We start from the raw sequence: 60,993 nt of genomic DNA on the forward strand, positions 1-60,993 counted from the left end.
AAAATTTATTGTACTCCTGCTAAGTCTGCAGAGTGATATACCAAACGTTGTTTTTTGTCTCTGTTATAGCATAGATTATAAAAAAAATCTCAAAGAAAAAAAGAATATCCAGTGAGAAAGAATTACATACCAGGGAAAAAGTATTAAGTATTAACCTTTATTAAATTCTCAATATGTGTTTGTGCCCCCGCTTCACATGGGATTTATGTAGATTTTTTAAAGGAATGAACAAAAATGGTAGTGGTTTCTGTTTGACAAGTTTTAAAAAAAATCAGTGAAGCAAAAAATGAAAGGATATATATTTGCTGGGCCACAGACTTGAGAATTGCTGATAGATAATGTTTTTTAACACTCCTACGAAAAGTGGGGCCTAATAGGCCCCAGAGCAACTTGGAAGGTTATTAATATTAGGATAATAATTTTGTATTTAAATGAAATTGCCATTTCATTTATTCATTCATTTCATTGCCAATGAAATTAAATCAAATGAAATGGCAATTTCATTTAAATACAAATTTATTAGCCTAATATTAATAACCTTTCAAGTTGCTCTGGAGCCTATTAGGCCCCACTTTTCGTAGGAGTGTTAAACAGTACGCAGTAAGAAAGAATTAACTGCCTGGAAGTCATTCAAACTGGTTGCAAGAAATTTCTCAGAAAACTTTGCTGTGACGTTTGATAATATGCTCGAGAACTACAGGAAAATGGGGCCTAGGATGTCATGAAGGATATACTAATTTCCAAATGATTTAGGGGAGTGAGAGATGAGTATGACAAACACTTAAATAAAGATATTTATAGAATGAAAGAGTGATACCAAGGATGGTAGGAGATTACTCTTGGTTTTTACAGCGTGAAACTGAGAACATACAAAAAAGTGCTAAAAGTCAACCACATATTTTATAACAAAAGACAAAAAATAATTCGATGATGATTTTCAATGTAACTAAAATGTATTTTCAGTATATGATCTTGTACTTGTTTAAACTGGTATTGCAATTACGTATTACCTTTCATATTCTTAGAAAAGTTATTTTTACGATATTTGGAAATATATTGAATAAATCTTTCATAACTTAAAAACTAGAGGCGATCAGTAATTTTCAACATGAATATTAGAATCAGCATTGTCAAGGTATTCAGAAACAGCTGCATTTTTTTGTAGAGGCAGAGGAAGTTTTTGATGTGGTTGTTTCGTGGTGTAATGGTCTTTCAGAAAGGAAAGACGATTCAGTTAACCGAAACGTGTTTATGGTTATGGCCAGAACTATTTATGTTTGTGTTTTTAAAGGTAAATTATTTGTAAGTGTCTTTACAACATTGCCTACAAACGCATATTGAGCATGAGATTCACTACTTGGCTTGGTTTCACGTTCATACACGTTATAAACAAAATTATTTTTGTCAAATTAGAAGTTTTTTATAATGCACTGTGGTTGCTTGACTGGCTTGATCCAAGCAAATTCAGCATCACTTTGATTCAGGAAAGGTATAATTTGCTCCAATGAATAATAACATATATTCTAAGGGAGTATGCCCCCACAACTCTACAAAGGAACAGGTTTCGGTGCATGTAGCTCTTTATGGCACCCTAAAATTTTACTTCTTCCAAAGCCTCACTCGTAGAGTTTCTTAAAAGTTGGTAGCACTTACTTAGATATTCCCAAAAGACCACTTTGTTGTTTAAATGGTGTGCTACATTGTTACATAATTTAAAGACATATTACATAAAACAGCAACTAGCAAGGTTTCTAGTACGCACAGTTTACTATAAACGACATGCATTTATTTTTTGAGATAGTTTACGATTTTATATGAACAGAAATCAAGTATTTCAATATATAAATCACGTGGTGATGACAAGCATGAGACAACTGCTTTTAGGGAATCAAGCACGTGGATGTTTCAGGAGCGTCTTTGTTACACAGATGGCCAGTAAAATTAAAACACTTGAAATTTTCACTTCTTAAATATAGGAGAGAATAAAATTATCGTGGATGTGAAATAATTGTTTTGAATACAACAATATTTTAGTATGAAGTGAGCCATCAATTTATTATTTTGTGAGTCAACTGCACAAAATTCTAATTAATATACTTATTACATCTTTATTTGTCATTACACCCGAGGCCCAAAATCAATTTATTGTGACATTGCTAGGAACAACTTTGGTGGGTTTATAAGATTATTTTTTTTATTTAAGAATATCACACCTTTGTACCATTACAGAAACGGAGAAACTTTTTCGTGTATTCTGTCAAACCAAGTACTAAGTTACTTTCAGATTTTGTGTACGTTATTTTAACAATCGTATTTTTTTTTTTTTTTTTTCTTTGTTATAACTTATTCCGCTTAGAATTTGTCTAAATTTGACAAAATGTACATAGCTGTGATATTTCAAGCTACGTTCCAAAATTAAGCGTTGTCGAATTTGTCTTGGAAAAAGCGTTTACAAAAGTTCTTTGTAATCAATACTTGCAGCTTTAGGAACATTGATTTATAGCCAGTCAAACAGTCGTAACGTTGGGTAGAGCTATGTCGAGTTAACTGTGTGAAAAGGTGGATTGGGAGCCTATAAAAACGGCACGAGCAAATACTCAAAACTCAAGATTATTGTCTTTAATCAGAATGGAAGGTCATGATCGATACTATACAGAACATTCCAGAGCTCCGATTCTTTTCAGTACACAGGGATTCCTTTAAAACAGAAATAGTATTTAATATATTTCAATGCAAGTTTATTTCGGTGTGGTGTTTTTGCGTAATATTAATTAAAATTATGTTTTCTGAATAGTTTCATTACGAAAAATTTGTTCAGGTGAATAATGATTGAAGTGTCATTGATGGATAAACATCCAACTGGGCGGTGTCAGCAACTTTTCTCTGTGAAGGGATAAGGTTGGCTAGATCAAAAATTGAAACTACAACACCCTTCATCTTGTAAGCACATACTATTAGCAGTGATGTTGAACCTATGCCACGCGTGCCTAAGGTGGCACGCTAAACAAATTTTGCTGGGAGACGGCATGCAGTGCCGCCTCTTGATTCTTTTAACCCCACCGCTAATCCATAATAAATAAATATATATATAATGATTATCGTTGTTGACAAATGCAGTAGTGAATGATTTTCTCCAACCCGGGAGCAGTAACAAATATTCACAGATATCTTACGCCCTCTTGGCGCCAGCTTTGCAGATGCGGGAATATGTGACATTGAATAACACGTTTAGAATTCCTGGCAGACCCGATGTACATATCAGTATTTGAGGAAAAATAAAAGTAACTTCTAGGTATCGGCTTTGCTCTGCTTATATTTTTCTTCTGTCATTTGCGAGTGAATACTGGATATTTAGTTGTAATAACGGTAAATATGCATTTATTTTTTTTGCAGAAAATATACAAATTATATTGTCAAAATTGTCCTATTTCAATTTAAATAGCCATATACGCTAGGCATGCGTATATTTTTGATTAGTGAGTTTAATATTTATTTTTATATCAATGACATAAATTTCACCTGCCGTAATGTTACGGTACGTTAAATTATCGTATTTAAGTTGATTGGTGAGATATTTTTAAATTGTATTTTCCCTTCTCAGCTTGTCAGAATATCATCTCAACCAGCAAAGAAACAAAAACGTTCCAACAGAAGGAGCAGCAGCAGAGATTTTTCAATAATCGTGAACTAAAAGATTTGACATGATCTAAAAGAGTGATAAAGCATTATGCATCTTATGTTCTGAAACAGTGTTGTTCAGGACTTTCTCTGTAAAGCAGCATTATTAAACTGTTCATAAATGGATTTGTGATAAGAGTGAGGAAGAATAAAAAAGAATAAATTTCTCGAGAAGTCAACAACAACAACATGCAGTCAAATAGTTGTTTTAGGTAGTTACAATTTAATTGCTACTAGTTTTGAGATTTCAAAGATTATTGTAAAACCATTTAGTGTTGGGAAGTATATTAAAGATCATGACTAGAATGCGCTCCTTTCCTTCTTGTCGGTTTTCCAGAAAAAGACAAAATTGTTCTGTGCATTAAAGAATTGCCAGTGAATAGAAACACAGTAAATGATAGAATATCAAAGATGGAAACAAACATAGCAAAACAGCTTACAAAATATATTGGTTCATGCAAATTATTTTCCATTTGTCTTAATGAGAGGACTGATGGTACATCATCAGCTAGGCTCGCCATTATTGTTCGATTTTGTAGGAGTGATGAAATCTGCGAAGAATTGGTTAACCTGTTAACCTTACCTAAACATACCACAGGGGCTGAAAAGTGTAAGGTAGTAGTAAAAGAATTATCCAATCGACAGGTTGACCTTTCAAAAATAGTTTCCATGATAACTGATGGTGCATCCAGCATGATTGGTAAAGAAGCAGGTTTTGTAAATATGTTTGCAAAATATGCTGAACATCCACTGGTAGGTTTTCATTGTATTATACACGAGAAAGCTTTGTGTGCAAAAGCTGGCCTTAAGGTGCTTGAAAAAGTGATGAAAACTGTAATCAAGGTAGTTAATTTTATTGCTACACATGCTTTGAAAAAAATACAATTTCTAAATTTACTGAGAGAGGTGAATTCGGTGTACACAGAACTACTTATTTATGACAATGTTCACTGTTTAAGTAGAGACTGTCCTTAAATGAATTGTAGAGTGTTTGTATGAAATTCATCTTTTTTCACAAATGAAAAGGTTTCTTGTCAAAAATTATCTGATGTTATGTGGGTTTATAGATTGATGTTTTTCACAGATTTCTCCTACATTTAAATTACTTGAACACCAAACTGCAGGGATCTGGTAAAACACTTGATATTATGCTTGATTACATAAAAGCTTTTATAATCAAACTGAACATTTTTAAACATGATGTTTATAATAGCGCTTTTAAATATTTTCCAAACCTAAAATCTAATGACAGATCATGAAATTCATGAGAAAATATACATTCGGAGCTTGAAAGTGCAATTTTCAAACATCATTAATTGTTGAACTTATAAACAATTTTCTTTAAGATTAAATAAGTTCAAGTTATTTGAAAAGACTGCAAAATTCATAAAGTATGCAGACAGCGTAATGTTAGACAAACTGAATTTGGAAATGTTCCAGTGAATTGACTTCAATAATTTTGAGGTGCAACTGTTGATTTATAAAGCAGCTCAATTTGGAAGCAAACATTTGTCGATTTAAGAGCTGAACTAGATGATATTGAAAGAAATTAGTTAGTAACTGGAATAATGCAGAAAATGAGGTTCTGAAACTCTGGAATTCTGTTTACGTGTAAAATACACTTTACGTGTTTTATTTTATTCACCGTAACATTATACAGACTTGGTCGATTTGATCAACCTTGTAACCACTACAAACAATAAGACCAAATTACCTTTTTTTTTTTTTCCTATAATGGCTGCATATTCTAACAGAGAATTATAATTACTTATCATAACAACCTTAATGCTTGTAACAGCCTACATCATCTTTTATTCAATTGTATGTTTTATTTATTTGTGAGTCATATCTAATTAATAACCCTACTATAAATGCTGTTAAGTCACAGGGTGAACGTAGTTCAAATCACAGTATTATTCGAACCAATGAAACAGTCGACATTATAATGCACTTTTGAAGGTTTGGGTCACGGTTTGTTTGTTTGTTTGTTTTGGAATTTCGCACAAAGCTACTCGAGGGCTATCTGTGCTAGCCATCCCTAATTTAGCAGTGTAAGACTAGAGAGAAGGCAGCTAGCTAGTCATCACCACCCACCGCCAACTCTTGGGCTACTCTTTTACCAACGAATAGTGGGATTGACCGTAACATCATAACGCCCCCACGGCTGGGAGGGCGAGCATGTTTAACGCGACGCGGGCACGAACCCGCGACCCTCGGATTACGAGTCGCACGCCTTACGCGCTCGGCCATGCCAGGCCCTTTGGGTCACGGATTAATCATTTCTTGAATGGTTAAGATATAAAGCTTTGAAATAAATATGGAGAATCATTGATACTGTTTATTCTTGAAAATAAATACTGACCAAACTGTGATATGGATAAAATCAATCTTGATTTTCCCATTTCAAAAGAAATAATATATATTATTCTAGACTGGTAAACAATCTACTGCATGCTTAATTCTTATTTTACTTTCAATAAATAAAAATGTACATTATTCATTAAAAACTTTCTTTCTTTTTAATATTTATTCCGGCCCAATTTCTACCATCAAATAAAACGTGAGCCCGTGTATTTTCCACCAGGAAAATAAAATCATGAGAATCCATTGTACAACACTGATTAGTTTCAGAAAACAAACGCGTGAGCAGCTCACTCATTGAACTAACTGAAACTCCCATTTCTCTCTTTGTCTTTTTTTTTTAACTCATGTTGTAGCTCTTAAACTCCGTTGTCACAACTTTAATATCTTAATTACAATTGTAAAAACACTAAGCTACTTGAAAACTAATAATGGTTACCCCAGTGAACTGTAGCATCTTTTCAAAACATCAAAATTAGCGTGTGTGTGTGTTTTTCTTATAGCAAAGCCACATCGGGCTATCTGCTGAGTCCACCGAGGGGAATCGAACCCCTGATTTTAGCGTTGTAAATCCGTGGACACACCGCTGTACTAGCGGGGGGCATATCAAAATTAGAACCAAGAACTGGAATTGATTCAGGACTATGATTTTTACTAAATTATTCTACGGTTACTCTGAACTACTCATCATTGTGCCTGTGAGCGCTCTTTATTTAGCAGTTAGTTACTTGAGTCACTTAGTTGTCCTTTAATTTCACTCTAACATCCTCTTCTCCTCCACAGAACCGTTTCTTGGATATTAATTACTAATAGCATGAGAAAATTAGAAAAGCATGGGCAAAAACAGAGATACAAACCAGCTATTACTTCCGCAATAACTAAATCATGTCCAATAGCAACAACATTTTTTTGCTGTACGAGGTTAGTCATACTTATACTCGGAATAGATGAAACACATAGTTATTAGATTACCACAATAAGACAAGCTTTGTTGACCTAGTATGAAGAAGAATAACTGTATTGGTTTATATAGAGAAGATCTTATGCAACAACAAGCAGTGATGAATACTTTATTAACAGGAATTACACTAAAAATAATGTCTGGCCTTAATGGGGTATGAATTTCAAGCTCAAGTAGAAGAAGTTGAAGTTGAAATCCGACAAATCAGAACTAAATCACAAAATATTAACAGTATTCCTACTAGCTGTAGTGATTGCGAAATAACTACACAATCATGGCGAAATAAATGTAATACAACAACTTCACAAACTCGTGATATAGAATAACATATAGGATTAAATTATTATATAATATCAAGTACTGAACTGTAGACAACAGTTTAAAAATTTATTACTACCTTCAAGATTTGTGCTATAATTGTTTGCTTGTGTTTAAGGACAAAGTTTCACGAAGAGCTATTTTCACTCTTCCTACTGCAAATCTCATAATTGTCACTTAAAAAAATGTCACATAGTTTTAATTAAACAGCCTAAGAAGGTCGAAATTTTATTCTGTAATTTATTTTAATTAAAGTTTTTAATACTCATACCAGCAGTCTTTAGATACAGTGAAACAGCCATCAAGAAGATTTTCTTGAATACCAATGATATTTCAGCACAGATAGGATATGCTGAACTGAGCAATACAATATTCAGGCAGTAGCTATTCTTTTCCAGTAGTAATTGTTTGAAAACTATAGAACTTGCTATAGGTTCTGGAAAAAAAATCAAATGAATAAACACAATTATTTTCCCATGTTTCAAATGAATGTCTGGATCCACTTGAAAATGTTTATTGAATTAAAACATTGTATCTGGCTAGTTGAGAAAGGTAGACCTGAACTTACTTTCAGCACTGATAAATACTTGTATGAGTTTTATGTGATGTCATTTTGCTTCTGTAATACACGTACTACTTTTTAGAACCATTTGGAACCAAAGTAGAATTGATGTAGCTGCTTGTTAAGTCTTGGTGACTATATGTGCCTCGGAAGATGTCTGAAATCAAGGTCTGCAGCTACCTCTGTAAACTTCTTTTGTTCTGAGAGTATTTTTAGTACATTCACTTTAAACTATATAACTACAGAAACTATGTCTGCAGCTATTGACAACAGGCTATCAGTAAACTTGATGAGTATTTGATTATGGTTACCGAAAGACATTCTCATAAACAAGCCCGCAGTCAGGTCTGAAAGTGGAAGGTTCTTTTTGGTCCAAAGTGGAACTCGTTTCCTGTGTGTGACTTTAGTGCCAAGCGACGAAAAATAAATTCTGAAATATGTAACAGTTCCTTTATTATGACGGCAAGTAAACAGCTTTGGTAAATTTCCTCTCATATGTATGAAAATACTATTTCTCCATGTATGCATAGTATTACAATAGCAATTATATAACGAGAGACTATCACCAAATAAGTGGGGGAGAAGCAATGTAAACAGGCAAGTAGAATTTCTACGGAAGTGGAGAGGTTTGTTTGCACTCCCCCCCACGACCTTCTTCATCCCCAACTACGGGTAAGCTTACAAATGCTTATTTTTGAGCTTTATTTCATTTGTTGATTTAGTGTTTTATGGCAGCTAGGCTATCTGTGCCATACTTTTAAGCTTTGATCTTGACTGTTGATTACTTGGTTCTGACACAGTCAAATTAATGATGTACCTCATTAACAACTGTCTCCCAGTCATATTAGTATATAGACAATATTTTGCTAGAAACAACAAATAAAGTGTATCATAAAGTAATGTCACATTTAGTGTGTGCAAGTTTAATGTTACCACTCAGAAATCATAAGAGATAAGTTTTCGAAATTTGATTTCATATAACAATGTTAGATAAATCCTTCAGAAAATTGTTTTTCAAGAAAATCGTCTCACGCTCATTATCTGATACCTTTGTTATATTAACCAGAATCTAGTTTAAAATATGAAAGAAATCTTTGTTCATTTGTATTTAAGCGTAAAATAAATTATGAGAAACCCTGGCAAACTTTAAACAACTTGTAAACTAGTAGTTATTAAAGTAAGAAAACATAATATACCAGTATAATAATAAGTGGGCAAACAAGTGCCGGTGGAGCTCATTGCATGTTTTGACAGAACATTGGCCTTTCTTCTTTAGATATGATTAATATCTATTTATTGGCAGAAATTTCTATTTGAAGTCTTCTGAAGAAATATCAGAAGACATTAAGGAGTGCTCGTACTAAACAATCTAAGGTTTATATAGTTATAAAGACAATTGGAATGATATGGGACAGAAATGGTGTCAACAGGATATTAGGTAGGGGTGAGGTCTTGTGAAGTATATGAGCGTTGAACAATAAAATAGACATTGACGAATTTGGCTGCTGCTGCTGGGGTCATCATTACAGTTTAGTGAGAGGACCTAGCTTTGATGATGCCTTAACAATTACATATGTATATATTCACTAGTTTTTATATTATTTCTCTCTTCACCAATATTTTCCTTGATGGAACGATATACATTTGTCTCTATAAGCGTTGTAAAACGTTGTAACTACACTATTGTAGCTAACAGGTTGTCTAAAACTGGTTCAAACCCATTTTATAACTCTCCGCACGTGCACGTACATACAAATTATATTTCATTTACCTCAATAAACAGATGGCGCTGTGAAGGGAACTCCCATTAGGACTTAGCTTTCCAGTTTGTTACGCTGTCAACATGAACATATTTGGCTCAACGCGTGTACCGTAGACTTCATAAACAGCTGTAACAGGTATGTTGAAAATAATCTAATTATTTGTCGTTCTAATTCTCACTTTTTCAGGGCATCATTTTGCACAACCCATACAACCCACCCGCCAAACTACATTTAACAACACTTTTTTTTCTAATTGTTTTGGTCACCCATGAATCCAACAGTTTTTACTTCTGTTAACAGAAAAAAAAATACCGGCTTTCTTTTTCATTCAGTGTGATTGCTGCATTCCATTTAGTTACAAACGTAACTTTCTACATAGGTTACTTTAAAAAATAACCTAGAACTTTTACTCCCTTTACTGGACTCTTTAAAGAGAGGGATTTCTTTTCAAAAACTGCATAAATCATAATGTTTGTGCGTATGCTTTTCACAGTAAAGCCACATCGGGCTGTCTGTTTTGTTCACCGAGGGAAAAAAAATCATAATGACTATACAAAATACGTACCTGAAAAAATTGTCTTCTCACTTTTAGCTAAAAAACTGTGAACTCCACTAAATAGGTCATTCTACTAAAATACACGTTTGCGCTTATTTGCCATATATTGGGAAACAAATTATTATTAAGCAAAATCATAGTTAAACGTTAATCAACAGTATCCTCAATTTGACCTTAAAATAATCTTTAACCCTTCCCTCGGACTACAGAACTTTCTCTTTAATTTCCGATTGTCAATTTTCACGTTTCGTTGATTTGCACGTGAGCAAAGACACTGCGAACTATTATGTTAGCGAAACTAGGCGCCATCTTAATAAAGTACAAAACAGATAAAGAGCAGTAGTCTTTCTTGCTTCACAATACGTCATAATAAAGAGCACAGAGAATATTCGATCAGTACTACAAACTTTGGTGTTACTGCTTACTCTGAAACTCAACATAAAAGATGCCCTTAAACAACTCTCTCCATCTCTCAACAACACACAATCTTCATACGACATTGTCACGTTTTATATTTCGTTTTTCATATATGCCTATGTTTATTTGTAATTACACTTGTTTTCATTTCTAAAGATTACTGATAGTGAAAACCTTGTTAATCTGAAACGTTTAATAATTGTATTTTGTGCACTTTCGTTTTTTTAATTTTGTGATAAAGCTACATTTTCAGTTTTATGAACCCGTTAGCGTGTCAGCTTTTTATAAACAGTTACAATTACAAATTTCTGCTCTTAAAAGCTCAATATGTAAAGATCGTGGGTAATCTGTGTATAAATCTTTAAGTTTTATTGTTCTTAACTATGCTATTGTAAATTATAATAACTATATTTTGTTCAAAACGTAGTCAGAAAATAATAACAAATTTTCGAAACAACAATAACACTTTTGAGGAAAAACGTTAATATCATATGTTCACACTGTTCTCATAAAAGTTACCGTAATAAGTCCATTTGTCCTTGAAATGCCTAATTCTTAATTACAGATGTCACTCTTGTGAAAACACAGCCATAACGAATGACGTTACAAGTTATTAATAGTTTATCGGTATCACAGAGCCACGGACGATTTAATTCGTTTTAAATAATACCTACCTTCAACCATACATGCATTTGACCTTCTTTCAAATTGTTTCACTTTCGATCAAAAATGGCGTCACAAAAAAGGTTACAAAATGAAGAAGCATTAGAGTTGTATCTTGAACTTGGTTTGGAGTTGTCGTAGCAGCTGAAATACTTGGCAGTCAACAGGTTAATACTGCCCTATAAGACCTGGCATGCCTAATTATTAGCAGTAACATAAAGTTGTAAAGAATTTTATGCAGACACTCAATAAGGTTTACTACTGCTAAGGTCAATGATCAGTGATTAAACAGTGAGATACCACTGATGTTTATACTCCGTTGGTGAATATGACAGTCCTGTTACACATGACTATGAGGAGTTATTCTCACCACATGAACTGCTCATCACCTTTGTTCGTTACTTGTAAATCAAAGTTAAACAGTATACATCTTTAATATATATTTCAAGTTTAAAATCACCCTGATTGAACTGGTAGGACAGTCATTCATATTTCATGTTGATAGGGTAACTGTATTTAATCATAATTTTTCATTACTTTGTGGTTTAACTCACATTATCGTTTATGCAGTTATATTGTTGAAGGACTGTAATATAGCATTATTATCTTTTACATCATTTGCTTGTAATATTATTCTTGTTTTAAAATATAACTCATTTGTAAGTTGCACATACCAAATAAATTATTCTAAGAATTGGTGAAATATCCAGTTTGTAATGAGTTTCTCACGGCTGTTATTAGTTAGTCGTAGAATACTTCAAAGGATGAGTATTTATCTAAGAGGCACGTTTCATTGATGTGAGGTATATTTGTCATTTATAAAAATATAAGAGTACGTATGACGTTAACCCTGCAAGTCTAACCAGTTAGTGAAGCTAAACATTGTATTACTTTCTGAATCATTTACAGTTTAAAACTGTCACATTTTCATTAACAAGCAGAACTATCATCTTGTAACTGTAATTTCTATTTGCTAATGTAAATTTAAATCACGTGGCCACAGGTATCTTGCAAGTGACGTCACAGAACAGCCAGTTTCTTTCAATACCGCCACATAGGTGAGTGTGTTTTTCTTAGAGCAAAGCCACCGAGAGGAATTGAACCCCTGATTTTAGAGCTGTAACCGCCATATAGGAAGTCAACTACTGACTTATAGCTATCCATGTTAGTACAAGATTCGATAAAGCTTGTTTACATTATGTCAATGGTATAAAAATTACCTCGAGAAAAATAAGTATTCGAAAATATACGGCTACTCAGTTTCTCTATTTATCTTTCTCTACGCACTGAGATGATTTACAGCGTCAGATAATGCTCCCAGAAGGCAGTTTTGTATTATATTTACTCAATATGAATGTGAGTATTTGACGTTCAATACATTAGAATAAACTATATATTTCGTGACTTTTTCACTTTAGTACAAAACCTTTATATGTAAACCATGTTATAATTAATAACCTTATTGACATATGACGTTAAAAAAATATATGATTTTAAATCGTGATATACTGTTTGAGGAATTGAACAAAATAATCAGCAATACTCAAGTGAAATGTAATGAAATTCGCCATTAAGAAAACTAGGCAAGGAATATTTATTGATGAGATAAACGTCGTTGTCTGAGTTGTAAGTAACACCTTGTAAGACGTGAACTATAAATGCTTTGACACGTATGTAGTTACTTACTAGTTTCGCTAATCGGTAAACTGAATTTTTAGTCTACCTTCTATAGTTTGAAATGTTGTAATTCAAAGTACCATATATTTTTAATGGATGCACTCGAGTGTATTCTTACTTTACTTATCAGCTTTCAAGGCAATCCGTTAAGAAATACGCTAAATATAAAATCTACAAGTTTGATCGACTTTTTTCTTTCTTTGAACCGAAAGTACAAAATTTTATTTGATAGAAAATCGTTCTTAACTTTCTCTTATTTTTTTCAAGTTATTTTACAATCTACAATTAGGTGCTAAAAGTTATCTAAATTTAAATCAATGCAATGTTATTCCATAAAAATGCCCCATTTTGACCAAAGTGTTTTCGCACGTCTTCGCAAAACGAACGTGAGCGATCGTTTCGAAATTCTTACTACACCTTCACCTCAGAGTAAAGGTGAACTGTTTTTATTTTTTAACATTTGGATTAAGGATGGCTAGTTTAGAGTAGCAAAACTATAGGATGAAAGCACATGCAGATATTTAAATATTGACCGGTTAACCACATTAGCAGCTTTTAGATAAACCTTTTAAATGAATGTATAATTGTTATCAGTGTAATAAGTATAGCTACCAGTTTTGCTGCCAAATGTTGATTTCATTCTTTTAAGACGCAGTCGCAATTCTATACTGGCCACACCTTTTTCCCACCTAGAATGTTTTTGAATAGATTTATCAATAACTCGATTGGTTGGTATTTAAAATTGAATTATGCATATTTACTTAAACCTATTTTAATCTAAGACACCCCCACAGTTACATTTTACATTTCTCTAAAGCTTCTATCGTAGCAATGCTTCATAATCTCAGACATATATGTAATGTTTGTAATACTTTTTCTCATTCAGAATTGAGCCATTTATCTTCACTGTCATGATTTGCATTTTGTCTTTGATTTTTAATATTCTTCTCCAAAACCTTCAAAGTCCATTGTAGTAATCTTCTTTCAATATTTCAGGTAGTAACTCGTTTACATTTGTCTTATCGTTCTAAAATTCATTTTATCAAATTTCTTAAAATCACTAGAACCAAACGTTTCCCCCATTATAAAATAGTTTAAACAAGACAAAATATGTTAATATGTTCTTTCTGTATTTCTGAAGCAGCTGAGTTATTTTCTACATTTATTTATGGTGAATGTTTGTAAACATCTTTCTATAGTGTTTATCATTAGGATTGGTTGATTGTTTGTAGCTAAACCATGGGATATCTGTGCGTTTTCCACCACGAGTATCGAAACCAGATTTTCGGTGTTATAAAGTCAAACAGACTTACCGTTGTGCCATTAGCGGACTTGCCGTTAGAAAAGATAAAGAAATGAGAACCGAATTGTGTTTATATTGGGTATCCGAAAAGTCTTGAACCGTAGGCACTTCAATAAATTTTACAGAATGTGTTCCACATGCTGTCCTTGTAATTCGAAATACGTATGGAGGATTAATTCAACCTTCTGATGATTTGGTAGCACCGTAACGATTCACGTATCTCAAGTTAAGCTGCAAATCACCTACGATTCTAATGGGTTTTTTTTTTAATTCTGTACGTGTAAGAAGTTGTTTGTACTGCACAAATTGTTGTATACTGGTTTTTCGCTCCTCTATATAAAAATTTTCTCAACCCAAACCAGCCGTTTGTTGTTTTTTTTACGTATATATTTTTCTCTACAAGTGGGTTTTCTCGTCACCACTGATTGTGGTTTTCCTGTTCGTTTGTTTAATTTTGTTTTTTTCACGAAAGGAGATGCGTTTAATTCAACTGCCGTAATCGGACGTAATTAATGTTGTGTCACTTTTATTCAATTATCACAGAAGTGTGTTTGTGTGTTTTCTTACAGCAAAGTCACATCGGGCTATCTGCTGAGTCCACGGAGGGGAATCGAATCGCTGATCTTAGCGTTGTAAATCCGTAGACTTACCGCTGCACCAGCGGGGAACTATCACAGAAGTAATTATTTCTCTTTTCTAATAGTTACCAGTGAACAAATCTCATTTGTAAATTTTGTAATGTGCCTATTAAAACTCCGTATGTTGAAAAACATCCTAGGACATACTGGAAGGGTCATTCACGTCTCATTTACTTTATTCTAGTAAAGCGGTTAGTGCCCGCTTTTACAACGCTAAAATCAGATGTTCGATTCCCCTCGGTGGACTCAGCAGATAGCCCGCTGTGGCTTTGCTATAAGAAAATAATAAGCTATGATGTATACGTCACATACTGACCTGTGTCATATTTACTTTTATGAACGACTATATGTGGTTGTGTGATGTGTGTTTGTTTAATAGTTTTTTATTTCTCACACAGTAAAAAGCACTAATCCAATTCTGACATGTATCTTTACAAATGTATATGTATACGGTTATGTCTCATATACTTATGAAGAAAAACAATTATTAATATATTCACTTGATTGATAGATTAATGTAATAATTCAATTGCATACAAAATATGAATCTTTTAAAAAGGTATGTGAATAAGTTGAAAACATCGAACTGCTTCATCAACGTCCGAGACAACGAACAGTAATCAGGTGACCAGCTATCTCCCGCACAACTATTGTATCTTTTCTTAACATTCCCGTGAATATTGTGTTAATTGAACAACAGGGGCGGTTGTCTATTGACTGATAAAATTGTTTGGTTTCTGGTAGGTGTAGATAACAGTGTAAAAATTAAAACACCACCTCGTCTTTCTGTGATTATTATCTTTAATCTCTTTAAGAACGAAAACCAATAAATTCTAGCGTTACCGTTTTATTACTTGGTCATATTGAGCGTATGAAAACCTAACGGTAAAAGGTAAGGCTACAGTTTTGATCAACACCAGGTTTTATTTAAATGTTTATATCAAATGAAGTTATAAAGATACAAATTTTAAAGCCATTAGCAGCAAAAAACTGTCGTATCATGTGTTTGACTATTTTTAGAGGTTTATATATATATTTCGTGTTTAAAAAGACGCTTTAGTTTGCCGGAACGATGACTTTCTAGTTGCAACTGGTGTGTTTTTATGTCACAAGATTTCTCGACTCTGATATGTTTATATATATATATATATTGTTCATCTGAAAAACGGAGCTTAAATTTGGGATACTGCACCCTGAAAATAACATGCAATTTTATAGTTGTACAACTGTAAAAATGTTTGAAATATTGTAACTGTACCAAATTTTAAAAGTTTATTTTTAAAAACAAAAATGGTTCACTTCAATTTTGATACAAAAGTCGAAATCAATCTATTTTGTTCCTTCATTAAAGAAATTTAAGATTCAACAGGTGGTACATTAATATATTTCATACATTGAAAAAAACCAAGAGTAACAGTTTTTATACTTTCTTTGTATAGTATTCCAAGGCCTTACACCAACATGGACAATTATACTGAGAGCTCCAACAGCACGAACACTATCATCCCCATTCTGAAAAAAACACACGACGTTTTAGTCATAGTAATTCTGGTATCTATCATGTTTGGCATGGGTTGTTGCACTACTGGTAAACAGGTATGTAACATATATTCTAACTACTTAGTGTACTTTTGCAGTATATAGTATATGAAAGTATTTATGTCTCTTTGAGCTTTAATTTCAATCTGCTATTATATTCGGTTCACCTCAAGATAGTAGCCTCCAGTTGTGTGACATATTGGAAAATAGCAACCTCTCGGAAAAGAAAAAGATTGGACACAACATTGCGCATTCTTGTCTTCTGCAGGAAATAACGGTAAAAGAGGTTTTTTTTTAAATTTTGCGCAAAGCTACTAGAGGGCTATCTGCGCCAATCGTCCCTAATTTAGCAGTGTAAGACTAGAGGGAAGGCAGCTAGTTATCACCATCCACCGCCAACTCTTGGACTACTCTTTCATCAACGAATAGTGGGATTGACCGTTACACTACAACGCCCCTACGATTGAAATGGCGAGCATGTTTGGTGTGACGGAGATTCGATCCCGCAACCCTCAGATTGCGAGTCGAGTGCCTTAATTACTTGGCCATGCCGAACCAGGTAATAGTGGATTGAGCAATTTATGAGAAAAAAATTATTTGATTTTTTAATACAACGAACCAGAAAATACTACTCTACAAGATGATTGAAGAAATTTAGGTTAGAACCATGTCACCATGTCAAGGGATCAATCTTTAGTTTGTCATTTGAGTTTAATTCCATTTTATTTCAGAATAAGAGTCTTGAGAAGAAAGTGATCACCAGAGTGTAAACGAAAAGCAACTAACAACACACTGGGAGTTAGAGATTTTTGTTCACTCCAAGGAGATTTGGACCCTGATACGTACACACTTTTAAATTAATTTTATATATTTTATGGGTTTTCTTTTATTAATATCTTAAATAATGTGTCGATACATTCTTTGTAATTCGACAACATTTTTTGTTCTCAGAATCTATAGACTCATGGAGGAACCAAGACTTAACCCAACATTTTAACGTTAAAAACATACTTCAGTAATGATCAGAAACTGGATGATAATATTGCAGGGTGGTTATTGATGAATATATATATGATCCATATGGCAATTCAAAGAATGATCCTGAGTTTAAACACCAACACAAAGGCATCTTTTATACTTGTGAGTAGGGTACATACTGAGAATGTTGTACAGCTTTGGGGAAACCATTGAGAGAAGTTGCTTAAAGCCTGTTGCCCAAGTAGCATTCGATCATACGGGCAAATTTCTGTTCATTCACTCGTGGCTGGATAATGTGAGCGTGAGGAAATATTCCCCGTTTTAAAAAAATCTACAATTATTTTACGATCGTGAGGGACTTGAAATATATACGTGAAATTAGCATATACAATAAGTTTACAATATAGTTTCACATAACACCTGCTGAGACTGAAATTCAAAACGAACGTTTCCATGTCAACATGTATTTAAGGTATCGTTTACACAGCCCTGATTTTCCTGACTAATACCAATGTTATGTAATGTTGATGTTCCGAAAACAAAACTGCTTACGTGCACAGGTAACATGACCTTGTTTACTGATGACGTAGTAATTAACATAATTACACAGGAAATATTTAAAATGAAGATCATTTCTTTTCCTCTGATAGCATCATTTTTCACAAAGTTTTCTACCAAATTGTTTAGAAGCTACGATTATACATATACGTTTCAGGCCTTCTGCTAGTTCTTCCTCAAAGGGTCGTAAATAAATTAGAAACACAGCGAATGAGTTTGAATGTGACTACTTGTCACAGACGAACTAACACTCACTTTACATACGGACAAAGACGTACGTAGCGGTTGAACAACAGAGCAAGGTATCATTGCACTGTACGGCGATATTTTCTTCTTTTTTCTCTTTCGCATAGTAATCATAAATTACGTTTAGTGCATTGAATAACAACCTATTTATTGTGACATAAAGCAACAAGCCAACTCAACTCTGAACTACTTTGGACAACTTGAAGTTAACACCAGTTCTTATCTTCTTGCTTGTGGTACCGTCGTTTCTAAATAATCACTTGACACGTTACTTGTGGTACCGCAGTTCCTAAATATTCATCAGACACGTAGTTTATGGTACCGTAGTTTCTAAATAATTCTTACACACGTAATCGGTGGTATTCTAGTTTTTAACTAATTCTTAGACACGTAACCTGTGGTATTCTAGTTTCTAAATAATTCTTAGAGACGTAACCTGTGGTATTCGAGTTTCTAAATGATTTCTAGATACGTAATTTGTGTTCAGATGACCACTGACTTATAAAAATAGATTAGAATAAAAGGGCTGGTTGACGAAGTATGGTTATCAGTCTGTTCTTATTTTGACATTCTGCCGAGATGAACATTTGCAAAATCTGAAACCTCACTGTCATGTCATAATTTAAAATTAAAATAACTAAATATCTTATTATCGGCATTTTAGTATGTTGGCCTGTTTGTTATAAATAACAAGTCTATCTGCAATGCTTGCTTTAGCAGAATGTTAAGTTTTCACTATTTGCAAGACCTTAGATAAAAAAATATCGCCCGGTAAAAAGATATTCGTACTTTTTTTTTTCACTTGACGTTTCGATCTTTTACAGATCGAAAAGAAATAACTAAAAGAAATAACTTTTTGTGCACTTATTTGATGTGTGTTTTCTTATAGCAAAGCCACATCGGACTATCTGATGAGTCCACCAAAGGGAATCAAACATCTGATTTTAGCGTTGTACATCCATAGATTTTTACCGCTGTGCCAGCGGGGGACACTTATTTGATACTTACATCTTCACCCCATTTTCTCATATTCTACACCAGATCTTAATATCTGCTCTTCTGTTTATTTCCTTATATGTTTTGAGGGGCCCGGCATGGCCAAGTGTGTTAAGGCGTTCGAATAGTATTCAGAGAGTCGCAGGTTCGAATCCCGATCGCTCCAAACATGTTCGCCCTTTCAGCCGTGGGGGCGTTATAATGTGACGGTCAATCCTACTATTCGTTGGTAAAAGAGTAGCCCAAGAGGTGGCGGTGGGTGGTGATGACTAGCTGCCTTCCCTCTAGTCTTACACTGCTAAATAAGGAACGGTTAGCGCAGATAGCCCTCGAGTAGCTTTGCGCGAAATTCGCAAAACAAACAAACAAATATGTTTTGAGCTTGGCATGACAATGATTGGGGCATTCCATCCATAAGCTGTGTGATCAAAATCTGTCGCTAAATATATTCATATTTTCAGCAGCTTAGGCGTAACAATGTCGAAGCCAATTTTCCTATTTATTGATAAAAGCTACCCAATGAATATTAGGCGGAGACAGCTAGTGCAGATAGTCCTTGCGTAGCTTTGCGCAACATTCACGAACAAACCTAAACGTTTAAAAATGATTAGAGAGACATGCTTCAATGATCTAAAATAAGCTTTGTAAACATTTATCACTTCGTTTCTTTTCTGTAATTCGGTTCCCTTCAGTGGACTTTGCAGATACACCAATGTGGCTTTGCTATAAGAAAACACATACACTACCCTGTAAATAGATGTAACGCTTGACCAGAATGCATGGAGAAAACACCTGTGACTGTTTGGTCTTTATTAGTAGGTATCGGTAGTACAAGCTGAACAACACATGATTTTTTTAATGAATATAAAGTTATTGTTCTTCATTAGTAAGCGAAATTTTCCAGCCATGCTTTTATTTTGAAATAATTTCTACAACTTAAAAATTACTAATTTTAAGAGGTAACGTAAAGCGGAAACGTATAAATACGGTGTTTCACTTTTATTATATGGGACCAGGTGGTTAAGGCGCTCGATTCGCAATCTGAGGGTCACGTCCCCGTCCCACCAGACCAGTGGTGGAATCAGGATTTTTTGGTGGTGATGGTGGAGAGGATGATCGACTAACTAACAGTAACTCAAACCCGACCTCAAGTAAACTTTTCCTTGTTACTGCAACGTAAATTTCATGGAATGAATTTAGAAACAAAGAAAAGAAACCTATATGACTATGAACTCTCATTTATTGATTGTCTCAGATGTAATGATTGTGAAAGCCTCGTGATATTATGTGCAAATCCTAGATAGATTTGATCTACGTAGAAACTGGGTAAGATTTAAATAGTATCCGATTCGTTAAAAATCAGCGAAAATAATACAATAGACAGGAATGAGTTTTTAGATTGGTTTGTTAGGATATTCGTAAAGCCACACAAGAATTATTTATATACTTGCACGTGTCATGTCCAAGTCTCCCAGTGAGTCAGCGATAAGTCTACTAACTAACAAAACTAAAATTAGGTGTTTTGGTATCCTAGGTCGACGCAGCAGATAAAGCCCAACGTGGCCTTGCTATAAAACAATCACACACGTCATACCTAATTTTGGACTACTGATAAACCATTTATATGCAAAAACGGCTCGTTTGGGCTGAGAAAACACTTTTACATAGAAGAGCGAACAACGTTTCGACCTTCTTCGGTCATCGTCAGGTTCACTTCGCTTGTTCTTTTGGGTATTTGGGTAGGTTGGATTTTAGGTACCCAGGACGGTCAGATATAAAATACCTCTTCCTCCATCTCTAACTTTCATTTTCAGGTACTACTATGTTGTAGTTGTAGTGCTTTAGGGCCAGAGTAACCCTCAGTACTCCGGCTCTTTTCAGGGCAATGTTTATATACTGTCTTGATTTGCCTTTTTTTTTAATGTAAGTATTGTATTTTTATTTTCTTCTTTTATTTTTCATTATTATTATTTTTAAATCTTTATTTATATTTATATAAAAAAGAAAAAAAAAGCTATCAATATTATTCTAATTCTAAACGTCTAGTGCTTGGTGGCTAGCTTGATTTATATTTCTTAAATATATATTCATAGGAGAGAGGTACTTAGTACTATGTTCATCACGTACGTAGATCGCACAATAAATCATTATTATGCCAATTGATATTATAATAATTTAGTACATTAGGCAAGAGTCTTTCATATATTGTCTCTATGTTTGTGTACTTGTGCATGAATGTGAATGAAGTGCAACGTTGTACTTTATAAGCTGAAGTTAAGATTGATTTTTTTTATTTTGTGTAGTTTGTGTAATTGTTTTTGTTATGTTTATTCAGGCTGGACATGTGTATTTTATAATATGTCTAATGTTTGTTTTGTGGATTGTTATTGTATTATCAGATGATGTGTCTTGATTTTTACCCGATAGGCTTCTTGCGTAATTTGCTCTTTTCCAGATTCAAGTCAAGATATTGTTAGTGTGCTGTATTCAAGTTAATTTGGTATCTTAAGTTAATACTAAAAATTTAGCAGAAGTAGCAGTCTCTAAAAGTGATCTGTTCATGTGTAACTTTGGTGGATCTTTTTTTTATTTATTTAATCTGGTGAATAATATTACTTGGCTTTTCGGAATATTTATTTTTGTTCTATATTTCTGGCAGTATTCTACTACATTATTCAGGAGTAGTTGGAAGTTCGTTGCTTCTATTGAGAGAGTGGGGGTTGTGGTTATATATGAAATGTAATAGACTGGTATCTAATACTTTGCTAGGCGAGCAGAAAATGCCCGCCACTGTCATTTCAATGTTATTTTGATTTCTTACGTCTATTATTACTGATTCATTTAGGGAAGGTCTTCTTACTTCCTGAACTATGTATAAGTTCAGTTTTATACAGTAATAAAATTCCTGTATTTGAATCTCTCTTGTCTTTTCTGTCCTGTCTGATGATAAAATATCCTTTTATTTTATGTCTATGGTGGTTATAGAGGCCTGTTTCACTGATTACAAAAACTGGTTTTATGGTGTTGGTTATATCTTCAATCTCATGTTTCTTGGAAGCAACAGCACCCTGGATATTGATGTGTAATAATGAGAATTTATCTATGATTCATAGAGATTGTGATATATGTTAAGATTAGTGGTTGGAATTTTTGGATGTTTTTCATAAGTGTTTTAATTAAGATGTTTATTAAACTGTTTACATTATTTGGATCAGTGTATTCGGCTACTATTTCAGAGAAAGTAGATATAATAGCATCAGTCAAAGTATTTTCGATGTTCATTTGTGTTGTTTTGTGTATGTCTTCGGCAGTTTTGGTTTGTTTGTTTTGAATTTCGCGCAAAGCTACTCGAGGGTTATCTGCGCTAGCCATTCCTAATTCTTTTACCAACGAATGGTGGGATTGACTGTAACATTATAACGCCCCGACAGCTGAAAGGGCGAGCAGATTTGGAGCGACCGGGATTTGAACCCGCGTACCTCTGATTACAAGTCGAACGCCTTAACACGCTTGGGCATGCCGGGCCCCAGGTGTTTTGGTTTCACTAGTTATTGGTGGTTTTTCCTCACTGTGTAATGTTTTTTGACTGTTGAGTTTACTTGTATGTGCAGGTTATGCTTTCAAGTATCTCGGTGGCAGTTGGGTTTGGTTGTTCTTGGATTCTTGGATTGGACCACTATTTCAGTTGCGCAGTTGCTTGGCATGTCCAAACCTTTGGCTTTGGTAACACTACTACCGACGGTGTTTCAGTTTGTTCTACAGTGTATCTTTGATACCTCATAGTGATACTGTTATTGATTAATTGTGTTATGTCCTGAGTGTTGTCCGTAACTACTTTAATTAAGTTCGTTTTTTTTTTGTTATGTTTGAAATTATGCTTTCAACTGAAATGAATTTTATATTTTATTATGTTAGTGCTTCTTTTATGTCTTATGTGTCGATGGAATACTGCAACCCGGATTACGAAGTTCTGGGTGTAGACCTTGCTCCAGGCAAGTGTATGGAACGTGACCTGCTTTGATTGCGTCTGGAGGTCATGCTTTTAAAGTCTATTTAAGTCAGCAGTTTCCTGTCTTTGAACGAGAAAACCGCTTATGGCAGACGCTTAATATTTATGATGTTTGTCTTTGGTTTACACCTGTAAATTTCCTTAGCAAGTTGAGGCTGGTTGTATGCTCCTGGAATGTCTTGTATGATAATGGCATATTTCTGTAGTTTTGTTTCAGTTTTTGAATGTGTTTGTTTGTACTTGTTTTTCATGTTTTCTTTGACTTCTAGTATTTACAAGTATGAATCCATCGTCGTCAGAACTAGTTTCCTCACGGTCTGATTGCGTGTTTATACTAGTTTCAATATCCAGCATGGTTTCTGTTTATTTAACCTATTACTCGTTTTATTTTCATTTTCTACTACATTATCAATCAGTGTCGTCTCAGCTTCACTGTTGACAGTAACTGTATTAACATTTTTTTTTACTTATTTTACAGATCTTTTCCTTTTTTCCTTACTTTACTACTATTATCTTTAACGGGTGTTGATTTTAATTTTAGGTCTTATATTTCTAACTGCATTAGAGTTTTCAATTGAAAACTGTCATTTATGTTTAGGCCACCTACACTTGACTTACTTATTTCTCTCTTTTCTTATGTAGCCGACATGTCGTCTGCTTCAAGAAGCCTAGCACAGTAGACCTGCCGCTCCTCCTTCCTTAGTTTTTATGTCTAGTCGGGTTTTCCTTTATATGCCTTTTTATCTCTGTCTGTATTTCACACAACAGAGTGATTTTACTTCTCAATCTTTTCTCACCTTCCAATAAACCTATACGTTGTCTGAGCCCGTTCAAAAGCATCTATTATTAATCACACCTCGCAGTGAGTTCACACTTCCTAGGAGCCCACAAAATCGCTGCCTACTTGACAGACCATAGAGATTGGTTTGTTTCCAATTTCGCGCAAAGCTACACGAGGGCTATCTGCGCTAGCCGTCCCTAATTTAGCAGTGTATGACTAGAGAGAAGGCAGCTAGTCATCACCACCCACCGCCAAGTCATGAGCTATTCTTTTACCAACGAATAATGGGAATGACCGTCACATTATAACGCCCCACGGCTAAGAGGGTGAGAATTTTTGGTGTGACGGGAATTCGAACTCTCGACCCTCGGATTACGAGTCCAGTGCCTTAACCACCTGGCCATGCCGGGCCAGACCACAGAGAAAGTAAGTGATCAACAGTTCTTATCACCAATGCCAGGTGTCTCTACTGACTGAACAGTGCAACTTAACTATCACTCTCGTAACAATCTTCTAAGTGAGGAGCGAAATGTTTTGTAGCAACGAGCCGCGAACCAAGATTCAAAGTGGACCGTGTGAGGGCTCGCGCAACCTATAAGTTTTTGAGTTAGTCGGCATTAGTAAACACTTCTCTTGTAATGTCGAGGTGAATGCCTCTTTTTGTTTCTCTATAAAAAATGTTTTACTTCATCTCACACGCTTTATCATTTTTTTTACAACATACTGGTTTTGTTCGTGTCATTTTCCTGGCCTTGTTTTTCTGCACCCCATGATAAGAATTATGTTAATGCTACAATGCTTGTGACTTTGCATGAGAATGTGCATTGATACCTGTTTTTAGCTGTGAAATAACGGAAGGTGAGAAATTCTGTCTTCAGTTTAGTCAAAGTGATTGAAGCTGTCAGATTATTTTTCATTGTATACTGTTTGAGAATAATTAAAATTTAGTTAGAAATATATATACTTCTAATTGTAAGTCTATTAGTTAATCAGTTTCATTCATTTGGATCAACAATTTAGTTACTGGATTTATCGGTCCAGTCTTTTGTTGATCTTAAAGCCACCTGGAGGGGTCACCTATTTTAATCACTCACATCATTGTACATAAGTGTGTTGCCAGTCAGTCAGTAGACACTAAAATAACGTCACATAATGGATGCTTAACGTGATCATCCTATGAATCACGATAAAAATTACGCATTTTTTGGCTATAACACAATACAACATACGAACTTCAAACGAAGGAATAAAAATATTTGTTACTCTTAATTTTGGTTTTATTTACTCTAGAAACAAAATATTTTCGAGGAATCTGTGGAAGAACATCTAGCATTTTATACCCACGACATGAGTTTTCATAGTGATTTAAAGTTTATTTTCAAAAACCCCTAATGGTCTACAGTTCCATAGAGAAACTAAATGTTACGGTAAGGGTTACTCTACCGTTTCGTTCTCAAAACAATATTAGTCAGTGTATACAGTGATTAGGTTTCAGTGATGTCGAGAAAACCCACTTGTTTAGAAAAATATATATGTAAAAACAGCTCGTTTGGGTTGAGAGAATATTTTACGTAAAGGCGCAAACAATGTGCTTAGATGTTTGAATATATAATTTTATATTATTTATTTTATTATTTTTAAATATAGGTATAAAAGTGTTGCTTCGTATTGGTTTATTTTGGGCTTAAGTTGTTGTATAAGTAAGGCTTCCTTAATTTTGCGTTTGTTTATGTTTGTTTCTTTATTTAGTATTTGAGTGTTTTCTGTGATTATGTTGTGTTCATTTGACTTGCAGTGTTCGAAAACGTGTGAAGGTGACTTTTTATGTTCTTTGAATCTGGTTTCCATTTTTCTACTTGTTTCTCCAATATAGAAGTCGTGGCAGTTATCACATTGTATTTTATAAATAATGTTGGTGTGGTGTTTGTCAGTGTAGTTTTTACATTGTACAGACCTCAATTTTGTGCCTGGTTTTTGAATAAATTTGGTATTAACTGGAATGTCATATTTTGTTACTAGTTTTTGCCAAATGTTGGTTATTTTCCTGCTGATGTTGGGAACATATGGTATACAGCAGTATATGGTTTCGTGATTTTTTGATTCGTGAGATATATTTACTTTTGTTGGTTGATTTTGCTTTCTGTCTAGGTGTGTGCATATAAAGTTTTCTACAGTTTGTGGAGGAAACTTATTGATGTTGATGAAGTATTGTTTTATTTTGTCTAATTCATTGTTAATTTTATCTGGTGAACATAGTTTTATGGCTGTGTTTATTTGATTTCTTAGTATGTTGAATTTTTGTTTGGTTTCTTGTGCTGAGTCCCAAGGAATGTATAGTCCAATATGGGTGATTTTTCGGTGGATTTCGGTTTTAAATTGTGTATCGGTTCTTGTAATTTTGAGGTTAAGAAATGATATTTGATTGATTTCTTCCTGTTAACATGTGAAGTTGATTTTGGAATGTATAGCGTTAATGTGATTGAAAAAAATTAAGTGTGTGTTCTGTAGATTTGAATCCTGCAACCGCGTCATCTACATATCTGTACCAGTATAGTGGTGGATGTAATGCTGTGTTAATTACTTGTGTTTCAACTTGTGTCAAAAAATATTGGCTAGAACTGGTGATACTAGGTTGCCCATGCTTAGACCATTTGTTTGTATATAGTTGTGGTTGTTGAACATAAAGTTTGTCTTCATCGTGGTGAATTCTATGACAATTGCTAATTGGTTGCTGAGAATATCTATAGATAGGTTAGGGTCTCGGATATAGAGTTCTAAGGCTATCTTGCAGGCTTCAGCGGTTGGAACCTCTGTAAAGAGGGATATAACATCGAAACTGGTCATTAAGGCTGTATGATTAAGTTGATTATGATTAGACTTGAAATTAAAAGAGTCTCTGGTGAATGAGCTGGCTGATGTTACATATTTGGAGAATGCCTATGCTAAGTATTTACCAAGATTGTAATTAAACGATTCATATGTGGACATTATTGGTCGTAATGGACAATCTGGTTTATGAGGTTTGGAGATGCCGTATATTTGTGAGTCGGTTTTGCGAAGGTAGAAATAAAGTGTTTGTAAAATTGTGTTGGCTTTTTTCATTTTTAGTAGTATGTTGTTTAGTTGCGTCTCGTGTGTCTTTGTTAGATTTGTGTGTATTGGTTTAAATTTGTTAGTGTCCGATAGAATGTTTTTCATTTCTTGGATGTATTCATTTGTGTTCACTATGACTACAGCGTTACCTTTATCTGCTTTTATTCGTTGATAAAAAAGCAACTCAAGAGTTGGCAGTGGGTGGTGATGCATAGTTACCTTCCCTCTGGTATTACACTGCTAAATTAGGGACGGCTAACACAGATAGCCCTCGAGTAGCTTTGTGCGAAAAACAAACAAAAACAACACAGTCGAAGGTCATTCTTAAGCTTCAATAAATATTATCTATTATATTTACCACTGGTTTTGGCAACTATGGAGTATCACTCATCTTCTAGACCTAAAATGATTCTCCTTGGTTGCTGACAAGTTTTTCATCGGCATTTAGACTTTGCTTCATAGTTGGACTATCCACAACGTATTTGGGTGATATGGTCTTTATTACTTAAGAAAGACAGCAGAGGCGTGATTTTCAGTTTCAGTTTTATGTACACGTAAATTGTTGCATTAACTGTATTTTGGTCTCGTGGCATGACTGATGTTTTAAATTGAGGGTAATATAACTATTCACAATTACAGTCTGATTGTGATATAACTATTCACAATTACAGTCTAATGGTAATTTTACTATTTACAACTACTTTCCTATGCCTACAACGGTTCTTGGGACATATACATTGAGGTAAAGACAGTGTAGTTGGTTTTTTTTGTTTGGGAATTTCGCACAAAGCTACTCGAGGGCTATCTGTGCTAGCCGTCCCTAATTTAGCAGTGTAAGACTAGAGGGAAGGCAGCTAGTCATCACCACCCACCGCCAACTCTTGGGCTACTCTTTTACCAACGAATAGTGGGATTGACCGTCACATTATACACCCCCACGGTTGGGAGGGCGAGCATGTTTAGCGCGACGCGGGCGCGAACCCGCGACCCTCGGATTACGAGTCGCACGCCTTACGCGCTAGGCCATGCCGGGCCATTTTGTTTTTCTTATAGCAAAGCCACATCGGGCTATCTGCTCAGCCCACCGAGGGGAATCGAACCCCTGATTTTAGCGTTGTAAATCCGGAGACATACCGCAGTACTAGCGGGGGACATGTAGTTGGTTTACTAATAGTTTTATATTCGGTACGTTATCCATTTTTTGTTTCTTCCTTTTTCTAATCATTATTGAGCTCTTTATTCCGCAGTTTAACTTTTGTTTATCACTAGTTAGACATAAGTACAGTCATTTTTTTCTGTTTTATGGTATCCCAAAAGACATGCCACGTGTTATATCAGGCTGCTTGTAAAATTTGGACAACAAAACAAAAATCTCAACAACAAAAACAAAACAGAGCATTCCTTGTGCTCCATGTATCAATATATAAAAAATAAAAAACCAGATAGCGAATTTTATAAGCTACTAAATGATTTTAGTCTGGCTTTAGGAATCTTCTTTAATAATCATTTGTGGTATGGTTGTTAGTGTTCGAGTTTAAATATAACCCATCGCAGCTTCAAATCTGCACTATCGAACATACTTGTCCTTTGAGCTGTTGTTGAAAGAGTAGGTGAAGAGTTGGCAGTGGTGAGTCTATGTAGTTAAAGGGTGAGTCTGTAAGTGAGGATAGTAGTAAGTATATGTACGTGAAAAACTCAGACAGGGCTTTACTGCAAGTTTTATGATTTTCTAATATTAATTGTGTTGCGTACCACCGACATTAGCTCCACGTGTCAACAGTTTGAGAATCTCTTCTCTCGTCTATTTTTACTAAGCTAAAGACAGTTAATGTGTAGCTTTCGGCGAAATTCACAACAAACAAACTAACTGTTTTTAGGTTCAATGAGCTTTTTATATACATGAATGAGAAATCTGCTTGTTAGTTTTTACTTTTACTTTATTAGCTGACGAGTGTTCAATTTATGAACAATATTCCAGCCGTTAACACTTGTTTTGGGGTGTTAGTATATGAATTGAAGATATGCTAGTAATTCATCCGCTAGAATTTCTGAAAAACCTGTTTAACTTATGTTTAACAGTGATTAGTTTCCTTATACCTTAATTACATTTCATGGAAATGTGAGCCACTATGGAAATCATCAAATTGAGCAGCATTTCTCATCTCCTTCTTTTACCTATGGAAAGGTAGAAATTCATTTGTTCACCGCATGACGCTACAAGTAAAAGTTTCTTTAGGTTTCTTATGTATATTCTAGCGCAAAACTACACATGCAGCTAGTTGCGTTCTGTCCAATGCGAGAAATCGAAGCTCGAATTTTAGCGTTGTTTGTCTGTAAACTTACCGCTGATCCACCAAAGGTCTACTGTTTTCGTCGTTTTAGTTTAGTCGAAAATAATTTTTTATTGCTTACCATGCTATTTTGATGTTGCTTTTATAGTATTTCAAGGTTTGGCAAAGTACTTGTATCCAATGAAATACACGTAAATAAATCTGTACGCTCAATCAACAGAGAGAACTTGTAATGCTTGGCTTTATAGTTATTTGCTAGCTTATTAACCTTATTTTCGTATTTAATTTTTGGCTGTTGTTTATGGTTTGAAAAGGTAATGTAAACAGTTCACAGTAAGTTGATGTTTTTGTTTTCGTTTATTTAAATAAATTGTAGTAATAAATTATTGCGAGAATTCTGAAAAAAATGGTAAAAATTTCTATAATTTTGCACACTCAAAGCCTGTTCACTTACAACTGGAGCAATCTATTAATAAAACAGGTTACACTCTATTCTGACCCGTGTTACTGGATCGGTACTTGAGTTAGAGTGGTGTTTGTTTATTTATGTTTTTAATTTCGTGCAAAGCTACACGCTAATTTAGAAGCTAGTCATCACCACCCACCGCCAACTGTTGGACTAATCATTTACCAACGAATAATGGGATTGACTGTCACATTATAACGCCCCCACGACTGTAAGAGCGAGCATGTTTGGTGCGACTGAGATTTGAACCCGCGACTCTCGGATTACGAGACGAACGTCTTAGCCCATCTAGATATGCTGGGCCTTTAGAGTGGTGTTGGCAGGTAACCTTTTGAAGATATTATGTTGGGTATATAATATTTTTTCGTAAATACCCAACTAGTGAATTGTTTTTGTTGTTGAATAACATAAGACACTTTATTTTGAACTGAAATATCCCAATACATCTACATATATTTAGTAGTTTCATCTTGATTTCTTTAGTTATGGAGTCATATCAGAAGGCCTGTAAGTTTAATTATCGGAATGATCTGCCAATTTGTTATTATGCCCTTAACAGGGTTTACCTTAGTGAAATTACTCTCTATTTCACCTCTACATGCTACAGGAGTGTTAATCGTGTCTACATGTCCAGGTGGCGCTGTTTCCAATGTGTTGACTTACTTCTGTTCAGGTGATGTGCCCTTAAGGTAAGTAACACTTTACTAATTTTTACACACACACATATACACTGCTAGCCAAAATCTTAAGGCCAATGAACATAAAGACAAAATATGCATTTTGCGTTGAACTCAAACACTTATTTGAATAGAGCTTTAAAAGATGAAAATAAGAAAAGGGAACATAAAAATAAAAAAACTTTTTTAGCATTTAATAGGAAAAATGTTAAGACTATAAAATTAGCCTAAATACTAGCTGGTCAAAAGTTTGACCATACGAAAGCGTTAATCGGTAAACATGTAACGAAATATAGTCATTTGTGTTCAAGCATTAGCGTTGTCAACATCTCCCACTGACATCTCCTGTGTTACTTTGGGTAAAAACATGGCAACGTCTAAAAAGTTGAAAGAGTTTGAAAGTGGTAAAATTGTCGAGCTGCAAAGGTAAGGTCTCTCTCAACGTGCCATCGTTGGTGAGATTGGGCGTAGTAAAACTGTTGTTGCAAATTTCTTAGAATACCCTGACGGATACGGAACGAGAATTTCAAGTGTTCGCCCAAGAAATTTTCGCCGGCGTTGAGTAGGAGGATTCGACGGGTTGTTCGGCAAGACACCAGCCGATCGTCAAACCAGATTAAGGCCCTTACGGACGCAGAATGCAGCTCGAGAACAATAAGACGGCTTCTATGAGAGAAAGGCTTTAAAAACCGTAAACGTCTTCAAAGGCCACGCCTCCTTCCACATCACGAAACAGCTCAGTTAAACTTTGCTGAGAAGCACCAAACACGGGACGAAGAAAAGTGGAAGAAGGTTTTGTTCTCTGATGAGAAAAAAATTAACTTGGATGGTCTAGATGGCTTCCAACGTTTCTGGCACGATAAGGATATCGCACCGGAAACATTTTCTACACGACACAGTGGAGGAGGTTCCATCATGATCTGTGGTGCTTTCTCCTTCCATGGAACAATAAAGCTTCAGGTTATACGGGGCGTCAAACAGCAGCTGGCTACATTTGCATGTTGGAGAGAGCATCCTTATTGACTGAAGGCCCTCGCTTGTGTGGAAATAACTGGATCTTTCAGTAGGACAACGCTGCAATCCACAATGTCCTCAGAACAAAAAACTTTTCATTGCGAATAATGTGATTCTTTTGGACCATCCAGCGTGTTCGTCCGAGCTGAACCCCATTGAAGATGCTTGGGGTTGAATGGGAAGGGAAGTATATTGAAATGGGCGTCAATTTCAAACAGTGCATGATCTTCGTGAAGCCATCTTCACCACTTGGAATAAAATTCCAGCCAGTCTTCTGCAAACGTTTATATCGACCATGCCAAAGCGAATTTTTGAAGTTATTCGCAATGACGGCCATGCAACTCACTACTGAGACCTCTTGTTGGGCATTTCCTACCCTGTTTAGGACTTCTTTTTGGTATGGTCTTACACTTTTGACCAGCTAGTATTTAGGCTAATTTTATGGAGCTCACATTTTCTCTATTAAATGCTAAAGTTTTTTATTTTTATTTTCCCTTTTCATATTTTCATCTTTTGAAGCTTTACTCAAATACATGATTGAGTTTAACAACGCAAAATGCATATTTTGTCTTTATGTTCATTGGCCATAAGATTTTATCCAGCAGTGTATATTGGTATAGTATGTTTTCAAGCTACATAATTAGTAGCGTTAAGTTTAAATATTTTGATAAATTTATTTGCTTAAAACAAAAGAAAATTGAAAAGAAATTAAAATAGTGTAAAAGTTGTAAATTAATGCAGCTCAATACATGTATGAAAACGTTAAGCCAATTTTATGTGCTATGCAGTTACAATTTAAAATATTACTTATTGTTATATCTGCGCAAAATATTTCTACGTGTTTAGTACATGTAATAAATACAGCTTAAACAGTTATTCTTAACTTTTGGTTAATTTTCCTTTTTTATCTCTTACAAATTTAATGTCTTTTTAAAAGTTGCAATATCTCGAAACCTTAATTCTATCTTACAATCTATAGCTAATATCATAGAAATAGAGTAGTATAGGAATTTGAAGTTTGTTTTAAAATTTCCTACGTAACCTACTTTAATTTTCCAAGCATTGCCATGACAACTTGGTCCACCATGATAGCCCTTGGTATGATGCCCTTGAACCTATTTATGTACGGAAGTAACATAGCAACAGACGATGTTGTTATTCCCTACGTCAATATACTTTTGTCTTTAATCTACATCACATCACCTGTAGCAGCTGGAATGTTGGTGCGGTGGAAATTTCCAAAAGTAGCTCCCTATTTTACCAAGGTAATGTGAATACTATTGAAAATCAGAATAATTAGTTATTTTTAGTTTTACCATGAACCTAACCTAACTAATATAACGTCATGTGCTACGAATGGATTCAAAATCTTATCTGTCTGGTGATTTACTTTGATACTCATGACGAAATTCCAGAACGACAAAGTTTAGAAATCCAAATATAAAAATATTTACTGTCTATTTCAGAATGCACTTCTTCAGTGTACGTTTTATTCTACTAAACTGCGTCTTTGATATCGACTGAAGTATTAAACAATATTCTTACCCACCGAAAGGCTTGTTTTCTGTGCAGTTAAAAGTCAGCAAAAAATATTTTATAAGTTGATCGTTATCTCAGTACATCACGTTTGTTGTGAAACACAAAACTATACAATTGGCTGTTTGTGCTGTGCTCACCATGGGTATTGAAACAAGGTTTTTAGCGATTACTACATTATGAACACTCATAAATAATTCTGAATACGTTAATAGTTTGATTATTATAAAGTGATATTTGTATAATCTGTACTTGCACAGACGTAAAGTAAGATTCATTTAAAATGATTATGTGTAAAGTTATCAAAGAACGTCACAAAAAACAGAGGAATGGTATATACTACAAAACCGATATATTTACCAGGAACATTACTTAGATGAAACTAATATATTAATGTATAAACCTTATGAACACATACATAAGGATCCAATCGTTCAAAATGTTTTACTTATTATAAAGTAATATTTCTGTAATGTACAGCAGCTGAAGTTGTACTCAAAGTGTCATAAGCATGAAGGAAGAAGAGCCTGCTTCAAATGTGCCATGCCTGACTACTGATTACAGGAATGTCCACATCCTGTTGTACTACAGGACTATCAGGCATTTATACTTTTCATGCTAACACCTCAATAGATGTAGGAATGTTGGCAATAAGCAATTGTTCGAGTAACAACTGCCGTTTAAACTGGTCAAAAACAAATCACTCCTAGTCACCTAATCATGCGAGCCATGGATTGGGTGTCATATGGCATGTGTTAATAATAATAATACTTGTGTGCAAGGCTGATCTTTTAGTGGACACTGGATTAACATAAACTTACTTGACCTTGCTTGTGTTAGTGTGTTTAAGTTAAGCTACTACTTTATCCAGCTAGTATGAACTTAATTTTGTCAATTGGTATATGATGTTTTCATGTGGAGTGTCAATTACATATTTTTTAAGTTTGTTAGCCCTGAGCAAACTAACTGGGATGATCACCTACCATATATCATTGGTTGTTTCTGTATGCTGGACGTACTCAATTTATTCTTCACCAGTTCTGAACTTTATTGAGAGTATTTGACTTGCCTTTTGAACAACTAAACTTCAATACCACAAGCTAAAATAATCTGTCGTATGACTGTGTTTTCTACATTTAAAAAGCTTTGACTTTCTCTTTATCAAAAATATTTGCCTACCATTAGTAGGTGACATTGTTACACAATTATACGGCAACAATAACAAACAATAAAGCAATCAACGTAATGACAAATTGACGAAAGGTTAAATCTAAAAGCAAAATGGGATACATCCAGGCTGGGTAACACGTGAAAATTCGTTAAAACAGCTATGCATTCCCAAAAAGATCCTCTTAAAACGTTCACACAAATAATAGCATCCAAATTTCATTTTACTAATTCGCCAGTAATTTAAAATTAAGAAAATCTATATTTAAATCTCGAGGCTTCTCATCTGTTTCCTTAATCCATTAACACATGTTCTATGAAAAGAATTTATGTATACATTTCAACAGTTAACTTTCTTAGGGATATATGAAGGTAGAAAGTAAAATATGAAATACCCCATATTAATATTTTCAATATTTATAACTTTCGAGAACAAAGGTCTAGAGGGAAATAGGTACTCTAATTTTTTTCTTTTATAACCCACTACATAACAAAGTCTAGATGTTGTCATTCTTCATCTTCAACTTTAAGAACTGTTGTCTGAAACTTTCACATCTTTCAACAAACGTCTCTAGTTGTTGTTGTATGCCACACTGGTCAAATTAACATTGTTTGAGCATATCAAAATTCTCAGATAAATATGAGAAAAGCCTTTATGTCACAAAGATAGAACAATAGGCGTGATCTAGTAGTTACATGCCACACTACGAAACCGAAAACCCATGGTTTCCTGTCCTTTACCCTCAAATCTCGTTAAATACTTTTGAACTTTAGGTATATTATAAGAATGACAGTCAACTTCCATTATTCGATTGTAGTATCCCAACAACTGGCGGTAGATGCTATTAGCTAACTTATTTTGTCTCATCTTTTATTTTAAAATCATTTTACTAAATCCAATGGATATAAAGAAATTCGATTTTGAAATGAGATTGCTATAATTGAACTTAATATTTTTGTTTGCAGATTGGTAGTATAGTAGGTTTTGGAGGTATAACTGCTGCTCAGGTAATGGAGATTTTCATTTTTCCCGACTTATTTGAAGATATTACATGGCAGATATACTTTACCAGCTCTTTACAACCACTTTTGGGAATTACTGTTGGTTTTACAATTAGTTGGTTATTAAAGCGCCCTCCAGCGAGTTGCCGGACTATTGGAATAGAATCAGGAATTCAAAATATTGGGACTGCTCTTTCTGTGATCTCCTTGTCCTTTGATTTTGAGGTTAGTTTTATTTTTTTTTTTATAATAGTATTTATTCTGTATATCTCCAAAAGTTATGATCTTTCGTTCATTTGTTATATTTTTGAATTTCGGAATTTTTTTTTTTTTTATTTGCTTAGATAATAGAGTATAATTCTTATTTTATCCCACAATTCACCTTAGTTACTAGATGTTTCTTGTAATTATCAATTCAAATTTACAATTTTAACATTAATGTATTGTGAGAAACTAACTTGTTTGTTTATAATTAAAATACGTTAAACTTTTCTCACGACAATTATATTTTAAAAACTAAAAAAGGAGGCTTGCTAGATTTGTCCAACATGTTTAATTAATTATTAATAAACGCTTTGAAATTATCTGATAGGGGCTAAGAAAATAATATTAATTATCAACTAAAATCAGTATCTTCAATACGCTACGACAAATAAAATTTCGAAATGATAAGTGCTAAGAAGAATCTAAGTGTCATGTTTGTACTTTAAATAATTGTGTTTTTAATATAGAAACAGAAAGAACTGTTAGTTTTTCCGTGGTTTTATGCAATGACTATGTTGGGAGTTAGCTTTCTACTAGTTTTGGCTTATCAAGTTTACAAACGCTGTTCAGCCTCAACTTCTATCGAAGTTACCTCACGTCAATATAATATAGGTAAGTTATTTTATATTTAAGAAAAAACCGGTTAAAGTTATAGATCTATTCAGTAAATAGTGAGAAATTATAGGTGTAATAAATTAAAACCCTGTCCTCTCAATACATATAAATGTGTTGGAGAAAAATTTTCAGACTCTTCTACTTTTTCAAAAATTCAATTTATCTACATCTTTATAACGTTCTTTTCACGGTTTTTCGCTATTTTATTACTATTATTATTTTCTCAAAATTAACTTCTTAATAAATGAATAAATTCTAAAGCTTTCTCATTTTTTATTTTATTTCTTTATACAGAAATCATCGGAATCGATCCACAAAAACCTTCAATCTCAGCTGAGAAATATAATAACTTACAACAAATGAAATATTGATAGCTAGCCCACCAGTGGCTCAGCGGTATGTCTGCGGACTTACAACGCTAAAAACCGGGTTTCGATACACGTGGTGGGCAGAGCACATATAGCCCATTGTGAAGCTTTGTGTTTAATTCAAAACAACAACAATTTATAGCTAAAATGACAGCCTAACTTGCTCTTATAAAGTTAGTAAGAGCATGACACTATGAAAAATGTTCATTTACATTTGTCATACGTGAAGTATATTGAATATGCATATTAAGTTTTATCATTTAAATGCCCTCTGAGCATAATTCTAAAGGCAAATCATGGTAAGTGTATACATACATTAATGTAATCTTTTTGTTATCTATCTAGTTTATAATGAAGAATGTAGCGATATTTTCTAAAATGTAGCATCTATCTATATTAGTTAATGTCATTACTCTATAAAAATGGATTGTTGAAAAAATAAATTACGATTTTGTAAGGGTCGTTAAACTGAGCATCCTATCATTAACTTAATAGATTCTTGTAAAAAGTAGTGTCAAGCTTAGGCATAACATGAAGTAAAATGAAACATTTTTCATTATATTTGTGTAAGATAAAATTCAGGAACCTGTTCAAAACGTATTATCTATGATGAAGCAAAGGAAGACTCTCCTATACCCATGTAAATAATTGGTATTTACATTGACTTCTGATAAATAATCTAATTTTTCTAAACTTGAACTATAATTATAATTTATTTACAAAGTAATCATAAACGACGTTTATAAGATAAGCTACAGAGGAATTTAGTACAGAAATAAATTATATGTTGTATCTGAAAGAGACTTGTTTTATCAGATAAAATGTGATTAGATCGCATATAGCAAATTCACCAGCAGTGTTTTGTTCCATAATGCGTTTTTTCACGTAGGTGTTTATCTCAAGGAAACGACATTAACAAAGTACAAAAAAGTAGAAGACGACACCAAAAAAGTAGAAGTCAGCAGACATACCGCTATGCCACTGGGAGGCAGACTATATACGAGTAGTATGGGCTTTAATACTTTTTTTTTATCAGTTTCTCAATATATTGATTGTTTGATTCAATGACTGTTAACTGCGAAAAGTAATATGTTATCAGATAAGTTGTTAAGTCAACAGCGACCAACTACTTCCTCCACCCATCCAAAGAAAAAGTATTTCTAATTCTGTTTTATTTCAATTTATGGAATTAAGACGCTACGTCATTACTCAGTACCTGTAGGAATGAAGCGATAAAATTATACTCACAAAAATACTCTGTTCAGTTTTGATCTGATTCACGATCGATTCCAAAACATGGATCATCTGCATCCCGTTCAACATGGAAACTATCATCTTCAGCTCGAGTTTTAACACGTTCCCACTGTTTAGACAAATTTTACCAATCAACTTGAACTAGTAACAGTCATTCCGATTTCTTCAACTCGTAAATGTCGAATTATATTTTAGTGATAGTCTCTATGTCAATAAATCCTTTTTATCACTGCTTTCATCTAGTGAGTTTCAGAATTACTTCTGTTATGTTTAAACCTAAATAGAATAATAACTCTAGATTTTGGTAATAATATTAGTCAATAAGGATGACTAAGTATTTTCATTTATACGGTCTGAGTTCCTCTGTATATGATATTATCTACTTTCCTAGAAATTTGTGGTCACCATTATTTTCTCTTTTTCAATACAAGAAGTCAGTGTAATATTTTTAAAATCTTATACGTTTATTTACCTCGTTTCATAAAAGAGGTTTTATCTCACTGTCATCAGTCAGTATTTCATTATGTTTTTTACTTTCTATCTGTTTTTATATGACATTAAACAAAGCAAAACCTGCATGACCATTTTATTAGTTTTCATAACCTAAGATATTTAGAACTTAGATTTCTTTATAAAAGTGTTTTCTGTATTTTATTATTGTTTTCCTATTCTTGTATTAAATATGATTTTATTTTTTGTGTGGTTTTTGTTTCACGTATTTTAACTTATTAGAAAAACTTCTGTACCTTTTTAGGTAAATGCGGTTTCTTCCCTCTCATTTATATATGCTTCAGAAATGTGACTATACACTTTGTGCTGATATTCTTAGCGTGTATGTATTTTAGTAGAGCATTAACGTCTTGAAATGCTACAAGGATGCCTTAATTTCATTCGTTGCTGAAATACATAAACGTATAGCATTTTGTTCCTAGTGTGAAATTAACTCAAATTGCAAACTATTTGTCTGTAATTAAACTATATTATTTTTCTCTCCATCACTTTAACAAGACACACAGATAATTTTTTATTTCATAACATAAACTTTATTTAAATATTCTTGTGTCATTCTTGCTTCATGTGTTGGATTGCACGTTCGCTAACGAAAGGTTGTTACAGTTATCTTTTTATATTGCAAGGATATTCATGAGTATACTTGTTATAATCACATTTATCCATAGAACTGTATGTTTTCTACTGTGTTTTTGTCATATTAGCTTTAATTTCTTAGTCATCGTTTTACTTGTTAAACATCGACATCCCCTTACTTGAAAATGAATTTAAATTTTAATATTTTTGAAGGTGAATCAACTTAGTGATGACAGTACAATGAAATTTTAATTTTGGAATGTTAACCTTCTTATTTTATATTCGTGTTCGATTACTGAAGATTTCCAGTTTAACTCTTTAATCGTTAAGGATTGTATTTTTTTTCCTTTTCTGTATGATAAGCAAAACGAAAACATTTGGAAGGAACAGTGTACGTAAAAAAAAACAAAAAACAAGTTGTTCTAGAACTAATACGACTGTTTGAGTGGGTCATACGTGTAACAAAACTTAAGTACAATTGCATCGAAGCTTATTGCTTCTCAAGAACTGACATCTGTTAACACTGTTTAGAACTACTGATTTCTGATTGATTAGAAAAAAAATCGTAACTACGTTAGCCCATTTAATTCATTTAGCTAACTTACCATATGAACATTACAATCTTACGTGATATTATGTTTTTCTGTTTTGGGCGCACACTTTAGAGATGTATTGATCTTAAGGAAAGTTAAAATCCATCACTTAAACGTTTTGTACACGTTTCGACTTACTGATCAATTCTTACATTATATTTTTAACTTGTTATCACAGTTATGATGATAGCACTATATTTGTTTGCAATGATAAATTTAAACTTTGTAACGAAATAAAGTACTTCAATAACACAGAACAAAGTATAAATTACACACAGTAAACAAAAATAAATACTGCATGAATTAACTTAATACGAGATAAATGAAAATACAAGTAAATTCAAATTATTGAATAACCATAATTAAAACACTTAACGTTAAACGGTATATTTACACATTAACAACCCACCTTTGTCAGGTTGCTGGCAAGAATCATTAATGTGCTGAGATATACTCAGGCTCTCTTTTCAACATTGAGCTCCAATTTACTTTTGCCCTTCCAACTCAACCATGATAAGTTTTTGAAATAAAATGTTTTTTTTTCTTATTTAGAATGGATAAAATAATGTCATTTATTTCAAATAAAAATTAAATACCATCTGTAATAAATAAATAAGCCTGGTATGGCCAGGTGGTTAAGGCACTCGACTCGTAATCCGAGGGTCGTAGGTTCGAATTCCCGTCACACCAAACATGCTCGCTCTTTCAATCATGGAGGCATTACAATGTGACGGTCAATCCCACTATTCATTGGTAAAAAAGTAGCCCAAGAGCTGGCGGTAGGTGGTGACGACTAACTGCTTTCCGTCTAGACTTACACTGCTAAATTAGGGAGGGCTAGCGCATATAGCCCTGGTGTAGCTTTGCGCGAAATTTAAAAAAAAAGCCTTATTTTATTAAGGGAAAAAAATATATTACTGGTTGTCGTGCCTGCTATCGAAAGGCTGACATCAATTATGTTAATGAATCCAAATCCCTGAAGCGTTCATGATATGTTGATTTGGTCTTCATGTTTGTCGAGCTGTAGTTAACAATGGTCCAAGTGACAGTGATGCACCTCACGAGACCTATGACTTCATTCGCAAATCACCTTCGAAAAAGTACAGGCTGTTCAGCCACAGGAAGGCCAGGAGTCTTGTAAACAGCATGGTGGTTGTGGGCAGGAACATGTTGAACACAAATGCACACATTCACTTTGAAAACACGACGTTTTGGACTAGGCATATGCTTGTAAGGTGACAAACCCTTCAGCTCTGAACGACTGCCATCTCAGGAATGCAATGTCTCTCACCAGTATCTGAGTGATATAGCAAAGCCTTCAGTCCATTAGGAAAGTGAAGAGAAAATGCTGTTTTCTTATATTAGTGAGAAAATACGTCCCGAACACAGGAGCCAAACCATACTTGCTCGTCAAAACAAATATAATTTTAACCGAATATATGACTTAAGTTGCAAATTAAGTCAGGGTTGTACACCCTTGTGCAAATTATTTGAAACAAGACGGAAAATTACGATTTTTTTTTCAATTTTTTTGCGTTTTATTTCTGAAAATCCAAAAATTACTCACAAATTAATACATGATATAACCGCCTTTATTTTTCAGAAGATCATTAATCCGCTTTGGTATCGAGTCCACGAGTTGACTGCAATCTTTACTAATTTTTGGATCGCGGTACTACACCTCAATTATGGCCTCAATTAGCTTATCTTTCGTGGTACAGTCTTTCTCCGAAGTATTTCTTTACAAATCGCCCAAAGATTTTCAACAGGATTTAAATCTGGAGAGTTTCCAGCCCAGTCCAGCACCTTTATTCCCGTTGTAGTCATAAAATTTTCACAAGTTTCGATGTGTGGCACGGAGCCAGATCTTGCTGAAAAATGCCAGATCCATCTGGAAATTTCTTTTTCAATTCTGGAACGACTCTTCTCTGCAAAACTTCGATGAACTGTGGTCCTCGCATCATACCTTCTATGATATGTAAGCCTCCGACGCCATAGTAGCTGAAACAGTCCCTAAACATCTTCTTCAAGGGATGTTTTACGAACTGATTGATGTGAGATTCTCAAAGTTTCTCTCCTGGAGATCTGCAAACATGCAGACTTCTTTGACCCTGTACGAAGAAATTAGTCTCGTCACTGAATAATACGTTCCTCCATTGTTCTTGCGTACAGTTCTTGTGTTTCAGCCCCCACTGATACCGTTTACTTCATTGAGCTGGTAATAAGTTGTTTTTTGACTGGTCTCCTTGCCGTTCGACCGACATCAAGAAGCCTACGACAAACCGTTGAAGAACTGACTTTTATTCTTTTGACCTCCAAATCTCTTTTTGTCTGAAAAAATGACTATTAAAGGAAAACAGCGGGTCCAGCGAGCCTGCACTGGCCGCCATGCTGAAAATATTGTAAAATGACCATTTGTTTCAATTAATTTGCACAAGGGTGAACTTGTGTATCTTACACAAACATCACATTTAACCTTACAAATAAACATAGTGAACATAACATTCGTGTACAACAACCATCAACTCCAGAAATATTTCAACTATGTAAACCAAGCATATTTTTAAATGAAAGAAGCTGGGAAACGTTGTGTAAGATACTGTTATTTTCTTTTTCTTCTCAATTTTGAGCGAATAAATTACGATGACACTCCAGTTTTCTCAACTGTTAAATATTCTTCTATGTTTTCTACTTGAATCTCATTTCTCTTCTTGATCTTTAGTCGCTCAAATCAGTAAATATCAATTTCAAAATTGGTTGTTGAATGCTCAAGAGTTCCGTAGAGACCATCTTACTCAGCCTCGAGACATTCAAGTTGATACTTGTTAATGTGACAGTGGTATAGTGCTCAATTTTATAGTTGTTGCTGTTGTTTTGAATTAAACACAAAGCTACAAAATGGGCTATCTGTGTTCTGCCCACCACAAGCTTCGAAACCCGGTGTTTAGCGTTGCAAGTCCGCAGACATACCGCTGAGCCACTGGGGGGTCAAATTTTATAGTACCAGAGCCTCGTCAAAATTTGTCAGATATTTTAAACAAAGAAAACACTTGAAATGCTAATAATCTGAGACTTCTCACATTAATGCTAACTTGAATTTACATATATTGCCGAATGAAAACACGTTACTTAGCTTTCTTGAAATTAAAAAAACAAACAAGCTGTGTACCTTATCAAAATCACTAACATTTAAACAAGTTTTCAAAACGCATATTTTATTAAATTACTCTATTTCTAACATACTATAGTAACAACAATTTTGAATTTTATAATGCTTTGCACATCTATTGTCCTTAATGTTATGTTAATAATAAACTTTTAAAAATATATGCACTTTAAATGCACAGTATAATTGTAAAATGCCTTTTATTAAATCTTTCAATCCAATATTTTTGTGTTAATAGCCAAGTGACACATGATAATAATTTTACTATTTTAACTCTCTGATACTTGCTCTTCAGCCTGAGCAGTCACACTGTGTTTAATCCTAGCTTCTGAGAGAGAAAAACAGTATGTGCGTGTGTGTGTGTGCGATGAGGATCTAAGAATGTTCTAACAATGGAGTTGAACATCACAAACAGCCAAAATGTCTTCAGACGTATAATTTAATAACGTGGTCTGCGATATTCATTTTCACTGATATTTTCAATAACAAAATATCAAAAATTCGTGATACAGAAGGTATCAAAATATTATGCAGAGAAAAATATATATTTTTCTACTTTACGGGAGGCTAAAATTGGGCGATCTTTCCTTTTTTTTAACTTGGGTTTCAGCTGTTAGAGTTGGATTATTTCAAAATATCAGATCCCTGATTTCTGACTTGTTACAGAAATTTATTTTCTAAAATTTTTGCAAAACCTGGAAATGCCTCAGTTTGTCAGAAATTATACGCATAAATGATATCAACATATCTGAATAATTTTCACTACTAGCAATCTTTTTGACGTAACTACACACATAGCACTCAAAATTTTGGTGAAACAAGACCAGCCATAGCCTAAAGTCAATTAATTATATTTGTTTTTTAGTGGCATTACTAATTTTGTGATAATAAACTGTGTACTAGGTTCGTAATATAACAAGAATGAGATTATTTTAAATAAAATCAAACATCTTTGATAAAAGAAGTTGTTGTTGTTTGTAATTAAGCACAAACCTTTCAAATGGGCTATCTATACTCTGCCCATCTCGGGTATCGAAACCAGGATTCTAGCATTTACGTTCGCAGATATACTGCTGTGCAGGTGGGGGGCAAAAGAAAAGAAAAATTACGGCTGCTTCTGGATCATATCAGTTAATTAAAGAAAAAGGTATTATATCATGTTTTAAGTCTTGTAATAATCTGTAATTATATTATCATGCTTTTAAATGTGACTATAGATTTACTAGACTTATATGCTTTTAGTAATTGTAAGAGTATTTACATCATTCTGCTAGACATCAGAGTTTTATCAATTATTGTTCGTCGAATGTTTCTAATGTAAAATCGTCCTGCTATGTCAAAGTATTCTATTTATGCTTTCTTAACTAAAATAGTAAATGAAAATCAAGCATCAATCTTAATCTATTAATGGATTGGAAATATTTTGCCCACCACCTTTACCAGAGGACCGAACCTTGTCTGACTCACACCTCTAAACATAGGGTTTCGATACTATTGATAGGCAGAGCACAGCCCTTTTTGTAGCTTTACGCTTAACTTGGCTCCAGTTTTTCTGCGATACTTTAGTTTATGTATTTCCGACAAATAGGATTGAAACCGTAACCTTTCGCACATCAGGCAAATACTCAACCAACTAAATTAAATCTACCAGTTACTGTCATTAAGGCGTGTTTTGATATTTTACACTACCGCATAGTAAAAATAAGAATTATTTGTTTATTATTAAGCAAAAAACGACACAATAGATTACCTGTGTGATGTGTCCATTGTGGGTATCGACACCTGTTTTTATTTGCTTTATAAGCCTTCAAAACTACCGGTGAACTACTGAGGGGGGTCAAATAAAATTGAGGCCCAGTCTATTCACTCGATTCATCACTTGCCGTTAAATTATATATTGGTCTCGGAAGTTTCATTCCATCAGTAACTCTTGACAAGTCGAAAAAAACAGAGTGGATTAAAAAAATCTTTATATATATAAGCTCACTCCATATACACAGGCCCGAGATGGCCAGATGGTTAAGGCGCTCGACTCGTAATCCGAGGGTCGTAGGTTCAAATTCCCGTCACACCAAACATGCTCGCTCTTTCAGTCGTGGGGGCGTTATAATGTTACTGTCAATCCCACTATTCTTTGGTAAAAGAGTAGCCCAAGAGTTGGCGGTGGGTGGTGATGACTAGCTGCCTTCCCTCTAGTTTTACGCTGCTAAATTAGGGACAGCTAGCCGTCGTGTAGCTTTGCGCGAAATTTCAAAACAAAAACAAACAAATCATGTACACCACAGGATGACTTTTCATGGTTAGAAAATAGGACTGAAATAGAATTTCATCGCATTTAAAACGTGAGCCTCCGAATGTCTCAGTGTTAAGTGTCTGTAGACTCACACCTCTAAACATAGGGTTTCGATACTATTGATAGGCAGAACACAGCACTTTTTTAGCTTTACGCTTAACAACAAACAAACACACAAAAGGCACAGGTAGCAATAGGTTAATGAAGAGGAATGTGTCAAAAATCAGCTGTAAAAAATAATTTCCATAACAAATAATAAACTTAAACTTTAGGAATTGAACACATATATAACACTATTAGGTAAATGTCAGCTTTGCGTCAATACAAAACCTGATACATTGTATATCAAATCAATATTTAAACATAACTGTAATTTTATTCACCAGGGGGCTTCATGTCAAGTGTTTGTTTTAATGATTTTGAAAGGCGGGATTCTGAATGCAAAATTGTAATTAAAGGATTTTTATCAATTTTTCAGTTTTCCTATTAATGAAATTAATATGAGTAAATGTAAAGAAACTCTCATAATGGAAGCGGTTCTGTCATATTTAAGTAGACAGAATCGTCCTTATAGTGTACTAGATGTGTTTAATAACCTTAATAAAGAATACGGTAAAACAGCTGTGAATAAAGCCATAGAACAACTTGCTCAAGACGGTAAAATAACGGAGAAAACATACGGGAAACAGAAAATTTATTTTGCTAACCAAAGTCAGTACCCCGATGTTGAAGAAAACGAACTGAATGCTATGGATGCTGAAATTGTTACTTTGTCCGAAACACTAAAGGAGATCCAGTCATCGGTAAGATCGAAAGAAACCTTATTACAAGCTTTAACCAGTAGTATGATTACAGAAGATATTGAAGTTAAACTTAGGGAACTGAATAAGGATATTGTAAACTTGAAAACTAAACTAAATCATTTGAAATCTACAACTGTTTACATAGAACCTGTTCAAAAGAATAAAATCTATACAGAAAATGAAAAGTGTATTAAAGAATGGCGCAAAAGGAAGCGAATAGCCAATGATGTAATTGAAGCAATATTAGAAGGATATCCAAAAGGAAAGAAAACCCTTTTGGAAGAAATTGGAATTGAAACTGATGAAGATGCAAATGTACCAGTTCCTTAGACGTGGAATGATGATGGAGATTATAATTGATTAAGTAGATATTATTTTATGTTTTTGTGCTAAAAGATAGTTATCCTCATAAGCATATATTGGTGATTAATGTTACTTATTTATTTTGAAATGTATTTTCCAAAACTAAAAATAATTTAATCTGTTAGTTACTTAATACTAATATGTATAATGTTTACTTTGTGAGTAATTAGTTGGAAAATAAAATAATAATTTTTTGTTCACATATTTGGATTGGTTGTTTGTTGAATTTTTTTTCTGCCTGATATGGCACTTGAGACTAAGTATCTTATAATCCAGAGATGAAAATTACTGCTCTATTGATTAATCTTCTTTCTTGATATATATATGTATTTTAAATATTAAAATAAAATATTTCTCACATTGAATTAGGAGAAAATTAGCTTCATGCTCAAGACAGATTTTAACATGAAAAAGATGAAGGGCAACCACAGGAATGACTGAATCTTCTTTTTTTTAGTTTATGCATTTGTGAACAGTGGTAGAAGATGTGCTTAAACAGAGTATCTTTTAAAGCTGATATTTTATGAAAAAGTATATATAGAACTAGAACTATCAGTTTTATGAAACAATTAGATATATGCTTGCATTGCTTTCAATTGTTACATACAAATGATGCAAATAGGAATTGTATAGTAGAATCAAGACTGCAATTGGTAACACTAAAACATGAAGCCTTTAGTTTTAGAAATATAAAATGGTATAAAATAAAAAAAATCCAAATTAGGTACATTTTCAAAAAGATAAAATCAAATCTAACTGCTATAAACTTCATAAAGAAGAAACGGGATAAATACCACAAGTTTAAAAAGTTTAATTTGACAGGATAGAGAATTTGCAGAGATTGAGAAAAACTTTGGAACTGGATATAAAATAAATTACAAAATAAAAAAAAAGAATATGAGAGACTGCAAGAATTTCTAAAAGGTTTTATTTATAGATAAGCAAAATGTTAAATTGGGGATTGACAGCAACATTTTTGTCAAAGATAATGAGATGATTCAATTTTTAAATATTATTTTCATGAGAGAGGAATAAATCTGAATTATGAAGATGTAATGACAGTAAAAAGAATGAAAGATTAAAAAAGATAAAGCACCAGAACCAAACTGTTTTCCCCCAGTAGTTTTAAGGGAGATTAAAAATCATAAGTGATCCTCTTTATTCATTTATTAGTCAATAGAAGGGGTAGGTGTTTGAAAATTGGGATAGTGCTAAATTATTCCCATTTTTAAAGAGCTATTAAAAGTTTCCCTGGAAATTGTGAACCAGTTTATTTCATTTCTGTAATGGGACAAATTCAATTGATTAAAAAAGCTTTAATAAATTATCTGTTGTAATATGATATGAAAGAAAGCAAACACAGATTCACCAAAATGAAATATTGTTTTACTAATCTTAATTATTTTTGAAGATATTATTTGCAAACTACTTGTCCAACTTATCTAATTTTTATAATTTTAACACCTCAATAAAAGGTAGAAATACTCAAGAATTTAATATCATCAGTAGTCTTTATTAATCTGGTAATTATGTCTTATCAATGTCCTTAATAAAAGTATGAAAAAGTAAAGGTCCAAGCACTAACCTCTAGAAACAAACTACAAGTAACAAAGGTCAGGTTTTGTCGGACTTTATTAATAACAGATTTCTGTCACCTAGCCATCATTCAATTCAACTAATTAGTTTTTTCCCAAGTCTCTCATTGCGATATTCTTAGCTAATCTTTTTGAAAATCTAAGAATACTTTTAGGAAGTACAAGGTAGTACATAGGAGTTATCATAAGAACAATAAAGGACAAGCTGATCTATCTAGATGCTCCATCTACTAAACTAAGATATGAAAAAAAAAACATCAAAAGCTAGTCCATATCATTTAAATATTAATAAAGCTTTACCTTTAATCTACTGCTTTTACCACATCTAAATTCGACCCATTGCTAAGCCTAGCTTAACCGATTAGAAAAACCCTGACTTAGCTGAAGATGACTCTTGCCAAAATTTATACTTTGTGTTTGGGTTGTGTTACTAATCACACAAAATTAAGAACAAAAAATATGATGCATAATTTTTATCAATACCCTTAATAGTCATAAACATCGAAATCAGGTCACCTTTAACTCAAGTGAAAATTTATGTAATCTTAACATTTTCTCAACATTTATATCTCGTATTATTCTCCAAGCATTCTTCTGAGCCATTACCAGTAATTCAATGTCCTTCATAAGCAGCCCAGGGTTGAATACAATACACCAAGTGTGCCTAATCATTTATCTGTACAATGAAATTATAATATCTTTAAACTTGTAATCAATATTTCTGTAGATACAACAAAAAATCCTATTTGCTTTATCACTAGCAACAGCACATTGATTGGATGTCTTCAGAGAATGATCAGTTAGAACACCAAGATGCTGTTCACCCATAACATTATTAAGGTTATTCTCTTCAAAATTAAATTTTATAATCGAAATTATTATAACTCACATGCATTACCTGGCATTTATTATAATCAAAGCTCTCTGCCATCTCATCAGGTGATCTGATTTTTTTTTTTTTAAAGCAGCAGCATCCTCACAGCCAGCAATACCTGACTAGCAAATTTAAATAACATATTGACCATTCTTTCATCTATGATATTGATGTAAGCCAAAAAAGAACAGAGGTCCTAACATCGAGCCCTGAAGTACCCCACTTACGACATTAATCCAGTTTGATTGAACTCCATTCATAACAACCTTTTGCTTTCTTCCATTTAGCCTCTTTTCTACCCAATGAGTCAAGCTGTCCCACATGCTTTCAAATCAAGCAAGTTTCTTTAGGTTGCAATTTTTCATGTGATTTCTGAAAATCCAGATACACCTAATTCACATCTATACCCTTATTTGCATAAGTAGTTAATCTGTTCAAAGAATGTCAAAATATCAGTAAAGTAGGATTTTATCTAAGTGAAACCAGATTTATTATCCAACAAAGTATTAAACTTTATTTAGTGGTTTTACTGAGATAGTTTTTATCAGTTCCTTTGAAAAGAGTAGCATTAATCAACTTCCATAATGAGGCTCACATATCCAATCCTTTACCCCCTTCAATATTACTGGAAAAATATCTGATCCAATAGTCTTATCATTTTTTAAACTTTTCAATTTCTTAACAACTTCAGAATTAATACCTTGTTTCCATCTAGCAAGTGTTCAAGATGGGAAATATAATTTGAATCACATGCTAAATATAGATTGGAGTTCTCTCATTAATGTGATTGAATAAGAATATCTTTTTTTATGGTGGTAGATAATACACTATTGCTATTAATATTACAAGGCTTTTGCACATAAAAACCAGATTTTTTTTATAAAGTGTTTTTAATGCTTTGGTACGCAGCATAGTGGATTAAAAATAAAATTTTAATATGTATTTATATACACCTTAACTATAACTCAAAAGAAATAATTTTTACTTTTTATACAAACCAGTAGTTAAGTCTCACATGAAATATTTTGTATTTATATACATGTTAACTATAACTCAAAAGAAATAATTGACTTGTTTTTTTTATATACAAATCAGTAGTTTAGTCTCACATGGAATATTTTGTAGTTTTGATCTCTTATCTAAGCATAAACACTGACCTGTTGGAAAAAGTTCATAGGAGAACTTCTAGGATAAATTTAAAGGAGTAAAACATTACTGAGAAATCTGTTTAGCATTCACTGAAATACTAATAAAAATTCATGCATTATAAACCATTTACATTAATTTGAAAATTAACTTAACATGAGTGATGATGTAAGAACTTAGAATAGGTTATCAAAGTTATTTATGAATTACTTGTTCACAAAAACAAAAAATCATGTTTATAATGGGCCATACAGCTCACTATGATTTTTCCTCCATTTACGGAAATGATAAAAAATGGAACCATTTAGCTCCGCATACCTATTCAAGAAATTAATAAAACTATAAGTGTTTTAACAGTATAAAATACATATTCTACAAGTTGGTAACACAAGCTTTAACTGAGAGGTGATGCTGTTGATAAGTTCAGTCCTGGTATTCTTGACTTTCAACTTTTTGCCATTGACATTCAAATTTGAATTTCTTTGTGGATGAGAAAATTCTGGTCAATGTTGTATCCCTTATATTTTAAAAGAAACAATACTTCACTTGAGAAAAATTAGTAAGTGGATATGTATTGGATTGATGGAAAAGTCAAAATAGACATAAAAAATTAGCTTAGTGATGAAAAATTAGCATTTCACCAGTTGGGAGATCACATTTACATGTAATAAGCTCCTTAGAGGTTTTATTTTGGGATCTTTGTTGTTTGCTATGTATATTAATTATTTGGATAGCTTCTTAGACTATAATGATTCTAAGTTTGTTGATGATACAGAATTACTAGAAAGAGTTTAGATTATGTTAGGAATATTTGTATTAATCAAATGGATCTTGATAAAATTAATGAACTATTTTGAGAAGTTTAAGGATTAGCACTTGCAATATGGAAATTTGTAAATTGCCTGCATTTCATGTGAAAGGAGCACTAGTGTTTTGGAAGGAGATAAGAATTTAAGATGTATTGTTGATAAACTGTTACCATGTCAACCTATGTTAAGCATGAAGGTATGTGATAAAAGATACATTTTTAGCTCTTTTTATAATAACTTTGAATTTAAACATAAAACTCGGGTAATATTTTATTTGGAATATTGTGAGCAATTTTGGCCATTTACTATGGAAAGGACACCAACAAAATGGTTAAAAGTTCAGAGATGGGTTAGTACAATAATTTCTGATTTATGTTCTTAGTCATTGAACCACAAAAGGAATAAGGGAGGTGGACTTAATTCAGATTTTCAAAACTTATAGGTCTAGACAGTCTTCTAATGGGTTTGCTGGCTGTCTGAGTAGTGGATTGAAAATATCATAAACAAAATCTTTAATATTAAGGGCTATAGATTTCAACCATGGAAGCCTAGATGCAGATTTGTTGTTTGACAATAAAATAAAAACTTATTTTTTCAGTGTTATGAAATTGTTTGCTTGATGATTTAGTATATCAAGATTGTTAACATTCATTAAAAATTGTATTGGATAACTATACAAACTTGAAAGACTTGAATTTTAAAAACCTTTGGTAAAGGTGTGACTTCAATTCACAGAATGGTGTTTTACAACATTGCATTTTATTGTGCTCCTTTCTGGTCTACAGACTCAAACATAAATTGACAATATATTTTATTTATAAAAACTTAATTCTTAAATATCTTTTCAGAATCTAAAATACCACTTTTGCTGCATTTCTATATTGTCTCTTCATTTGAACTCTGTACAGAATAGGAGATAAGGGTATAAATGGGATTATTTGTAATTGTTTGAAATAAATGAAATGTTCAATTGTCAAATTAAAAAAACAACTATTCTGTGGTAATTTTAGTTATGTTAATTTTCTTTAGAGCAAATTGATAAGAGTTCACAAAAATTATAGATTGATGAATATTTTGTTATAGAGTAGTGGTTTGTTTCTTCCTGACTCCGAATAAGTTTGATGCAGAAATGCACACACAAATTACAATATCTAACCAAGCAAACACAAACCAAGGTGAAGGAAAACAAACAGGTAAACATTCCTAATGCTGTGAAGAACTAGAGAGACACTTTATCCAGTCTTATAATGGTTAAGCTGTGTATCAAAAAGTGTTATGGAATGAAGAAATAAAAAAGGTTAAAAATAACTTAAACAAAACATTAATATTCAAAGTTAAATTTTAAACAGAAATAAGTTTAAGTTAATTTAGGTGCTGTAAAACTATATCTTGAAGCAGTAACACTGCTAACAGTCTAATGCAAATTAAACAATTGATTTAAAACATGGCAGTGACCTACTACTATAAAAGTCCTCCAATAAGTCAACAATAGGTTTAGAATCTATAATGCTAAAATCTGAAGTTTGAATATCAACAGTGGATTAAGGGAAGTTATTTAACATTGTGGCTATGTGCTAAAACAAACTATGCTAAAACAGAACTCAATAATCAAGGTTTACAGCAAAACTGCAAACTAAGAATTGATTAAAACCCAAAATTAAAACAGGTTAAGTAAAAAGTTGAAGTCCATAATTAATCTTTCAATGCTAAAGATCTAAACTGAAAAAGAAAATGATCTGCAAAAGATCTATGTAAAAACTTACTACACCTCAGGAAGAAGTTTATCTGTATCCTACAAATATCAAAACAATGCTGTAGAAAACATTGTTCATGAGCTTGGAAACAATCTTAGCAAATTCTTATCACTTGAATTTTGTTTTATTTTGAGATTCAACTGAAAGTTATCATGATATGGCAGACTAATGTGATGAGTAGCTCTGAGGTATTACCAAGTTAAACTGATTTCCTTGAAGAGTATTAGGTGAGGATTGGCATGACACATTACTAAATTTAACTAAACTAACTGAATTTGGGCAAAGTAATAAACAGACTGAACATGATGTGTAACACAAAAATGAAAACAATTATATAATTTAGTGAACAAATAGTTTGCATACTTGCTTTCCGAGTGCTGAAAAATTATCCTCTATTGGGCTTATAAATCAATTGACAAATCTCCTTCCCGAAGGATTTCTCTCATCATTGACTTATTTGAGATCCTGAATAACAATGCTTAAATCTAATGATTGTTACTTAATAGGAAACATCAGATTTACTTATGACAACTAAAATACTCCAGTGAGTGTTTTTAACCTCTAGAAGCCATTTGCTTTACCAGCAAAGGACAATGCTGTCATTGACCTTTTCTCATTATCCTGCAGGACCAGCAGGGTCAGATGGTTAGAGCACTCGACACACAATCTGAGGGCTGCAGGTTTGAATCCATGTCCTAACAAAGATGCTAGCCCATTCAGCTGTGTGTGTGAGAGGGGGCATTATTATGTGATGGTCAATCCCATTAGCCAAGAGTTGGTGGTGGGTGGTGATGACTAACTGCTTTTCTTTTAGCATTTCACTGCTAAATTAAGGATGGCTAGTGCAGATAACCTTTATGTAGCTTTGTGAAAGATTCAAATCAAACTAATATCGTCAACAGAAGGGGCAGTTATTATTTCTAAACAACAAGTGTAGTTAGAATGAAGTCACCAGTTTTCAGGATTAAGCACTACATAAATTTCTACATTAGAATAAATGTGGTTCTTTTGTTAATACAGGGGATTACCTATAAAGGTAAAGCAAATTCATTATAATTTGTTGAATAGCTGTTTCATTTGGTACTAAATAAGCATGTTTTCATTTTATTTTGGGGTACTTATATGCGATTTTGTTGACACGACCGTGTAAGATTTAGGGGTGAAAAGATAAATATTTTTTGTATTCAAAATAGCTTTATATCATCGTTGTTCCTTTATATTATATAAAACCAACCATTTTTCATTAAGCCTAGTCTGTACATAGTTTTAATAGGGCTTGGAATTTTGCATGCATGTTATACCAACTGTTTAAGCCCGGCATGGCCAGATGGGTTAAGTCGTTCGACTCGTAATCTGAGGGTCGTGGGATCGAATCCTCGTCGCACCAAACATGCTCGCCCTTTCAGTTGTGGGGGCGTTATAATGTGACAATCAATCTTACTATTTGTTGGTAAAAGAGTAGTCCAAGAGTTGGCGGCGGGTGGTGATGACTATCTGCCTTCCCTCTAGTCTTACACTGGTAAATTAGAGACGGCTAGCGCAGATAACCCTCGTGTAGCTTTGCGTGATATTCCAAAAAACAAAAACAAAATAAACCAACTGTTTACTATTTAATCCATTTGATGAATAATGTATTGAGTGAAAGGTGTCATCAACAATAAATATGGCGAATATACTAGGGTGGTTGAAGTGTCATCACATTTCTTCTTGAAACCTTCAAATGACCAAATAACGAATCTAGTCTTAAAAACTATGCGTCTAAGGTCTGTCATTAGTGTTTTTAGGTTGCTTTCGTTGCGCATTAAAAGATTATGCTAATCTGCTAGTTGCCTTCAAGAATATTTAAATTATATTAATAAATCTTAAGATTGCTTGACACCATGCGAGATTATTCAGGAATAACAGGCATCTATCTCCTTACTCTTGAATTTTATCATGTTAACACAAGTTGTTTTACGCGGTTGTACTGTAACCATATTTCAATGATATACTATCATCAGTTTGTCAACTATTACCTTGCAAATACCAGACGACTGTTAACGGTAACTAGAAGTATTTAAGAAAATTGGTTAAATCCTGCTTAATACATTGTAATGGAGAAGATCCAATATAAAAAGTATTTCAATAAATGACATATGCTCCTGGAATACTTTGTTGAATACAGAAACTGTAGAAAACGTGAACAAACACGTAGTAAAGACATTGGAGGGTTATGAGGTTCTTCATATTGTTTACGAAAAGAGCATTTGTAATGAGAAATGATAATATTTTTAAAAGAACAAGTTTAAGTTGATAAAAGATTTATAAACATCAACATCAAAGTGTAAGAGAGATAAAAATACATTTTCTCTTTGAAGAAGAGCAAATATTTTAAAAGAAGCTGAACATGGGAATTTGTACAATGTTTCTATATATGATACATGTAGGTAAAACATGCCAAGATATCAAGTAATACAATGAAATGATGATCGTATAAGTGCAGTGACCTTGAGTGAACTTTCAACTGCTAAAGCTCATTACCAGAGAATTTGGCCCGGCATGGCCAGGTGATTAAGGCACTCGACTCGTAATATGAGGGTCGCGGATTCGTATCCCCGTCACACCAAGCATACTCGCCCTTTCAGCGTTATAGTGTAATGGTCAATCCCACTATTCGTTAGTAAACAAGTAGTCTAAAAGATGGCGGTGGATGGTGATGACTAGCTGCCTTCCCTCTAGTCTTACACTGCTAAATTAGGGATGGCTAGCGCAGCTTGCCCTTGTGTAGCTTTGCGCGAAATTCAAAAACAAACAACAATCAAAACCAGAGGATTTGTGGGTGAGACTTTTGGAATTTTTTTTGCGAAAGTGAGAAAGATACAGACGTGTTTTCTCAACGCAAAAAAGGAAAGTTTGAATAGATAGGCTTCCTCCAACTAATACAGCTGAAAAAAAATATATAACACATTACCAGTGCGATTGACTACAAAGACTACTACTACAGCGGCGGCCACCTGAAGAAATCACTGACAGCAGAGCGGGAAACCGCGTTCAAGATCTCACTTGGAGACTAAAATCAGACCAGGACAAACTATGGCAGACGAAAAAAGTACCGATGTAGATCAGGATATACAGAAAACAAGTAAGTCAAGTAAGCTAAAATGGAACTTAGTACAGCAGAAAAAAACAAACGAAAATAATGTAAGAAGAAGAAGAAAAGTCAAAAGAAAAATTATTAAACTAACTAACTCTACGGAAAATGAAGAAGAAGCAGTTGTTGTTACTAATACCGAGGTAGAGGTCGCTTCCCCTGCAAGTAACATTAACAATAAAATAACTAACAATGTAAAAGAAATAGAAGTAAAAACAAACGCCGTGGATGTTGATAAATCTACCGAAAACACTCAAAATAATATTGTGCAAAATACCACAGACAGTGAGCCAGACACTGAAGATCAAGAAGGCTTTATTACAGTCACATTAAAAAAAAAAAAACATTACAGAAAGAACAAAAAATAAGTAACAATATGGCACAAAAAACAAAACCACCACAATTCTCAATCATTATAGAAGGTATTCCAGGCCAGTACAACCAACCCCTACTTGCGACAAAGGTTAAACGCTGTAAGCCGCACGTAACTATAGTTAAGCGTCTGCCCAAAGGCGGTGTCCTTGTTCAAGGACAAGACGCTGCTGACCTAAACAGATTAGTAAAGGAGTGGCCAGCAGATGCTTTCAAACCAGGAAAAATTAAAATTCACCTACCAGGAAGTAAGCCGCAGCCTAAAGCCATTGTAGTAAGAGGGGTTCACCAGACCATTAACCTTGAATCAATTACACAAGCTTTAGACGAACAAGACATTCCACATAATAATATACAGCGAATAATCTCAAAGAAAACACAGGCGCCCACTAATCTTATACGTATAGACATAGACGACAGTTACAACATACTAAAACTAATAAATAATGGAATAACGCTTTGGTATCAAAAATACCAAGTAGAACAGCTTAGAACTCCGGCAATAGTAGTAACAATGTTACAACTGCCAAAGATATGGACATGTTTCTGCAGCCTGCTTAGCAACACCGAGATGCTGCGGCTGTGGCGGGGAACACCATATCAACCAGTGTAAAAAAGATAAAGAAACACCCAAATGTTGTAACTGTGGTCAAACCCACACAGCCAATTATAAAGGATGTGATAAATACAAACAAATAAAACAACGTATTTATCAGATAAGAACACCATCATCAGAACAGAATAAACCAAATACAGACATATCAACAGAATTTAATAAAACAACTAAAACCACATATGCAGAAATGTTTAAGGAAAAGAATCCCACAAACAGCAAGAGCAGAACTCAGGATAAGAACACCTTAACACAAACACAAAAGCCACAAGAAAACAGCACCACCATACAAGATACGAATATTAACACACCAGATAAAACAAGCCTTTTCACAACCATAATCAAAAACATATTTACAGAATTTGTAACAGAATACACAAAACCGAACCAAATAATCAACTGCTTCGAATTACTGATCAATATCTCCAAAAAACACATCACACCCCACATACCCTACATAATATCAACACTTACTGGTTACATGCTCACAGCATAATGTTCACAGTAGTATATATCAACATCCAAGGTGCAATAGCTTCCAAGAAACATGAGATTGAAGACCTAATACAAGAAACTAACCCCCACATTATAATAGTAAGCGAAACTCTGATATACAATAACAATAGATTTAAAATACCAAATTATTCAACAATAAGGAAAGACAGAATAAATAAGAATGATGAAAACAGAGGCATTATGCTGCTCTACAAAATGGAGCTATCAGTAATAGAAATTAAATTGAGCAGTAACAACGAACATGTTACTGTCGATATCCTGCAAAGGAAAAAAAACAAAAGTAACCGTAGCAGAAATTTACTGCTCACCTAATAAACAAATAGATATAGCATTACTCAGCAACATCTTTTCCCACAACCAAAACTCCATAGTTATGGGTGACTTAAATAGTAAAAATGTTACCTTTGGATGCCGGAGCTCAAACTACAATGGTAGAAGTCTATTACAATTCATAGATGATAACAATATAGTTTTATTAAATGATACCACCACTACACATACAGCGTATGCCACTAACACCAGTGACATACTAGACGTGTGCATGTGTACATATAATCTGAGCCAAAAAATAATAAAATTTCAAGAGGGAAAAGATGTTGACAGTGATCACCTTCCAATATATTATGTCTTCGATCTCGCCCCCCATAAAAATATAACATTTAGGAAAAAATAATTTAATTACAGAAAAGTAGATTGGCAAAATTATAAACAGGAATTAGACAATCTATTACCTAATAAAGTTATAAAAGAAGTTAAAACCCATATTGAAATGGATAACTACTGTCAAACAATTACGAAGTGCCTTCAGAAAGCAGCCAAGTTAACAATACCAAAACAACACCATGAAACAACAAACAACACATGGAAACCCACCACAGAAATAATCAATCTAATCAAAAAACGAAGACAATTAAGAGGACAGCACATGATAACAAGAGACAGAGAAACCAAAACGCAAATAAACAACATTAGATATCACATCAGAACACAAATAAAACAACAAAAACAAAATAAATGGGACAATTACTGCTTTAAACTGAATAATAAAACTGACCCGAAAAAATTCTGGTCACATCTTAAAAGACTCACAAATGAAAATACAGACACAAAGAAATATCCTCCACTTGAACATAATAATACTATAGCACACACAAATAAAGAAATAGCCGAAGCTTTCAAAGATCAACTCCAAAATACTTTTAAAACTCACATTGATCCAGATATAGATACATATTTCTAATAAAGTCACTAATCACATATTAAACAATAAACATCAATTTGAACCAATTTTTCCAATAAACATAACTGATACAAATACAAGTTCCGACACAGATTATGCAAGCACGTTACTAACAAATGAAATATCACCTTCAAGAACTACTCTGACAGATTATGAAGCAATGAAATAAAACACAGAAACAAAGCACCAGGTGAAGATGAAATACAAGTTATCCTTTTAAAAAAGGGCAGTCCGAAATTGTTTGACCATCTAAATTCACTTTTTAACTTGTCTCTATCCTCAGGATACATCCCAGTTTCTTGGAAGCTTGCAAGTATATTAAATGTTCCATAAGGAAGGAAAGCCAGCAAATAAACCTAATAGTCACTGTCCAATCAGCCTGACCAGCTGTGTAGGCAAAATTCTTAAAAGAATAATCAGTAATAGACTCTCCACATTCTTGGAGATAACATCAAAATTACCAAAAGAACAAAATGGATTCAGGAAATTTAGACAAACGACAGACCACCTAAACAGATTAACCGAAACCATAATAGATAGCTTCAATAAAAAAGAATGTACTGTCGCTTGCTTCCTTGATATCGAAAAAGCATTCGACACTGTATGGCACGATGGTCTAAAGTTCCATATGAATGAAATGGAACTACCGTGAGGAATTATTCGCTGGTTATCTAACTTTTTGGAAAATAGAAAGTGTAGAGTAAATGTTGAAGGAACATTTTCTGAATACTTTACTCCACAAGCTGGTGTCCCTCAGGGAGGGGTGGTTAGAAATACTCTTCATCATGTATGTAAACAATATGCCACTGAGGGACCCGAATCATGGATTCTCTTCACAGTTCGCAGATGATGTGGCAGTCTGGAAAAGTGCCGCAACACCCACGATAGCAGCCACTAACATACAACTGCAACTAAATAGAATAAGTGAATACTGTCAAAAATACAGAATAAAAATAAACACAGCAAAAACACAACTCGTAGTCTTTACAAAATTGCCAAAACACAAAAAACAACAGCCAGAATTATATATGAATGGCACACTACTCCAGATTGCCCCATCGGTAAAAGTTTTAGGTCTGACCTATGATTCATAACTAACTTGGATCAATCATGTGAACGAAATTAAAAATAAAGTCTGGCGAAGAACTAACTATGCTAGGAGTCTAACTGGTAAAAACAGTGGAGCATCTACAGATAACATACTAAACATCTATAAATCATATATTAGACCTGTAATAGATTATGCAGCTCCAGCATGGATAACTGTAAGCAATAAAATAATTAAAACCAAACTACAAACAATCCAAAACACACTCTCACAACTGCATACAGAGTTCCAAGAACTATATCATCTCAGTTCATTCACAAATACTCGAACATACCAACCATACCAGATAGACTCCTACATATTACAATAATGTACTTTAATAAGAATTGGATGAAAAACGAATTACTATGCGAACTAAACAGGTACCTCATACATGATGAAGCTAGTCCTAAATATCTCTCCCCAGTTAACTTATATTTTAAATATAAAAATAAAAAAGTAAAAAATATATATAAATTTTAAATAATAATAAATAAATATATATATATGTATGTATTAAACAATTAAAAAAAATGCCACCAACAAACTTGACATTCTGCTGATAGAATAAAATAATCACTGTATACAAGCCACAATACATGGACATTGCCCTGAAAAGGATCAAAATAATATTCAGTTCTACAGTTATAAATACCAATCCGTCAAGAACATAAGTACGGGGAAGAGAAAGAGGTCGCAGAGAACCTGACCCTCCAGGGTATGAACTTTTCTTACCCAAATACCGACAGACATTCAGAGGATTTGTAGTCGTATGTAGACAAAAGGGGAAGGAAGGGATAATATGAAGTTGTAACAGATGAAGACGATTCAAATGATGAAAACTGAATTCTAACTTTACAATAATGACAACAAAAGGGAAAAAAAAATGTTTGAGGTGAGGACTGAAGAAATAATATGAACACATACATATATATTTAATAAAATAATCATGGATAATTTATATTGTGAGAAAACGATTCATGGTCTCCTTGAAACATTCTTTGTGAATCTTTTCTCACATAAAGTTTTTTTTTTCGCGTAGTTATTACCTTAGTTTTTGAAAACGACATAAGTAAGTTTTGTTAGATTTCAATCAATGTTATTTTTCTCAGGCATAAATTACTACTCGTACATGTTTACCTGGTAAAAATATCAACTACGAGAGACATGGAAAATTTTTTTTAATTGTAGCAGTTGTTCCTTTACTGCTACTTTTTGCCGGTTGTTTGGCGCAAATATCCTAGTTGCTTTGTATCAGCAAACGCCAAGGGCCCGGCATGGCCAAGCGTGTTAAGGCGTTCGACTCATAATCCGAGGGTCGCGGGTTCGAATCCCGGTCGCACCAAATGTGCCCGCCCTTTCACCCGTGGGGGCGTTATAATGTGACGGTCAATCCCACTATTCGTTGGTAAAAGAGTAGCCCAAGAGTTGGCGGTGGGTGGTGATGACTAGCTGCCTTCCCTCTAGTCTTACACTGCTAAATTAGGGACGGCTTGCGCAGAGAGCCTTCGAGTAGCTTTGCGCGAAATAAAAAAACAAAAAAAAGCAATCGCCAAACAACAACAACTACTACTGATACCAATAAGTCAATTTTCAGATGTAGGTTCATGAGAATGAGGGACAGCTCACAGATACACTGGATGCATAAGATATATGGGTGGGTAGGGACTTACGGGCCACCCTGTACACCAACATATGTTTTCTATTTAGGACACGCACTAACCACGTGACTGAAGGTTTTTCTCAAGATAACAAGAGAGTATTAAGCCTCAAAGGTATCTCCGTATTTAACCTACAAAAAA

The 60,993-nt window shown here is 33.6% G+C and overlaps 2 protein-coding genes across 10 annotated transcripts; both read left to right on the forward strand.

The window, feature by feature from the left end:
- The first annotated feature begins 9,676 nt into the window (after positions 1–9,676).
- On the forward strand, positions 9,677–38,447 carry LOC143241035 (ileal sodium/bile acid cotransporter-like). 9 transcript variants are annotated; one of them, XM_076484472.1, is made up of 8 exons: positions 9,694–9,778; positions 12,283–12,337; positions 16,337–16,493; positions 30,338–30,543; positions 32,606–32,810; positions 35,215–35,475; positions 35,982–36,126; positions 36,424–38,447. In XM_076484472.1, exons 3-8 carry the CDS (start codon positions 16,359–16,361, stop codon positions 36,498–36,500), a joined length of 1,029 nt encoding a protein of 342 aa, XP_076340587.1. In that variant the 5' UTR covers positions 9,694–9,778; positions 12,283–12,337; positions 16,337–16,358; the 3' UTR covers positions 36,501–38,447. The 9 variants fall into 9 exon arrangements, 8 of the variants coding, with proteins under 8 accessions (XP_076340586.1, XP_076340587.1, XP_076340590.1 ...); XR_013022156.1 differs by lacking the exons at positions 9,694–9,778; positions 12,283–12,337 and adding an exon at positions 11,661–11,785 and having other exon boundaries at positions 36,424–36,796; positions 37,387–38,447; XM_076484471.1 differs by lacking the exon at positions 12,283–12,337 and having other exon boundaries at positions 9,677–9,778.
- A 6,826-nt stretch (positions 38,448–45,273) lies between these two features.
- On the forward strand, positions 45,274–46,259 carry LOC143241037 (homologous-pairing protein 2 homolog). Its single transcript, XM_076484491.1, has one exon. The coding sequence runs from the start codon at positions 45,390–45,392 to the stop codon at positions 46,020–46,022; it is 633 nt and encodes a 210-aa protein (XP_076340606.1). The 5' UTR covers positions 45,274–45,389; the 3' UTR covers positions 46,023–46,259.
- Positions 46,260–60,993: the final 14,734 nt, after the last annotated feature.

Source organism: Tachypleus tridentatus, chromosome 13, assembly GCF_004210375.1.
Source record: "Tachypleus tridentatus isolate NWPU-2018 chromosome 13, ASM421037v1, whole genome shotgun sequence".
NCBI classification, from domain to species: domain Eukaryota; kingdom Metazoa; phylum Arthropoda; class Merostomata; order Xiphosura; family Limulidae; genus Tachypleus; species Tachypleus tridentatus.

Bases quoted from the DNA above. Each gene is read 5' to 3' on its own strand.
- LOC143241035 (XM_076484470.1), top strand. The intron at 32,811-35,214 runs GTAATGTGAATA...TTTTGTTTGCAG, and splicing joins TAGCTCCCTATTTTACCAAG to ATTGGTAGTATAGTAGGTTT. The intron at 35,476-35,981 runs GTTAGTTTTATT...TTTTTAATATAG, and splicing joins CCTTGTCCTTTGATTTTGAG to AAACAGAAAGAACTGTTAGT.
- LOC143241037 (XM_076484491.1), top strand. From the start codon at position 45,390: ATGAGTAAATGTAAAGAAACTCTCATAATGGAAGCGGTTCTGTCATAT.